We start from the raw sequence: 60,948 nt of genomic DNA, 5'->3' as shown, positions 1-60,948 counted from the left end.
AAAACAGCTGCTTATTGATATCCAAATCTGCCTCCCATGAAGCATGTGACATCTTTTGATCACATCATACCGCTATCGTCTTTGAAGAAGATATAATGAATATCTAATAAGAAAAAATCTATAAAAACATATCTAATCCCAAGCTCATTTACACTTTTATAACAGTATGCATGAGTTCACAGATTTGCACCACCTTCCTACACATTCAGCAGGTGCACACTACACCTGACCTATTTTCATGTGTAGCTGTTATTCTGTAAAACCTTGGCTATGTAAATTGGCCCCGATTTAACTTTTTGCTGCTGCAAATTGAATTAAAACAGCTAAATCCCTCCTGCTAATTGAACTTGGCAAGCCTGATCATCAAAATTCCCTGATTTGCCAGTGAACCAGTCACCGCAAACATGCCCTCCTTACTAACATGAACGTGTATATTTCAGCACACTGCAAATTTACTCATATTTATGTTCTCTAATCAGTATTCTAGAGAACATGCTAAGTGAAATTGTGTCAAGCTCCTGCTTTACACATTACTCTTTACATGAGATAGAAGAGAGGAGAGAAAAGGTCAGCTGGTGAGGTTTATATTGAGAAATCAACATCAAGACATGTAGGTGAAATGGACACAAAAGGCAGTGCAGCTGCGCCTATTTTGAGCACAGAGGATGGGTATTATATAAACAAAGAATGGCTACAATCCATTGATACTACAGGAAACATCAAAGGGAATACCTTATATCAATATCCATGAAGTTAGAGGTTCAACAAAAGAAGAAGACCAAGCTATGCCATGAGCAAATCAACAGAACCAAGCGGTTACACATAAGGCACAGAAATGTGAATGCATTTGACGACACACTCACCTTACCTTCTAAATGGAGGACTTCGAATCAACCTTAAATAGCTCACAGATTGGCAGCATGGAAAGTGATGTATGGTCTAACACGCATGTAGTGTTGACATATGGCTGATCTATATGGGATCCTTTTCTAGGGTTAAGTAGGTCAGATATCCTGCCACTAAAACCTATAGACAAACTCTATTCAGAATTCTATGTTCTTGCATGCCTACAATGTACAGTCATGTATATTTAACCTTGTTCAACAGCTGCTTTTGTTTCATTTTACACCCTCTGTTACGCATGTTTGGACTCCTAATAAAATAAAAGCATTTTCTTGTATTACATTAAAGATGAATTGCCACTTATCTTCGTCAAATCCCGTCTCTGTATTGCAGGCGCTTACAGGAAGGAACTGTGTAAGACTAGCAGAGCCATCTAGCAACACAACATACATATTGTTTCTGTCGGGCAGAAACCCTGAAACCCCCTTATATCATCATTTACATTTTTTTCCTTTTAATACATCTTCCTTTAAGGTCTGTTCAGTCGGCTTTCTAAAATATAACAGATGAAAGTAGAAAAAAGCTTGTGGTTTAATCTCATGCAGTGTTAAGGTTTTATGAAAAACATTGTACTTCCTAGAAAGTATTGTTTTGGAGATACAAGTTTCTGCCTGCAATGTCAATATTATCCTTTAGATCCTTAGGCGGAATTTTCTCAGTTGCAGTAAAATAAAACCAGCTCCTGCTTCCTTTAATATCGTATGACTTCCGCTGTTACTGTATTTCCATTGATAAAACTAATTTCAACTTGTATCTGTCTGTTTTCCTCCACAGGGGGACTAAAGAGGAACATTTTTCAGCACATGAGCAGTTTGATGTGATCGTGCAGTTACTGATCTCTCTTAGCTGCAGAGGTGTGACATTGTTTTACACCACCCACCCACCCAAAATAAATCAATTGAACTTAAGGTACAAAGCATGTAATTGTGACACTGGTAGCTTAGCTCCATGTCATTCAGTAAGTTTCTGTTTCTTAAAGCATTAAGGGAATCTTGTTGCTTTACAGCTCCTCTGAGGAGCTATCTCTGCTGATTTTGGTGCACCCTTTACTGATTTCTTCCTGTATGCGTTGTAGGTAGTGTTTTATGACCAAAAAAAAAACCCCTTCTTGCTTTTAACTTTGAAATGTATCACTCACTGTGAATACTTGCTGTGGAAAAACTAAAGACAATTATTTCTGCACTGTAACACCACTGTTGGGTCTTTTTTCTACGATTCTACTCCCTCACAGGCGATTACAGGCGTTAAAAACTACAATATAAAAATGTTAAATCTTGTTGCTGATGATCTTGTTTGCTTTGTAGGTCATAAATATCTGTTTTGCAACCAGTTTAAAACGCCTCACATTAGCTTTTAAATGTACTATACCTTTTCAGATCCTTAATATCTAGGTCACAGACCCGATGGTGCTTTAAAACAAACAATTTGGGGTTGTACTTTGTAAATAATAAACACTTAATACTGTTGACTGTCTTGTTTCATGCTTGCAGTTCAAGTAAACATGATAAGGGCAACTGAAAAATATAACAATGTTATCACAAGAAACAATTTTCAAAATAAGATTTGTGGGGGGCGATCTGTGGGGAGGATTACCACACTCCAAAGAAAGGTGTGGCTTTATTCATTTATTCAGCACACAACAAAATAAAAGATCCTCAATCCCCACATAACATATGAAATATACAGATATCATCTAGAATTCTGGTAACGATACAATATGACCTTTTTTTTATTGAACAACATCAAAGCTTGTATTTTTTGTGGTGCAAACCCAGATTATTCAGCTCATGAACCTTGGTCAATATTGTTCAATAGATAGATGCACTCAGAGCAGACTTCTCCCTCCTGTGTGTTTGCACAGATAATATTGTATATACACAAGAACTGGATTATATTTGTGTCCCAACTGTACTGTTTGAATATTTCATAAACAATGATCAATCGCTGAGTGCACTGAAGAGCAAATAAGTAATGACACTCCTGGCTGGCCAATGAAAACTGCAAGTTTTATTCGACTCTGTGGTTGTGTATTAGATTTTTCCCCTCAATCCTATTTACAATCTTATTATCTTTAATCAGGATGAAGAGGTATCATGCTGGATTCTATTCCCTCTTCAGAACAACTTCTTCAGAGGCTCCAAAGTAAATCACTTGCTCAAACTTGGGGAACTAAAGACCCTGCTCAGGCAGAAGCTTATTTTAGCTACTGAGAAGTGTGCTTTGTCAGACTCATCCAGTTGTGCTGGGCTAGGCCGTCCCTAATTAAAGTGTTCTGCTCTACAGAGTCCCACACTGGTCCTGAGCATGCAGAAGCTGTCTTATTCTCTCCATCCATCACATCTACTGTAATTACTTTTGTTTACAGTGGAGGAAATGGCAGCTGTCTGATTAGAAGTTATTGAGGAGATAACTCAAGGTAATTTGGAAATGGCGCCCAGCTTCTCTCCTGGATGCAGATGAATCATTTCCTGTGTGAAGTGAGGGGACAATGTAGAGACGCTCATGGAGAACGACCCTGACAAATTACCACAGGGCTGTCAAATCTCCAGACCGTTTTCCTCCAGAGCCCTTCATTGTTTCCTCTGATGATAGTCTGTTTTTCCTGAGGCAGAAATATAGACTGCAAAATGGCATAATTAGTGGCATGCATTGTTTCACTCTCATGAAGTGAAGAGCATTTTTTTCAAGGGCAATTTCTGTTCCTGAGTGTTTTCTGATCCTAAACAGATTTAAAGTTGCATGTGCATCAATAAACTAAGGTGTCCAACTTTATCAGGATTGGTTCTCAGATTTTATTCTTAATTAATTATGATTAAATATTGTTTACAATATGCCCCAAAAGAGCATGTATTAACCAGCGATGTGTCAAAGTGACTAATTTCCTTTCTTGCTCAAACACAAATTTAAAGTACAAAGAGTCTAAAGGTAAGAAAACATTGAGATCAATCGTCACGATTGAGCACAATTTATTCAACGCCCAAAAATGGGGTCACAACGTCTGCAGGTAGGCGATCGATGTGTTGCTAACCTTAGTAGAGCCAGCACCACCAGCCTTTGGTCCTCTATTTGAGTGACTACATCCATTTGAACAAGGCACAGCCAACATACAACTTTATCTCCATTCTCCAAATCAAAATACTCCCAAACCATGCCGTGCCGTGCTGTACACAGCCACAAGATTTCATCTTTCATCTGTCCTTGTTTACATCAAGGAAGTAGAGCATTACATAAGTAGCCATTAACCAGAGCTATAGCCCCAGGCTGTACCTGATGGCTACAATTCTGTAAAAATACTAATTTAATCAGCATTTCAGGCCAATAATCATGAATATGAATAACTTTTTTAACCGTCCAATAATTTTGCTGACTTGGAGGACTATGTTTAATCTTTAAGTTGAAAAAAAAGTAGCTCATCCCTTGCATTAACGCAGGATTGACATGAAAAAACACCTTTGTGGGAACTAGGTAGTTTGATAGCTGTATCTGATACAGAAAATGGAGGTTCAAAATAAGAATGGTAAATCAATACTGCAATATCCACTTCCAATATGGGAAATTGATCCTGCTGCAGCAACATGATATTGGATTTTTTTTAAAGATACACTACTGCAGATTGAAAAGATATAAACATTTCTAATATTGTCCAAGTGCTTATTGTGGTTTGAGCTTTTGGGTTAGTAACATTCTGAATATTTTATAAAATAAGCATTCACACATGCAATTCATTTTTAGGTCAAAGTGTAATCTTCCCCCAAATTAAAACTCGGCAATGCTTTCAAAACCTGCATCTTCTGACAAGACTCATCTGTTTATGATGCTAGACATGCAGGAGGTAAAAATGATGCAGCTTCTTAAAGAAAAATGTACTACAATGCTTTAGACAGAAGAATCCCCAACAAGCTGGAACTACACAGGCTACTTCTGTGATATCATCACCTTTTAAATTAACTACAGCCAACATATCAGTCATTTCACATATACTTTTAGCTCTAGGGTACTTATAGCAAGTTATATTGTAACATGTTCCCCTTGTCTCCTGTTTGGGGAGAATGAAAAAGCATGAAGCAGGTTTAAGCAGCATTTTGTATGGTCAGATCCTGCTACTGTTGATGGAGGTGGTACTTAGATGGACAACCAGAACAATGGGCAACAAAAAAACATTTTATTATTGTTTTTTTTAATTCATACAATATAATAATGTGTTTACACGATCTATTGATTTTCTAGATATTGTTTTTATAAACCACTGTAGCAGTTGTCACTGAGAGTGAAATCAGATCTTCAGGTCGTCCAGAGTCCCCTGATGTCCTTGATAGCTGAGTGGGTTCACTCAATTAATATTTGTAATTGGTGTGTTTGGAATATCAACACAGCTAATGTTACTTTGACAGTGATTTAATTTGACATGTTAATCAATCATCAACATAGCTGAAGCACATGCTACCATGTTGAAGAGGGATAGAGATAGCATTCATGTTGTATGCAGACAAAAGTGCGGTATGCCTGACATACATGCTGTCTGTGCACTTTGTTAATTGATTTATTTTGCCATTTATTCTTTAGCCACTGTGCTGGGGATGTTTTGTTCAGTAAAGGAGCCAAAAAATAAAAGGTATGTCAAAAAGCTTAATCGTATCTGATAAACTATTGAACTGTTTACATGTCACAAGCACTTTCAGTTCTTTGTTCTGCCTCATTTTTATTTCTTGCTTGCACCATTAATTTGTTATTCAGGGCCCCTTCATGTGTAAATATTACAGCTCAAAACCAGTTTCAATGAACTTGCTGTTTGCACTACAGATCCCCTCCCTTGCCAAAGTGTGAGATTAATTACTCTGCTTTAATGGGCCCCACTACTGGGTACTAGTAATTAAAAGATAATGATTGGTCCCTTTGAATGTTACAAATAAAGATGCACGAACTCATTTGTGTTATTCAGGTTGTTCAATAAAAGATTAGGCCCTGTGTTGGGGAGGGGGTGTTGGGACTATACTCACTATTTCAGCCAAATTCTCCATGCTTTCCTGTGTGTCTGCTCTCCAAAATCCAGAGCAGATAAACTTGGATTATCACCCTGGATAAGAATAATGAACAAACACAGCTGTTCATTGGCATTCATCTCCATGACCCCCCTCCTCTATGAAGAGCTGGAGAAAAATAAAAGTGAACTCATTTAAGTTTCATATTGAGGGCTGTATCTATCTTCCCTATTTTTATTGGATGTTGGCAGCTGTGTTGGGTGATGAAATTAGTCCAGTCTTTCTCAGTCGGGGCTTGTGAAACTCTGCATGACTCTCCTTTACATGTCTTTTAATGATGACCTGCTGCAAATTGCAGTAAAGCCACTACCAAACTGTGACAAGTCATGGTGTGTTTGGTTCATATTTGATTATTCTTGATTAATGAATGCTGACAGGTTGAACCACAAGAGCAACTGCCATGCTGAACACAAGGATCCCAGTCAGAAAGGTCTCCTTTCTGCACAAAAACTGTGAAATGAGCTTGTTAGGTAAAAGCTGGGAGATAATTGGGGTGTGCTCTGAGGGTTGTAAAGGCATTTCTAACTTAATGTACCTCTATGCACCTTTCATTAAACCAGTTTCTGTTCATAGCAGCCTCTTTGTAGCAGCAGTTATAAACGCAGCAATTAACGTTCAGGTCAGTCAACAATCTGCTCATATTTTAGGATGTCTGTTATTTAGTAGACCCTAGTTGATCCAGATTTTGAAATAACTAAGCATCTCTGTATTTCTCAGGAGTGTCTTTTTTTATTTTAGTTCTAGCAATCAAAAAAGCTTTATTTAGGAGTGTGAATCATGCTCCAGTGTGAGTTATAAAATACGGCCATTGTTCCTGTTACAAACCACTTATTATGATCTGCAAATGTTGTGTGACACATGCAATCTCACTCCCACTGTAAGCCCCACCTCCTTGCAGGATGTGACACATCTTAAAGGAACCATGAGGGGCCATAGACTTAGCTCTGCTCTGAAGTGACAGTTGTAACCAAGCGGCAACCTCCAGTCTCAAACTATGAAGTCCATGCGGAAGTGTTATAAACTGCAATTCATCGAGAATCCTCTTGAGGCTGGCTGCAGAAACACATAGACACCAATTCAAAAAAGACGATATTTGCAGCATTAATAAACATGTTTACAGCCTGGTTCAAAAAACGGCTTGGCTCTACGTAGCTAATCTCTCTATCGGCACACACTGTACGGGGGCAGAATTTTTTTCTAACGTGATGGTTCAGAAGATATTAAGATTACGAGTTTTTGCCCAAATAAGGACATGACTGACTTGACTCCCGGTCGGGAACACATACATAGCAGTTGGCTAAGAGGCTCAAGCTCCGCTCTTTACGTCACACTCTGCCTGGTGAGTTCTGCATTTCCAATATGGCTGCCGCCGCCGATTGGCATCGAATCAGCACTCAGGAACAGATGGGTGACGTCACGGATACTACGTCCATATTTTATACAGTCTATGTTTGTAACTTACTTTCTGATGTTTAGGCCCTTGCTTTCTAGTGCTGGTTGGATGATGTTAAAGCAAATGGGGTCTATGCCTGGTTTCTTCTGAAACCACAAACCTTCAGTACAAACACGCTGACTTCTTTGGCATACCAGCCCGAACTGGGTCAAAGTGTCACACTACAAAGGCGCCTGAAAGCACAGATTGTGCAGAGACAGAGCAATAAATGATGGTTACTGAGTGAATTCAACTTAGAACAGGAGAGACATCCCTAAATAGAAACAAATTAAACAGTGAGGGATTCACAGAAGATCAGAACACGTAGAACAAGAACAAGTTCTCTATAAATCAAACATCCTAATAATTTATATCCCATGATGGAATGCTGGGAAGGTATTATTCTTTCAACGGCATTTATTTTTCATTCATACAAAGTGTGACCGTGTCTTGTGGAATGCATACATTTTAGGACTACATCAATAACATTTGGCCTTATTATGAAACACATTGATCATACACGCATATATTAAGTCTAAACATCGTCTCTTAACTATTATTTATTGTGCTATGTCAAGATGTTGATGTATTGGCCTACTGCCGTGGTGCATGGAAATGCTCATGTTTCTAATGACAGTAAAGAATTATAAAACAAGAATTGAAGGCTTTGGGGTGCAGAAGAAAGAAAACTCATTCACAAAGAACTTCAGACTTTTGTAGAAATGTCTGCACCTGGTGATTAAAATACTGATAGGGTGAAATAATAACACTTAACACTGACTGGAGGGTTTCAACAAGTTCAACACTTACTGAGCCTGACTGGTTGAGATTCTTGAGTAAAGGACCAGGGGTTAAGATCAAGTTAACTAATCACGCAGCAGGTTGTTTGAAGGTCACAGCAAGGGATTCATTTTTTGCAGGAGCAGTTTTTTTATGTTTTGTTTTCAGATTTATTTCGACTGATAAATATAACGCTTTTTTATTTGTGGGGGTGAACAAACATGAATCATTAGTTTGGTTTAGGATTGATAGGCTGAGAGTCCAGGCTTGTTGTTCCCCCTGTTTCTATTTTTAACCCTAAACTAAGTTTACCACCCACACACTTGAATACATCGTCTTATATAAGGCCAAGCAATAAAGCAAATACACATAATCTCCAAAAGATTGAGCTATTCTGTTCAATGTCATAGCATGCTGGCATTATAATGCAATATACAGTGGAGAATGAGCAAAAATAATAGTTATGAAAGAAACTCATATGAGACTGTTCAACACAATACATGCATCATTTTCTACTGAAAAACTGTAGCACTTTCAATAGCAGCACGCTTTTGCTTTAATCATTCCCACATACAGTAATCTCTAAATAAACCCTCTCCACTAGTCTGCAGATTTAATGCCACAAGCCTTCTCTTGTCATCCACAATTAAAACGGTGAAGTTATGGATGATGCAGTCAGCATACTATGATAATGTATTGTGTGGTTTCTCCTGCAGTCATAAAAAGAAACCGGTTTACCCCTAATTGTCATGCATGTTGGCTTTATTGGATCCTGCATGTCAGGTAGCGAAACCACTTAAGAAAATCCCTTTTGATCTTCCTCATTTTGATAGAATATGTGGCAATCAATGCTTCCAATGATATAAGCAGGAAATGTGGAGGAGCTCACATAACACTGCTCTCACACACAAAACCCATGGCAGATGGCCTAATATGTCTTTTGTGGTCAGAGTAAAGGTCATGTGACCTGCAGATCTTGGAAATTCATTGTGGAATTTGTAGAGAAGAAAGGCTTGCTGTTATCTTGTGAGGATTCATAGAAAGTGAGAAGCCAAGCAAGGACTCATGAACAAAAAAACATGTAATTAACACTCAACAGAGAACATGTAACGTGAAAACGCAGCATGCGAACACTTGCACTTCCATCTCAGCAGGACGAGGGAGGCATAAGGCAAGAGAAAAGTACTGCTGTGTTCAATCCTTCCTCCTACTGTTTGTAATCACTGGACACACTGGGGACCTTAAAGGAATGTTTCTCAGAAACATGACAGCCTCTAACTCTCTGATGTAGAAATATGTTCATGAATCTTAATTTATCCATCGACAGATCCAGCCAAATAATTTATTATTTATCTAAACTTACACAGAAACGTTGAGCTTGCAGTCAATGCAGTGATAAAGTCAAAGAAGACTTTTTAATGAGCCTTCTGACATTAAAAGAAACTTCTATCCTCAGATACTTAAACACGCCTCTATCATCAGTCTGTGATGTCTCTGGTGTTCCATATGCTTGTGATGAATGTTGCTTTTCAGTAAAACCAGCAGGTCCATACTTTTAAAGTGTGTTGAGCATTGCTAGAGGGAGCTATTAGAGTCTATGTTTCCTGATAAAAAAAAAGATCAGTCCTTCTGATTTCATGTCGAAGAACAGCAACAGCAAAGTAGCAACAAATAATTGTGAAAAAAGCCTATAATATAGAAAACAATAAACCTGGAAATACAACATAAGTGTTCTTCTTTCTTATATGGGTTCCTTTGGCTTCAGGGTTAAATGGATTTTATTCAACTTTTGGTCCACCAAAATCTTACTTGTCTAGCCTGCTTTGATAAATGAAAAGGGAAAGTTAGAGCTGTGGTTTAAAGTTTAATTTCTCATAGTTTAGGTAAGTGAGCTGTTTCATTGGGCTGGAAATTAGTTTTTTCATCTGCTGATAAGTTCTGATCAGTGGTCTGGTCTTTTAAATGGTAACATTCTCTGGCTTTAAGGGCAGGGAACTCCATGGAGTATTTATAGGCCTATTCTATCGGCCTAACGCAAATCATATGGATAAGATATTTTTTTTATTAGCCACATGATCAAGCATAAAGGGTTGAAAAACTACCAAAGTTGTTTTTTTCCACATTACTTGTAGAAAAATTGAATCCATAATGCATTTTAATGATGTTAAACATGCTCAGTTGGAGTAGTGATATCATTTATTCATTATTTCAGCACTATTGTTTGTATGAAATCACGAAGTCACCCTTTAAGAGCTGGAGTTTAAACCAACCAATCAGTGAGCAGCTGTAATTGTTTGACTCTGATTCAAATGGAAGACGCGCATTTCATTACACCTGTCAAGTAGCTCAGTGAAGCATCTCAGATTTGCTACGTGAAGATAACATTAAATGGGGCAGTGAAGTTTCACCGTGCGTGTGTGAACTATTTGCAGCCTGGTCAAACGACGCAGTAAGGCTGATCCTGTCAAATAAGTATGCAAGCTACCTGACGGCCGAATAGCTGGTTCGCTAAGCTAACATCAGCTGATGAGGACTACCATCTCTCTTGTTTGCTCTGGTCGTGTGGGGAAAGTGTTTACAGCTGTTTGTTTCATTGAGGACATGATATCCATTTCCTTCATGACAAACTTGCGCTGGTGAGTACACTGCAGTCTACTATTGCTATGTGTATAATGACATGTGCAAACATTTGTGTGAAAATATTACATATATATAAATAAATATATATTTATACAGTCTATGGGAAATACTACTGTCTAATACTAGATGTGTTGGTTCAGCAGGACTTAGGGCCACATGCACAACTTCTAAATTTAAAAAAATATTTACAAAAATAATATAAATATATAAAATAGTATTTTGAAATATTTTGAAATGTAATTTTCAGGTGTATTTATGTTAAGGTACGGGGCTTTGTGCAATCTATTCTATAATCAGTCCTTTAGAGGAGTAATTCTATATCTATCTGCCCATTTATTGTAGGCCATCCCAGGAAATGACTGTTGGAAGTAGGATTGTGATCTGTCTCAGGTGTAGATAGTTGTTTTTATTGGATGTTTCTGAGGGTAATAATTTGAGGGATGTTTTAAAAGTTATGTCTTGCTTCAAGAGAATCATACAATTGTGATGGATGTTGGGAAATGATTCTTTGAAAGATGCTTTACAGACCTTAGACTGTGTATCATTACACCAAGTTGGGACATTATCACTACTTCTACCAGAAGAACTGTTTGAAGAAAATTAAGAAAGAAAGCTGTAAAAGTTGGTATCTACAGGAAAAGGTATTGGTACTCCTCAGTGTCTCCATATGTTTAATTTAATACCAGGCAAACTAATAAGGAGTCCTATATTAACAGTGTATGCCAAATCAACATCTTGAGGTGATTAGAAACATGATTCCAAGCGCAAACACTACAATGGTGCCTTGACAGTGTGTTGATAATTACATGGTGGAAAATGGACAGAGGGAAGGAGCACATTGCGGGAGGTACTGGACTCAATGGGCCATGATAATTAACCAGATCTTAATGACACTGGGTAAAATGATTCCCCCCTGAATTGTATTTGATAAATATTTAATGTTTCATTACAGTAATGATGCAAATGTAAAATGCCAAACTACTGACTGTCAAACTTTTGCCGCTGTTGTCTTGTAATTAGAGAAAGCCCTAACTGTCTCTGTCTAATTTCCCAGCGCAGCCACTGCCAGCATTTAGCACTCTCATGAAAGAGTGGTGACAGGAAAGGGAATTATGCGTAGAGCAGATTTGGACTGCACATTGATGAGTTTACCATTATTTCTTACTTTGTGTTCTCTGAGGGTGACTGTTTATCCTTTGACAATTTAAGAGTCACAAATCATAAGACTTTCTTTTAATGAACGCAATCCTTTGTGCACTCGTGTTTGTGCACAGCTGTCTTCTGCATGTGAGCCAAAGTTAGTCTCTTCTCCCAGAGGAAAGAACGCACTTTTTGCATCACAACAATCTGTTACTAAAAGCCCTGTGTGTTTTTTGTTACAGTTGTGGCCAGAGGGACAAATGAGTGGGCATATTTTAGAGATGACAAAGTGAAAAAAAGTGGTCTCGCACAAACACATTAGTCATATTATTTTGACCACCTTGCCTAGGTGTAAGCTTGCTCTACACAGCTGAGAAATCCCAGTTCAATTTCTGTCCTAGCTGCTTTAACCCACATAGACACCAGAGGGAGTGGTGATCAATACACTGTACTTGGCCATCATTATCAAGACTTATATCCCCTTCAGCTCAGGGCCCATTAAATCAGAGGACCACATTCTTCCCGCCCAGTGTCTCAGCCGAGCCTCCCAAGTCACATTAAGATCTGATTTACGTGTATTTAATGATGGGCCACCCTTAATTAGCTGATGGCGCAAAAACGCAGCCACTGCTGAAAAGGATGACCATGGAGAAGCTCAGGACGATGTTTGCTTCAGGCCACTTTCAATCTGTCATCCATATCAAGCCACACTCACATAGCAAAAACACCTTCCTCTCGTAGCTGTGGCCATACTTCATGTGTTGAGAGGAGCCAGAGGCCATAATGAATCCTTGCTGAGAAGCCTGATCCCTGGTTTCTATCCAGGGTACCAGTTTCGTGAGGCCCTCTGTCTGTCAGTAACTTCCCTTTACTGATGTATTTTCTGTCAAACAGTGGACTGTTGATGACTTCTTCCCCTCTTGTTTTGGTCACAACCCATTGGTTACAGCCTGAGAGGCTCTCTGCATCATTAGCAAAAAAATAATTTGGTTGGTTTAATGGAATGACTTAGACTAACAAGTTGTTGCAACAAGAATACCCTGAAGTGACTTGAGATGTATTACCACAGTGGTTGTGACTGCTCATTAGCTCCTTGCAGTGTTATTGCAGTTAGGCTCATAAGAAACCTGCATAATATCCATGCACGGCTGTAAAAGAGAGACGACTGATAAATTGCATAATGACCAGATTAGCAATATGTCACACTAAGCCTCTGGCAAACGGCGAGGGAATTGGGAAGATTCTGCCCTCCCTGTGAGATGAGAAAGATATAAATAGAAACCTTGAAGCACAATTTGTCAAGTTACATGAGCAGAAATGCATTCCCCCTTTCCACCCCACCCCAAATATGTAAGGGTCCTTTGAAGCGGATTTCATCAAGTCGTTATGAAAATGGTGATGCATCTTTGAAAGCATTGACAAATATCAAGCTAAAAGGTCACGTTCATTTGAAAACCTCCAGTTTGTAATCTTTATTTCATCCTGTTTGACTGCAAATATCAAGAAGCACATAATAATCTTCTATAAATGAAACAAACCCTGACTATTTCATTTGTGTAATGTATTCTATTACGCCAAATTATGTCTGGCTGTTCAAAATGATCATTTTGGTTGTTTAGAAGTTGGAGGCAATTTGGATTGAACACTTTTCTCAAGATAAATAGCCTAGCTGAAAACTTTAATCACCAGTAAAGTTGGAAAGTCATAAATATGATGAAAGGCAACCAAAATAGTCTTATTTTTAACTACACCGAGACCTGCTTGTTTCTTATTTTTAATTTTTCTGAAACAGTGGCTGTATTTTTCAAAGGCAAGTTTCACTATTAGTAAGGCACTGCATAGGTGGAAACAAAACGAGTACAGAAAAGAGCCATAGAAGAAGTTTCCTATCTAAAATGACTATAAATGAATAACATGCATACTTATTTGTAAACCTGACAATGCTGACATGTAAAGCCGGATTTATACTTCTGCGTTGATTCAACGGTGTAGCCTACGCCACAGGTCTGCGTAGCTCCCATACCTACACGCACCTCCTCCAAAATGTAACTGTGCATCGAACCGACGCAGACCACAAGCCCTGTGATTTGTCAGCTCGGCAGCATTGTATTTCCCGCATTTACAGCACTTCCGGGATCCCAGACATTGGCCTTGTATTTCATCTCCTCCTCCGTATCCTCTCTATTCTTCCCAGTAGTCATTGCTGTATGATAAACAGTAACATGTATCAGATGTGAATCAACAAAATACGTTATGAATCATTGATTGAGTGAAAAAGTAAACAGAAAACGTAACGGGGCCGGAAAGAGATGGCGCAACTATCAGAGACTATGCTGCCCTAAGTGTTTTGGGGGAGTATTGCCACTACTGCGTGGGTCGTCGCAGAAGTAAAACCCGCCTTAAGAGTGTTTTTTTTATTTTTTATTTAACCTTTATTTTACCAGGAATAGTCCCATTGAGATACAAAGTCTCTTTTTCAAGGGAGTCCTGGCCAAGACAGCAGCATAAAAAGTTTCACAAATAGAACAGGACAAAACATACAGTGGCAAGTAACTATTACATTGATTTATAAATTAGCAGTGTTAAGCTTTAAAACATGTGCACAAGCTGATCAGATCATCCTTTATCCTAGTTTTGAAATCCTCCAATCGAATTAAACAGTCCAGTTTCAGGCGACCCTGAAGCTCAAACCAAGAAGAGGGAGCAAAGACATTAAAAGCACTTTTACCAAAGACAGAGCGAGTCCGAGGAATGCCAAAAAGAATTTGTCCATGGGACCGAAGATGACAGCCACTGACAACTTTAGGAGTCAATAAGGAGCATAAATAAGATGGCAGCTCCTGTAGTATGGCTTTATAAAGAAAGACATACCAATGCTCCATTCTTCTGTTGTATAAGGAAGACAAGCCGACCTTCTCATACAAGATACAGTGATGTGTGCGGAAACCTAAACCAGAAATGCAGCATGGTACACAGAGTCCAACATTTTCAGAGAGGCTGAGGAAGCATGCATATAAAGAACATCACCATAGTCAATTACAGATACAAAGGTTGCTAAAATGAGCTTTTTACGCGCAGCAAAGGAAAAACAGCGTCTGTTTCTATAAAAGAAACCCAACTTCCCCTTTAGTTTTTTAGTAAGACTCTCAATATGACGATTAAAAGAAAGATTTTCATCAAAGAGAAAACCCAAGTATTTAAATGTTGGGACACATTCGATTTCCTCATTTGTGGAGGTGAAAATCTTAGTCATTTTTCTCCATCCTCTTGGACTTGGAGAAATACATCACCTTAGTCTTGTCAGCATTTAAAACCAGCCTTAGTTTACAAAGATTCATTTGTACTGTGTTTAATGCAGCTTGCAGTTTGCTAATTGCACTTGATAAGGACGACGCTGAAGAGTACAAAACATAGTCATCCGCATAAAAATGAAACTTTGCATCCATTACATTTTTACATAAATTATTGATATAGATGACGAATAAGATAGGACCCAATATGGACCCTTGCGGGACACCATTTGTTACATTCATATAGTCAGAAGCTAAGCCATCAACCCTGACACATTGCTTCCTACTGCTCAGGTAGCTTTTAAACCACTGAACAGTTTTCAGAGCGAACCCAATGTTAAATAATCTCTGTAACAGAATGGAGTGATCCACTGTGTCAAATGCCTTAGATAGATCCAAGAAAAGGGCAACACAGTGTTCTTTAGAATCAGTGGCATTTTTAATATCATTTAAGACCTTCATTGTGGCAGTGACTGTACTGTGTTTTTTTCTGAAACCTGACTGCAGGTCATTAAGAATACCATGTTGAGATAAAAAGACTTTTAACTGGTTTCCTACTAGCCCTTTCAGTACCTTAGCTAGCACTGAGAGTTTTGATATTGGTCTATAGTTATTTGGGCTTGAGGGATCTCCACCTTTTAATATTGGTGTAACATAAGCTGCCTTCCAGACCTCAGGCACTTGACCATATTGCACAGACAAATTAAAAATGAAAGTTAGTGGCTCAGCGATTTTTAAGGAAGTAATGCTGAATACCATCAGGGCCAGCTGATTTTTTGGTATTTAGCTTTTTTAGAGCTTCGCATACCTCATGTACCTCAAACTGAGTGAACGTAAAATCTAAATCAGTGGGCATCTCATCTTTATCTTCTTTCTCCAGATGATTTTTAGGGAGTGTGTTATTACATTTTACATGTTGAGCTTCAATTACTGCCAAACTTATTTCCAGCGCAGTAAGACACTGTTTGGGGCAGCTGTCGCACAGTAGCACAGCCATTCCTGTCTCAATTGAAAGGTTGGTGGTTTGATCCAAGCTCCTGCAGTTGCATGCCAAAGTGTCATTGATCAAGGCACCTGTTGCACAGTTTGGTTGTAGGTTGTTGTCCTGTTTTCTCTTTGCCCTGTTTTGGTAATGAAGCTCCATTGCAGGTTGTTGGAATTGCTTCCACTTTTCAAAGGGACATGTGTACATTAGCTTCCTTCCCCTCATGCCAAAAATATTGTTTTCTAGTGTGCTTTCATTTGTTGGTACTTGACCTGTAAAAGCTGGGGATGGTAGTCTCGGAAAACTAGCATGAATTTGAATGTAGCATTTCCTCATGACCCCGTCTAACCCCTCCCCTCCTCCCTCGGAGCTCCTCCAAAACAACGCCCCCCCGCTCACATGCACGAGCGCCTCTGATTTGCGACCATATGATCATGACGGATGCAAAACCGGTCCTCACCAAAACAATATCATAGTGAAAGTTAAAAACGCAAACAAACATGGCTGCTGTTAGTACTCACAACTGTCATTCTAGCATTATCCAGTTGTCATGGTGACATGATATCAGGAGAAAACTTACAACACATATATAATACTGTAACAGCTCTACTGTTTGTTAAATGTGTTCAGTGTAGATGTTCTTAATTCCTACAGTGTTGTTGTTGTCAGTGAAGGCATCAGGAGAGGTGTAGAGACTGTGAGCGGGAGAGAGGAGAGACAAGAGGAGAAGTTCTTCATTCATTCAAACTTTGATTGTTGCTTTGTTGGGTCGGCGTGATCACGGCTGACAGTGACCGGTTAGTAAAACTCAACGTGTTCACGGATCGGCTCGGACGCTACAATACATATACATTTTCTGTAGGACTTACTAAATGTCATTCATTCTTCTGCTTGTCAGAGCCCCCGTGGTGAGAGCTTTTTAGACTCTGATCCGGACTACAGTCCTGAGCAAAGTACCTCATCAGGTCAGAGGGGACAGGCCCGAGGTCGAGCGAGAGGGGCAGTCAGTAGAGTCAGGGGAAGCAGAAGCAGGGGACGGGGACGGGGAGTGCACGCCGGGGAAATGTACGCGCAGGAGGCGGGCAGAACGGCAGGACAGGATTTGATTGGTTTAAAATTTGGGGACCCAAAAACACGGATTGGTTGGCGTTTTCCCAGGTTTACTCAGGCTGTAGATAGCAGCTCTTTTTCACTCTTTTTTAAGAACACATTATGTATTGATTGCCATCAGGACATAAAGATAATTTTAACCAGTATAACAAAAAGTGTATCTAAATCTGACTAGCAACCCCAGCTTTAACTGAGTCCTGGTGGTGACTGCGGTTTGGTTTCTCTTCCTGTTGTCGGCTGAGCCACAGCATCTCTGTTCTCTACAGGGCAGCATGTGTAAAACGTGTGTGTTCTAGTGACGTGGCAAACAAGGCAAGCCATGAATTTTGAACAGGATATTGGCTGGAGGGGAGCTGTTTGGAAAGTAATTACATCAAAGGCTGTTGTGGGAATATTTGCCACACAAAAATTGCTGCTGATGATAAGCAAGGCCCCACCAGGCAGTAATTAGGGACTCCTGCCTTATGGCCAGTGCATTCAGGTGCTTTCTCATGCTAAATAATTCTTCTTACATTTATGAACCTTCCCATGTAAAGGATGTATATGACAGATGGTCAGTGCAGAAATCTGTCTGTGTTATTGCTCATCATGCTCTACATACTTTGTACTGATCATCTGGAACATGGGTTTATGTATTGTCTGAGTTTTGATCCAAACCCGTTTTGTTGATTTTTTTTTTTGCTGATTTCTGAGTACAACTGAAGTGTCTTGCAGTTTTTTTTCAATCTTGGTAACTTCCTTGATGCTAACCTCCTCACTCTATCTTACTTCAGTGAAATATAATAAGCTGTTTGTTGTCACTGCACCATCCTCTTCCAAGAGTCAACTCAGTTGCCTCAGAGAACTAGGATGCTCACAAGCATTGCCTGTGTCCAGAAGGTGTTAAGCTTTTAAGGTTTGAGGTGTGCATGTGAAGCTGTCTCTCTGTGCATGAGAATCCTCTGCTATGTGCAGCCACAGGCTGTAAGCATACAGCGCCTGTCAGAGGGTGTTGACCTACATAATCACTGTCAGGTTCTGGATGCAGAGGTGTGTTTTGACAGCCTTACACAGTTCTGGTTCACCTGAAATGGTAGCGTTTCATGTTTGGCCATCAGTATGATGCTCTGCGTGTAGGGGTGGTCGAGTTCTGTTTTTCTCAGAAACTGGATTATGATTCCTAAATTTTGTGTAATTTCCTTTGAAAGCAGGATAAAACTTCACTATTGTCATTTCCACCATCCTGTTTTCTTTAATTATACTTTTTGGATTTACGTTGGTTTCATGTAGTTAAAAAAGTTTGTAACGAAATAATTAAAATTTTAATTTTTTTTCTTGTTAAAAGACTCAACTCAACTTTATGTTAATAGAACCTTTCATACATATAAACATGCAGCCCAAATTGCTGCACAAAAGAGCAGAGGCAGAAAACAACAGCAATGAAATAAAAAAATAAATAAAATATATATCAAATATATACAATAAATAAAATACTTGGAAATAAAACAAGTGTTAGGGTTAGCGTTGTGATTAGGGCTAGGGTTAGGAGTTGGGGTTAGGGACCTTAGGGTTAGCGTTGTGATTACGGTTAGGGTTATGATTAGGGTTAGGAGTTGGGGTCGGGGACCTCTGGGTTATGATTAAGGTTATGGTTATGATTACGATTTGCGTTAGGATTAAGGTTAGGGTTATGATTAAGGTTAGGGTTAGGGTTTTGATTAGGGTTAATGTTAGCGTTATGATTGGGGTTAGGGTTCAGATTAGGGTTAGGGTTAGCGTTGTGATTAGGGCTTGGGTTAGGGTTAGAGTTAGCAGTCATGGGAAGTTCGGCTCTTTTCAGAGAGCCGGCTCTCTCGACTCTGGTCCCAAAGAAGAGCCGGCTCCTTCGACTCCCCAACGGCTCTTAATTTAGGATCTTTTGTAGCCGTATATTTTACCTTAAATTAGCAAAAACTAATGGTTTGTGTGTTGAAAACACTTTTATGTACACTGTTTTTATGAGAAGCCTTATAATTGCCTAGTTTTGTGCATTTATTCTGTTACAAAACCATTCTTACTTTTGCTTAGTATTTTAATTAACTATTTTATTGCACAATTTAACAAAAACTGCAAACATATCCACAGAACGGAACCAGAACCAAACTCAAGCAAACAGAACCAGAACCAAACTCAAGCAAACAGAACCAGAACCAAACTCAAGCAAACAGAACCAGAACCAAACTCAAGCAAACAGAAACAGAACTAAACTCAAGCAAGAAGGAACCAGAACCAAACTCATGCAAACAGAACCAGAACCAAACTTAAGCAAACAGAACCAGAACCAAACTCAAGCAAACAGAAACAGAACCAAACCAAGCAAGAAGGAACCAGAACCAAACTCATGCAAACAGAACCAGAACCAAACTTAAGCAAACAGAATCAGAACCAAACTCAAGCAAACAGAACCCGGACTAAACTCAAGCAAACCGAACCAGAACCAAACTCAAGCAAACAGAATCAGAACCAAACTCAAGCAAACAGAACCAGAACCAAACTCAAGCAAGAAGGAACCAGAACCAAACTTAAGCAAACAGAATCAGAACCAAACTCAAGCAAACAGAACCAGAACCAAACTCAAGCAAGAAGGAACCAGAACCAACTTAAGCAAACAGTAAAAAATAAATAAATAAATAAATTACTCTAAATTAAAATCTAGATTAAAGTAGTTAAATTCCAGAATTATAAGAAATATATTTTGGGAGTCTTTTCTTTTTATCTATCAAGACAAACCCTGTTTGAAAGTTATATAATTAGAGATAATAGTTGATAGGTATGAAGTTTCTTTTATATATAATTGCTCTTTTTTTTTGCAATATTTGATGATTCTGTTCTCTCGATAATCTTAGAAAAATGATCTACATTTTTAAGAAACACATTTCCACACTGCAGAGGAGTATACTGATGTATTTCACATTATTTTCCTGTGCTGGATTTTCAACAGGAACACTCATGGCACCACAAACCAGTTACAGCAGCTGACCATGTTACTTTTATGGTCACAGGCCGTTGTTTGTTGAAGAATCTGACACTGAAAATCAAGCATGACAGTCAAGGCCAACTGAACTTTTGGCAGTGTAATTGGCCCTTTGCAGCAGGGGCAGGGTTCACTGAGGCTCTGTGACAAACCACTGTCTTCCTGCTGCAAGTGACATTTATTGGGGAATGTCAGATTTGATTATATTTACAATGAAATAACAGACATATTTAGTTGTTTTTTTTAACCCATGAGCATTTTTCCCTTTCACTTTATTTTCTAATACATAGAGCTATTCAAATTGTTTTGAAGGAACACCAATTGTCTTAATTTAACATATTGCATATTAATGAATTATACAGTTATGTAAATTATAGAAAATCATAATTTCCTTTGACATTTTAAATGAGTTTACAAAAACCATTCATCATTTTTTTTAAATAATGACGCGAGACAATGGTATGTGCCCACTGGCTTGTTTGCTGAGGTGACAAAAAAGGAATCTAGGGAGCAGCGGTTAAATCGCATGCCCCACATAAAGAGGCTGTAATCCTTGTCGTAGCAGTTGCAGGCTCGACTTCTGGCCTCAATCATTTGCAGCATGTCTTCCTCCGCTCTCTACACCCCACATTTCTTGCCTCTCTTCAAAATTATAAAAAAAAAGAAGGAAAGGAATCCAGTCTGTTCGAGTTTTTTATAGGACATACTTTCATACACTGACAGGCCTTTAAGTAATATAATTTGCACAACATAGAATACGACTTTGACTATCTGGAGAGAAGGGTCTCTGGAGTTTTGCTGTGAGATATTATTTTTTGGGGGGGGCACAGTGTGCATCGATCATTGTATAATCTGAGTGATGGAGTGATTTCAGTGTATAATCTCAAGTTCTCTGTGGAAAAGTTGAATGTTTTGATGTGCAGAAAAGCACAGAAGGTCATGAACTTATTTACCCAAACTTGTTGCAGGCTTAGTGGGTTTAATTGAGGCTCCTGTGCTCTGTGAGTCATGGTTGGAAAACATGCAGCACAACTCTTGATTTAGAGAGCACTAATGCAGTGCACATATTACTCTGGCATTAATCATGGAGAGGAATAGCCTCTAAAATACCTTTGCAGAACTTCTGAAGGACTGATTATCACTTTTACTGGCTTGACACATGGTGCTCTGTGAGAAACTTTCTTTGAAGTAATGAGTGAATAAGTAAATTTATGATAATGATTTTATCTGATAGGTTAACAAATCTGCATCAAGAGGAATGCAGTATTTGGTCTTAGACCACACATTATCACTGACGACAGTGGTAATATTTTCTCCAACTTAAATTGCCAATTAATTATCTAAACAATAACTAATGACTAAATAATGTAAATTAAATGATTCGTCCACTTTAACTATTTAAGAGATCTGGTGGGAGATAGCAGATAAATACAAGCAATTAATGATTCTCTATGGCCTTGGTTTGTTGATCTTTAAGATGAATAAGCTGGACGATGCTATCATGGCAAATAGCTACATCCAAAGAAAACTGAATAGAAAACAGAAATTTGAACCTAGTATTAGTTTAATCTTGTGTGAATGTATCAGCAGTCACTGAAAGTTGATGAGGTAATCGAGATGTGCTATTTATGTGCTGTGTTATTTTGGTTTGTGATTCTATTTTTTCTTTAATGTTTCGTGGCAACCAGCATATAAGGCACATTAGCGCCCTTTCCAGTGTTTGGGGGCTGTAATTCCTGGTTTAAATATATCACATTTTCATCGAACATTTCTTATATTTATATTGAGAAAAATGATATCATGATTATTATTATCAAATGAAATAATCCCCCAGCTCTGCCCTCAAGGACATTACAAGCTATGTGGTTAATCTTATGTCTTTCACAGTTTAAAATATAATACAGTTTTTCACATATGTATTTGATAATATTAGTGCAATACTTATATCTTTCCCACTGTGCTATTGCACTTGTTACAGTATCTTGATTAGTGTATTTATTACTTAAGACTATAACCCATCCATGGCACGTATGGCAGTATTCTCTTACAGTACTTTTAAAAATGATTTCTGTACTTTTTTCTTAACTTTGTGTATTTGGAATTTACAGTCATTGTTTTTGAATTTGATAGTTTTTTGGTCACTTTTGGATTGTCTAGTTCTTAGATTTTACACCTTGATTATTTATTGCTCATTATTTTCTTACATGTATTAGTCAATCCTTTGTATTTTACCTATTGCCACTGCAAATAACTTTATCTGACTTGGCGATGTACTTAACCGTGCAGCTTTCCAACTTCTTCAGTCTCTAGTTCAGTGTGGTCTGCGTTTTTACGTTTTCACTTGAGCTGTGGAATTTATGTGTTTCCATTTCTGATGTACTCGATGTATTTTTTTGTCTTGTTGCCTGCTGCAAATCAAATTTCCTTGGGGATAATAAAGTTGAAATTACCCTATATCTTGTTTGAAAATATATCGATATACCTTAAAAACTTGATATATCACCCAGCACTGTGACAGCCTCTTATTTTTTGGGCAAGCAGAGAGCTGGATGGGACTGTCTCCAGTGGGGTCTGTCTCAGATCATATGTTTTTGCAGATCACATATCTGGGTGATGCCTCATTAAATGGCATCAGGTTTGTAGTATTTCCACTGTATTCTCCCTTCATGTTGCAAATCTTGCATTAGGCTCTGCTTTTGTCAAGTTCTTCTCTGTCTTTGAGGTCTGTGCTTTAAGGTTTGTTGGTGCTTTCAGTGGAGCAGCTCCCGCCATGTTTGTTTTGAAGCACATGTGGAAAGAGAATATACTAAAAGATCAGTCTCAGGATTTCATATGTTATTAAAAATGGGAATTGATTTGTATTGGAAAATCATTTTTTTTAACTCAGCCCTACCGAACAACACAGTGAATGAAAGAGCACATATGCATAGTCAAACGTCTAGCACAAAATTAGACAATACATGTAGTCCAAAGCAGCCTCGCCATATAGGTGTTCACAGTTTTACAGAACAGTTTACATCGGATTGTTTTGAAAAATCAGTCTGATATTGACCACTGTAGTGCGTTGGTCATGTCAAATACAAAGAACTATGCATTGCAGTTCTTTGATGCAAAAGAAGGATGCTAAAATGTGCTTTCATATTTAACAACACAGTTATTTTATTCATATTGTATCATATTGTTATAGTGTCATTGACTCCTATGTGTTTGGATTGTGTCTGCACATGTTACTAGGTAATACATGTGTGTGAGGATGGACTTGGGATCTGTGTTCAAAAGCAGATGTTTTCTCAGGGGGTGTGTGGTGCGCTCAGCAGTGTTTGGAGAGGGATCCACGCTGTGCTCACTGTAATTGGTGCATGTGTTAAAGCCAATCCTTGCTGAGGTCCCCTGTGCAGTATTTTATCCTGCATCCTCATCTTCTTCCCAGTGGATTGAAATCCAGGCCATCACACTGCAGACATTTCAAACTTGCCTACAGTGGCTGAATATGATGCTTCCAAATATACTGGTTATCACGCTGCTTCTTTTAAGATCAGCTTCAATCAATCCTGTGTATTTTGATCACAGGAGTTTTGATTAATGGTGCACATTTTGGTCAAGCAACAGTTGACAATGAACATACACATTAAAAACATATTAGAGGCAAAACAAAAATAAAAGTTAGTGTAAAACAAAACGACTAAATGACTTAGACTTTGTAGCGTTGTTTTCTTAAATATCGTCATCCCTGACACCAGCCAAGTTGTTCTTTCCTGCTTTTTTTTCTTGAAATTTAATATTAGTTATTGTTTTGTTCTGCTGCAACTTTGCCCGCTACAGGTAAAGAGAATAATGCCAAGTATTGAACAATACCACCAATCATAAAGGCAAGCTTGACCTATACAGTAACTGAGAGAGATTATTTCAAATTTAAATGCCTATTGTATAATTTTATGATGCATCCAGATATCAAATAGTACATAAATGTATGGAGACCTGCTGCTGTTACTCAGAATTATTATCTTGTTTAAGAACTGTTAATAAATATGAGCAAATTAAAGAGCTTACAGATTCAAGTTTTGTATCACAATAATGGATTTCTGTCAATTTCATGATTGATAATAGTATTTGTGAACAGAGTCGTTTCAATGGGAATAAATAATGACCAGAAGGACAAAAGTGAACTACAATATTCACTCACAGCCAGGTATTTTAAGTAAATCCTGTTACACAAGTGTAGCATCTATAGACTGTATAATGGATGTAGTATCCGTGACATCACCCATCTGTTTCTGAAGCGCTGTTTTGAAGCCAATCGTTGTCTGCAGCCATATTGGAAATGCTGAACTCAACCTTACTGCTGTCGAGCTAGTGTGAGGTAAAGAGGTGGGCTTTGAGCCTCCTAACCAACAGCTACAGTGTTCCTGCCTGTCAATCAAATCAGCTGTGCCTCTCATAACGGAAAACTCGTAATCTCAATATCTTCAAAATTGCGGCTTTATGAAAAAATTCATCCCCCGTACAGTGTGTGCTGATCGAGAAATGAGCTATCCAGACTATACTCGTTTTTTGTACCAGGCTGTAAACATGTTAATTTGTGCTGTAAAGATTGTTTTTTTGAATTGGTATGTATGTGGTTTCCGGTACCTCTGGAGCCAGCCTCAAGCGGACACTTGAGGAACTACAGTTTTTATCACTTCTGCATCTGCTTCAATTCTTGCGGCCGGAGGTTGCTGCTTGGTAGAATCTTGCTTCTTCTGCATTCCAATGAACCAATCAGAACTTTTATGGTTTGTACTAGGGCTTTTGTTTTGGCAGCAAACATGAAAGTGTATTGTCTCTACCTGTCGGGACATTCCATGTTTGTAGGCTTCAGCTTCTTTATCAGTCAGTGATATGTCTGTTATTATTGATTGATTATCTATGAGTCAGGTTTGATCACCTGCAGCAAGAGCTAAGGATTGGTATGTTAGGATTTTATAAATACTTGTACCAATACTGATACCACATATTGATATTGATGCCAATGTCTCTTAGGAGGAATGTAACAGTTTTTTTGCTTGGATAGAAACACCATTTGACATTGTGAAAGCTTACATAAAGAGCCCCTCATTGATGAAGAATTTCAATCCCTAATCCCTGGGATCTACAGTTTAAATCTTCTGCTGTTTCACAATTTGTCGATCTCTTACACAATTATATAGATGAGTGTCGAGGGTAAAGTACAAGTAAGGCTTGCGGCCTCTGCGCAACTTACAATTCAGTGAAGGGAATTTTAGAGAATGTGTTTTTCAGGCTCATCACAGCTACTAACTTAAATTAGTCTTATAGTTAACATTCAGCTCATAAAGAGGCCGTGCAGTTTCCATAAATGGAATCACTATGACAAAGAGCTTCTAATATTTGCACTTATTTATTTTTTACCAATCTTTCTGTAGAAAACCAAGGAGGTTCATAAGTGCAGATATCAAATGTCTGGTCCATGTTTGTATTTTCCTCCTTTGTGCATTTGTTTTTCTTCTGTATCTTTTCTCCTTTTATGCATTTAAAAGAATGGTATGTTGGGTGAGCTGAAGGCGGTGAATTGCATCAGGAGATGGTAATGACGGTGGCACTGTTTTTTTTATGTGTTGATCTCGCAGTAAACAGCTGATCATCAGAATATTGCCACTTTTGAAAATAATACAATGGAAAAATGAAAATAGCATAATGAGATTGTGTTTATTTTTATTGCCAGTAATAACATAGACAGACAATGAGCAGATGTATGGTAGATAAAGGCCTTGCAGTTGCAGAGTACATTATTGTGCTGGCTGCAAAGCTCCAAATGAACCTGGATATGGACATCATAATAACAATGAGAGATAGAGAGACTTGAAAAAAAGACTGGGGCTGCAGTGTGAACATAAATGAACAAAGCCTAAAAACATTATATTCTGTAACTCACATTCTAGCATCCGTTGCTGGATTTTCACTGCATAAATGTTCCACACTAAATGACAAAATAATGTAGAGACCATTCCCCGAAAGTAAGATGAAACCATCAACCCCAGAATTACATTAACATTCTGTGCAACATGAGAGACACCATGGCTTTGTCCTCAAATTTGCCAGCAACAATGATCAGCCAGACATCTTTCGTAACAGCTACTGATATTCCACAGAGATCTATGATATATAGTCCATATTTCTTATATTTTTCATTGATGCTCCGGCAGCTGGCTGGTCATGATGCTCCCTCTGTGCTTGTCAGATTACAGGCAACCAAGACTCTGAAACTAGGAGACTATTTTTAGATGGCTAATAAGAATTAATTTAAGGCAGTGCCTTCAGTTAAAACAATATGTTCAGTGAACAACACTGTCACACAAGAAGAATGGGGAGGAAGTGAGCCAAATGATTAATTACCTCCAGGTTTTTGTTGACTATATAAAAATACAAGAATAATGAAAAAATGTCTCTGGTACATCTGTTAACTGTGCCCTTATGTGAAACATTCATAGTTTGCTGTGGTTTTCCATCATGTCACACTTTAGCTTCAGCAATTGTAAGTGACTATTGTATCAGATAAATATTTCAGGCTTTGACATGATAAGGCCCTCTTCCTCTGTCGCCCCTCAGAGGCAGCTCTTTGATACCAAATTCCTCTTTGCTTGGAGACGTCATGATCTGTCTTTGACCCAGACGCACCATCTAGATACACTGCAGTTTTGACACACTGCAGCCAGCTGTCAAATGTAGTCCGGTTAAACACATCTGAGGCATGCAATATTTATCGCAGTGTCCACAAAGGCGCTTCAAGAAACACAACTGTTGCAACTTCTGCTTTCAGAATAAGCTGACACCTATTAAAGACGCGTTTTGATGAAAATGTGTTCTTTTGTCTATTGGACTTGAATTCAATTATATCTCATCAGGTTTCACATTTTTGTAGGACATAACCAAGCGGCAATCACTGGCTGCGAGCATTGAAGCCATTGTGGAAGTATGAAAAACTGCAGTTCCTCGTGTGTCCACTTGAGGCTGGCTCAGGAAGTACCAGAAACCACATACACACAAATTTAAAAAAAGCCGATCTTTACAGCCGAAATAAACATGTTTACAGTCTTGTAGCTGCCATTGGCTTGAAAACAGTGCTTCAGAAACAGATGGGTGACGTTGCAGATAGTACATCCATTATTGATACAGTCTATGGACATAATGCAGGATTTTTCAAGAAAGACATTAAAATAGAGTTGGTTTCCAGAACACAGATACAGTTGTAATGACTCATCAAGAGGCAATAGTAATATGCACCTCTTTTCTGCTCATTGACTTTCTTTGAAATTAGACTTTTTATGCTTCAAAACAATCCAACAGTAATTGTTGTTTAATCAGTGGGGATTATTACTCCCTTTAAAACAGTTATGTATGTGACTGCAAGGAATCAAAAACAGGAAAGGGTGATTTAAATGAAATTTTAAATGGAATTGCTTCCTTAATATTACACAGAAGATGTGGGGTATTATTTTTTAATGAAATCCTCTTTCTTCATCAAGGTGTGAATGATACCAGATGGCTCTAGCATTTAGTTTCCTCCCAATTGTAAATGAGAGTTGCGAGAACAGCAGTGTGTTAAATGACCATCAATACAAGCTCATGTAGTCAAGTGTAAAAAAGCAGGTGGTAAGTTGTTTTTAATTGTTTACCTGAAAATGGGGTTATGCAGTATTACCCGTTAAAGCAAAAAAGTTTCTGCCTCATCTACTGCATCATTCAAAAAGGCACCATGGGCCCCTGCACAATAAACATACTTGGTATGCTAGACCACAGTATAATGCATGATAATGCTCTGGGAAATAAGCCTCCTGACTTAATTATGCCCACTTCATTTTATCACACTTATTACATTATTGTCAAAAAAAAGATCTCTTATGTAACCACAAAATTTGATGTCCATCCATGATGACCCATGTGAGCATTACTAAGAAAGACATATCAGCAGGCCCTTAAAAAAAAGCCTTCAACACCTGTTTTCTTAAAATAATATGTACTCAGATTCTATACTTGGAAAAAGATGACATCAAATACTTTGGTGTATCAACCAGAACTCGCTGTCAATCAAATTTTCCAATGAAACAGATGAGCTTAGCTGTTGTGTGTATAACTCTTAACAATATCCAGTCATGTATTTTTCTTTTTTTCTTTTACCTTTGCTTTTAGCTCATTTTGAACACTAAGAAGGTTACCTAAGATTTAAGTTGGTTCCCAGATTTTAGATCCAGAGATACAGGAAACAAAACTAACTACCATAAAAGTTCAGTTTCAATGTTAAAAGAAACCAGTGTTGACTGTTGCTCCAAAAACCTGATTTAACAAATGGTTTAAGCTGTCAAAGCAATGAATGTTTGCCTACATTTTAGTCTGTTGAATTTAATAGAGTTGTCATTGTTGGTTATTTTAATATTTAAGGTGACAAGTCCTGTGGTGTCAGCAGCTGTTAAGTTGCAAGTTAAAAGCTTGTCATCATGTCAGTCTAATTGTCATGTGCAGTGTGAACAGTGAGTGCCAGATATAGCAACACTGAGACACATAAAGGAAGAAAATTGATTCACTGCGGGAGGAAGATACAGTAGACGAGCAGAAGAGGGATCTGTTGAGGAAAGCATTTTAATTTGAAAGTTAACTAAAATATTTATTTTGGCTGTAGTGATGTCTGTATTTTTCATCACTTTGTCATTACCGACATCTGATGTGATGTTTTTTGTAGATGTATTAGATGTTGGTACTGAGCCCATTTAATATGGGCAGAGGCGAAGTGGGAAACTTTCCTGTGGTCTGACAAATCAGAATTTGACATTCCCTTAAGAAATCATGGATGTCGCATCCTCCGCTCTGAAGAGGGGAGGGACCACTCGGCTTGTTATCACTGTACAATTCAAAATCCAGCATCCCTGTTGGTACAGGGACTCATAGGTGCCCATGCCATGACTAGTTAACACATCAGTGAAGGCATCATTAATGCTGAACAATATATACAGGCTTTGGAGCAACATATGCTGCCATCCAGACAATTCCATTTTGAGTAAAGATAATATTTCAAACAAAACATTTAGGCTATTATAAGACCAAACACATTGAAATATTCAATTTTTATACTATATCTTCATACTTTAAAGCCAATCAGGCATTAAAATAAAAACAGACAGACCATAAAAACCTAAAAGAACCTAAAAAAACAACCGTAAGCCGTGTTGGCTGTTGAGCTGTGAAATGCAAACTGCTTTGAGCAACATTCACACTTGACCTCCTTTTATCGTTTTCAAGAAAATATTGCCACACAGCCGACTTTTTTTTTTTTTTTTTTGACCTGGTGTTTTTTAATTGAAGGTGGAGTAGTGTGCCTCACTGTTTTCAGTCTTTTCTAGATGGGGATGTTGTGGAAAGTTGTGATGGCTCTTATGACTTTCTATTGATTAAAACTATATGATTAGTAAAACAGAAAGATGCGAGTAAATATATTTGAATAGTTTTTATTCACAAATAATGTTTTTTTTTAACACAACATCACTCAAAAATGAAATACATCAGTTCTCCCCTTCATCCCTGAAAATAATGGATAAAGCTCTTCTTTCCTATTAAAGTAACTTGTAATAAAACGAGATAGGAAATATCTTGAACAAGGCTGTAAGTATGCTTTATGCAGAGTCATGCTGTTGTCTTATAAAACTAATATCCTGATCTGTTAAAGGAATATTTGCAGGCAAATGCTTTATGTTGTTATTCTGGTTCTTTTTTTTAAGTCATAATGGCAGGGCATGCTACGTTACTGAGATACTGCACACCCGCAAATCTTATTAAAAAGATACAACTGTCACAAAGATCAAAATAAGTTCATAAAACTGATCTCTGACTGACTAAAACACTGTAATGTTGTGTGCGAAAGAGCAGTGTATTGGTATGAAGATGGAGTTGGAACAGTAAGACATGTGAATTGACATCTCTATAATGTATTCATGATTCAGAATTATAAGATAATCAGATTAGCTTCACTTCAAGCCTTTGTTTTTTTAGTGCAGTGGCAATCTGGTTAGCTGAGGTTGAGTGCTAAGGCAGTCGGGATCTCCCCTAAATGAGTTGCTTCTGTAAACAGAATGCCTGAGATACAGTAGTAGTTACCACATCACAGAAAAATAGCCTCAGTGCATTATGGTAATTTAATAATGAGATAAGTGCTAAAATGATTATGACACAGCTGTCCTGAATTATTTGCATCTGCCTCCCTGCTTTTTTGGGGGGAAAGAGAAAAACAAAGACTTGGCACTGTGCCACAACTTTTCATTGAAGTGCAGTAACACCAGTTGGATGGCTAGCTGTCATGCTTGGAACCAACCTTCAGGAAATAGAGCTGTGGAGAAAAAATATCCATGAGGGGCTGTGAGCAAAAGAATGGTTTCCATGGTGATGCAGTGGCAGAAGGGCCAGGAGGGCTTGATGTTTCCATGGGGCACAGGACTTCAGACCAGGTTTAGTGAATCATGGGCCGTAATGAATGTTGTGAGGGTTTGTCATGGTGCTACACCTGGGATTTAAGGAGCGTTCATCCTTTAAATCCCCTCTATAGGTCTCTTCAAAATGCATGCCAGGATTGCATTCAGAGTGCAGATTCTACACACTGCTCTTCATATGCAGATGAGGGTGTTTAATTGTTGCTGCTCCTAATTCCTTATATATGAAGGGAAATAGGAAATGCAACCAAAGATGTGTATTCAAATTAAGTATGCAAGCCCTCTAATGAAATATTCTGTCAGTTTGGAGTTTCTATGGGCGACTCAACCAGTGAGCTGCTTTTAAGAAGAGAGGCAGGCTGTTTTAATGAGCCTCTGGGCAGCCCAAGCCAGCCTTTTAAACTCTGCCTGTTTGTTTAGTGGCCTTTTATTCTTATTCTTCCATGGACTTCATTCATTGCAGGATGATGGACCAGAAATTGCATTAATAGCCTGTTGAAATCCTTTGTGCCCCATTTCTGTCTTGACAATACACAGGATGATCATCTGACATTTTTGAAGGCAGACTCCAATCTCTGTCTGTATTTCTGATACGCTCAATCACAAGGATAATCATGTCCTGTGGGTAGAATATATCGCATTTTAATCTCTGAAACATATTTTCAATTAGCAGGGAGATGGAATTGATACTCCTTCAGATTTGATAAGGAAATGGGTGATGATATTCTCACAGTATTTTTTTTTTCATAGGTTACTAATGGGCACATACAGATTGCTCAATTAAAAAAAAAAACAGGGATATGTTAATGATGCCATGGGTAAAGGACCTGGAGTGTTAAACTACTCCACAATACAATAGCTCATCCACTACATGAACAAGAGGCAATTTAAAGGTTTTAAATGTAATCACAAGGACACAAAGATATCTTAAATAACAGTGGCCTTGATTGTATCCTCATAAGATGAAGAGCAATTGAATCCCTCTGGAGGTGCTTACCAATGTTGGCTTTAAAACATTTTTCTGTTGAGCCTCAAAAGATTTTTTTTGGTTGTGCTAACAAAGAAACAACTTTTGATTATGCAATGCAATCAAAAGTCTTTGTTGAAAAAAACAGAACAACAATCCCTCCTGAACAATTACACGCAGTAAATCAGCACCTAATCACCAATTTGCTTGCTTTCGCTTTGAGGAAAATTGGTTTAATTCCGTTCAATCATGGAGACATTTTTTTTTTTCTTTTTTGCACTGCATGAGGACAAAAAGTTGCAAGTGAATCTAGATTTGTCCCTGTGAGATACTGTGGAAGATGGTCGAACAAAGACATCTTGAAATACATTTTCAGTTTGGGATGTTTTGTTAATATGTACATATTGTAAATATCACTAACTCTTACTTTAGTCTAAGTAAAAGTGCCCAAACATTCCTCTCTATACTCCTGTTGTTGAACTGTGTAAGGGTAATGTATAGTGAGCAGGTCATTTTATAAAAATAGAATGCTGTCAGGCCAAGACAAGCCCCAGATAAGAAGCCCTGTCAGGATTCTGTTTCATAGTGACCCTTTTGCTAATATTATCCTGCTTATTCATGGGTTTCGTGGGTTGATGTGTACACATTAGTATAAGGGCAACCTAATATAGTAAAATAATGATTTTGACATTGCAGTATTGAAATGAAGATATTTGAACTGTAAACTTATGAGTAAATTACAATTCTCAATTAATTTAGTCTACGTTTAGCCTGTATGTTATTTCCTATAGGTTTCATCAATAGGTGAATGTCCAGTCTTTTAGCCCATCAGCATCACATTGTCATGAGGGTCAGCATTTTCTAATTCATTGTGCAAAAAACGGAGTCTGTTCTTCCGAAGAGAAGGCTAATAGACAGCCTGTTGACGATCCAGCGACTGCTGTTAGACCCAAGATGTAGAGTCTAACTGTACAAGGTGAGCCACATTCCTTCGATAAACCATGGCTTGTATTACAACTTATTTCTCGTTATATTACAACTCTACTCTCATAAGTTTAAGACATTGCTCTTCTAAATGTGTGACTTTGATCTCCTAACTTTGTGTTTATTTTTGTGAATTTATGACTTTGTTCTCAAATTCCTATTTTTGCATATCCTCGGTGTGGCCACAATCCTTCGTTGTAGCTGTGGGTTGTAGCAACAGTAAAACAAAAAAGACTTACAAATCTCACAAATGCAAAAATGATAAGCTTTCGTTTAATGCCCTAGCACTATGACCGTCAGTATTCTATTCCACTTCTAGCCCCACCTGTGGTCTGTCAATGTGTTATGAGTAATTTCATTGTTTGATCAGATGCACAACAATAATGCATCTTTTTGATGCAGATACAGGAAATTATGATAGAATAAACAACCCCCCCCCCCCCCCCCCTCCCAACAATACAGTATTGGCTACCTCTTCAATGTCTTGTGTCAATTTACAATGTTTGTCATGGATTTTTTAAATACTTTTTTAGTTCATTGTATTTTTTACTAGAGATGGGCAATGATTTTCGAATATTCTAAAACTTCTTTCACTTTGCGGAAATCAAATAGTTACTTTGAATATTTTCTCATTTTAAAAGTAAAATTTTTCATGATTTTTACCGGTGCCTGGTTGTTATATGGTGTTCCCGCTGGATGGGGGCTATAGAGCGTCTCAAAACTATTTACTAGCCGCACTAGCAAACAGAAGAAGAAGAACGATAACTGCATTAAATAGCAAAAGAAGAAGAAAACATTTGCGACAGTTGCAGCGATTGTCTCCGTTTCTGAATCTCTCACTACTCCAAATGTATTTTCCAAGACTGAGCATGGCTGTAAAATGGAAACGTACATGTGGGGTGATTATTGGAATAATCGTTGAATAGATGCTAATGATTATCGAATAGTATTTTGGCTTGAAATGCCCATCCCTAATTTTTACTACTGTTTCTTGTCTCCTGTTGAAAAGGATGATTGACCAAAATAAACTTAACAGTAATGTTTGATGTAATATTTCTCTTTGTCTAATTTATTAATGCAATATAGAGATATTAGAGAAGAGGAGTAATGTGAAAATGACTGTAGAACTGCAATAACATGAAAATAAAATGAGCAAATGAACAACCAGATTAGTGAACATATAAACAAATGGTTGAAGTCTCAGGATCAGCACCATGGAAAGCGCCATGACCCCTACAGCACACACTTTGGCAAAGGCTTACAACCTTTAGGTGCACTTGTAAAAATTGAAGCCCCTCCTGTTTGAATTTGAGCATCAGCGAGAGGAGCTGTAATCTTGTTTAAAGGAATACTAAAATAATGAACCACAGTAAACAAGAAAGCAAATTACAATTATAAAGGGCTGTATCAATAATTATCTCTGTAATAAAAAATAATAATCATATTATAAAACCACCAGCTTACCTTAGTGACATTGTAGAAGGTGATAGTCCCTGGCTTTTCTTCTTGTCACCTCTAATGGACACAGTCTGGTTCCTGGTGCTGAGGAGTGTGATGCTTTTTCTTGGTTTACCTCGGTAAATTGTGAGAGTGGCTCCCTCATGCTTCAGCACCTTAGTGGAGAACAGCTCCCCTCTCTGCTGCTGTACAGAGGTGGAAGCTCCCATCTGGCCTTATTAATTGTGTCAACCAGGCAGGTGTTTTTCTGCTGCAGGTTCTTGGCCAAGGTGAGGGATGTGATAAAATTGTCTATGGTGACACGTCTGCCCTTTCCCAGATATGACTCCATCAGCTTCATCACCACACTCTCTCCAAGACATTGGAGTGTTGCTCTTGTGTCATATTTGCCCAGAAATGATATTGGAGACCAAAGATATCTGGTCTCCCGTCTGCTGCTAACCAAATTTGTGTGGCTTGTTGATACTGCATAAAGCAGAACTGGGCTTTCATGAGGAACAGCTGTTCATCCACAGCGATATGAGACCCAGGTTTGTAGCAGGCAGTGCAATTGTTAATAAATTCACGCCACACATCCGACATCAACGCAAATGTTTGTCATTGCAAAGAAGTGCACGCCTGTCCTGCCTCTTGTCAAATTGAAAATAAGGTGCAGTTCTGAAGAAAGCCAGCCCCTATTCCTCAGACCAAAAGCTCTCCATCTCAGTTTTTTGTACGCCCCCCTCGCGTACAGAAGGGAAATAAAGTATCCAACATTTCGTTTACCAATGCTATTAACGTTTTTGCCGAATTGTCAACAGGATGAGGTGAAATCATAAACTTGATAAATGTGCCAGAATTATTTCTGTATATTGATTTAGATATGTGTATGACCAGGTTGACCCTTGCGTCTCCTTTACTATTCAGAATAAATAACTGTTACTAGAGGAATTGGCCAATCAGGATCAAGTGTTTAACACAGCTGCTTGATTAGTAAGAAAACAATGGTGATAAAAGAGGATCATTTATATTCCTTTGTCTCTGTCCTCCTTTTAAAAAGCTGACACTCCATTTTCAGAATGAAATCCTGCCTATTATTTCCAAGCAATGTTCTCAGAAAAAACACAGAGAAGTACAAAAGGATTATATTTTTACACTGTAGTTTGCCTTGGTAAAATCTGGAGTAACTTCACAAGTATTTGGCCCAATTTTTTACAAGCTTTCTTGAAAAAAACAAACAGTTGAGTGGAAAAACAGACATTCAACAGTAACCTAGTATGTGGTTCTTTTCATGTGAATTTGCAGGGACTGTAACGTCTGAATGTGTAATACAGTATTGTATCTATGGACCAACATAGAACCTAATTAATCACTGCAGAAAAAAAGTCTATTCATAATGCACTGTAATTAATCTGCATGCATATAATGAAATTAGTATACTTTCATTGGGTTTTTGTGATTACAAAATGATTTATTAGTTATATTTGAAATATAAGAATTAAAACAATAACTAATGCACCGCACATCCTGTTTTTAATCCTGAGAATAAAAGATGTTCTTCCAGACAAAACTAGGTAAAGAGGAGAAGTTTTAATGCAAAATTCAGTCTCATTCCCCTCACGTCAAACTAAACTATAACCAAACCATACAAAACCTGTGTCAGTTCTGTTTTGATATTAACTGGAATAGTTTTGTACAGCCCAACAGAGCCACAAACTCTAAGTATAAAAACATCTTCTGAAAATCATTAAGCTATGTGTCAACTTTTGAAATGCTGTTTCACACTTTTTGTCATTACACTACTTCACTGGGCGCTCAAACTTTTGCTCAAACAATTCTGCCTTATTTATATTGATACGGAATCTTTCTCTTGTGTACTCAGTCTTTGAGTTTTATCTGTTCACTTCCAATATCCACGCTCTTCTTCTTTAATAGGACCAATGGTGTTGCACATGGAGCTTAACAATGAAGCGTGAGTGGAAAGCGAATAGTGCTGAGGAGCAGGGAGTTGCATGATGCTTTTATATGTTAACAAATATTTAATGCTTCCTTCTGAGGAGAGAAAATGCATGAATAATGCATGTATCCAAACTAGATTGTTATGCTAGCTTGATAGCTGAAGTGTTCCCCCAGTTAGTGGTTACATTGTCCAAGCTTTTCCCCTCTGACTCGTGATGAATACTTCTGTTGGATTGTGTGCGTATAGATGAGGGTGATAACCAGATTATTGGCAACATACTGAATAATGTTAGTGAAGAAAAAATATTTTAAAACCAAGCGTGTTAGTGTGTAAACTGTATTAATATGCAGTTATGCTCAATCTACCCTGAAAATACATTAGGACTTATGATTTAGAGGTGAGATTTTAAGGGTCCATAAATGGAGAAATAGATTCCCTTTTTTATTATGCTACTTCCATTAGAACTACTATTATCATAAAACTACATGTCTGATGAGATTTTGATTGCAGGCCTTTAGCTAAAACTCATGGGAGCTGTTGTTGCTGTATTTATTTGCTAACAAAAAAGATTACTTAATCCCATTTAGGATATGGTTTATTGACTGTAAAGCACAAAGGATACATTTTTTAATGTAATAATGAAATAAAGATTTGCAATCATGTTTTAGATTTTCGTCAAGGTCAGTTAGGTTTCTATAGGTGTAGAATGAGTGCAAGGGTGCTCACTCACACCTCATTCAGCTCAAAGAAACACAAATATACACACTTTGCATGCACAAGTTTTTCTGGATTGTAAATTAATCGCTAACTACAGCTTCTAACTTCATCACCATAAAAATATATCAATCAACCAAGCTTTATTTATATAGCACCTTTCATACAAATAAGATGCAACCCAAAGTGCTTTACAGCGATTGAAAACAAAGAAGCAGTAATAAACTAATGGCAAAACATATTAAAAAAAGCAAAAACTGATTTTAAATTAGAGACTAAAATAGAGCCTAGATCAAAATATGGCAAATATGAGGTCTCAAGTGATGTTATTTCTATCCACAAACATAGATCTAAGTCATCTATAGTGAACTCTGTGGTCATGTTTGTTCTCATCTGTGAAATTCAGCAGGTAAAGGAAATACAGCATGATCTGACTGTTGGTAATTTGTTGTTGCCTTTACTAACATCTGCACAGGGTCTGACATAACCCATGAACTGATTGCCTGGGGCCAGTTGAGTTCATGTAGAGCAAGTTTGTTGGCCGGTGTGGGCCAGTAATGAGCCAGAGATTTTTAAAAATGCTTTTACATTTTTTTTAAAGAAGATAAGATAAGATAAGACGATCAATCAATCAATCAATCAATCAGACTTTATTTGTAAAGCGCTTTTCATACAATGACATTTTAACACAAAGTGCTGTGCATAAAAACAAATTAAAATACAATTAATTAAAAATATTTTGAAAAATGAAATAAAAAGACCCCCTTTATCCTAATCTGAACCCCAGTCCCGACCCCAATCCCACCCCACAATCCTTAGGGTTAAGAACATGATACAGTAAGAATAATAATAATAATAAAAAAAATTGCTGCTGAATGAACAACAAAACGGGGAAATTTACAGTGTTACAGCAGCAAAGTGTACAATTCAAATATACATTAAAAATTATTTTAAAAATGTATTATTCAATTATTAATGAAAGTACAGGGTTCCCACGCGTCCTGGAAAACAGTTGACCAGTTTTCCAGTACTGGAAAACACCTGGAAAATGGGAGAAAAAGTCAAAAGTCCTGGAAAATTATTCCAACATGGCTGCGTGCGACCTGACCCTATTAACAAAACACATCCCCATTCATTGAAAGTTGAGTGCACGCTGTGCTGGAAAAGACAGCGACACTGCACAACTTTTTTCACATCTTTTCTCCTTCACTTCATAATCATGCATTCACAGAAAACGGGGGTATATTGTTTATGTTTTATGGTACATTAACCTTGTAGACTACTCTTTTGATTCAAAGAGTCTTATATTTAAGTTAAAGTGTGACCAGTGCAGTCGGGCAGAGAGCTTGGGGGTCTGTGCCTCACAACTTTCTCTGCAGGCTGAGAGCTCAATTACCGTACTCTAGCTCAGTTGTTCTCAAAGTGGGGTCCTGGGACCCCTGGGGGTCCGCAAACCATAGCGTGGGGGTCCGTGAAATAATTTGAATACATTTCTAATAAATGATAAAATTGTGCTGTGTCATTACAAACAGCATACACCATTGTTATGATACCATTTGGTGGCTCGAAGGGATATGTGAGTCTTGCTGCTGTTACTTTTCTGAAAGCGTTTAAGATCAATGACTTGAAAAGTATAAATGCTGTCATGTTGAGTCCACAAGGAATGAAATGACCCTCTGTATTAAAGTATACAAGTGGTATTTACTTGATTCAAATTGAAGTGTTATCTGTTTATCACTATGGTACAGGTCTGAAGTATTTACATTGATACGTTTTACAATACAAATAGTTCCAAGGGAAACTAAGAGTGCAAATGGTAGTAAGCATGTGCTTTAGTGATGGGAACTTCGGCTCTTTTCAGAGAGCCAGCTCTTTTAACTCGACTCCCGAACGGCTCTTAATTTAGGATCTTGTGTAGCCGTATATTCTACCTTAACTTTACAAAAACTAATGGTTTGTGTGTTGAAACCCCTTTTACGTACAGTGTTTTTATGAGAAGACTTATAATTGACCAATTTTGTGCATTTATTCTGTTACAAAATCATTCTTACCCAAAACCTAGGGTTGTGATTAGGGTTAGGATTAGGGTTAGGGTAAGGGTTGGGATTAGGGTTAGGGTTGTGTTTAGGGTTAGGGTTGTGATTAGGTTTGTGATTAAGGTTAGGATTAGGGTTAGGATTAGGGTTGTGTTTAGGGTTAGGGTTGGGGTTAGAGTTAAGGTTAGGGTTAGGGTTGGGATGAGAGTTAGGGTTAGGGTAGTGATTAGGGTTAGGGTTAGGGTTAGGATAAGGGTTAGGGTTATGATTAGGGTTAGGATTGGGGTTGTGATTAGGGTTAGGATTAGGGTTAGGGTAAGGTTTATGTTATGATTAGGATTAGGGTTAGGGTTGTGATTAGGGTTGTGATTAGGTTTAGGATTAGGGTTAGGGTTAGGGTTGGGATTAGGGTTAGGGTAAGGGTTGTGTTTAGGGTTAGGATTAGGATTAGGGTTAGAGTTAGGGTTAGAGTTGTGATTAGGGTTAGGGTAAGGTTTGTGATTAGGGTTGTGATAAGGGTTAGGATTAGGGTTAGGATTAGGGTTGTGTTTAGGGTTAGGGTTGGGGTTAGAGTTAAGGTTAGGGTTAGGGTTAGGATAAGGGTTAGGGTTATGATTAGGGTTAGGATTGGGGTTAGGGTAAGGTTTATGTTATGATTAGGATTAGGGTTAGGGTTGTGATTAGGGTTGTGATTAGGGTTAGGATTAGGGTTGTGATTAGGGTTAGGATTAGGGTTGTGATTAGGGTTAGGGTTAGGGTAAGGGTTGTGATTAGGATTAGGGTTAGGATTAGGATAAGGGTTAGGGTTATGATTAGGGTTAGGATTGGGGTTGTGATTAGGGTTAGGATTAGGGTTAGGGTAAGGTTTATGTTATGATTAGGATTAGGGTTAGGGTTGTGATTAGGGTTGTGATTAGGGTTAGGGTTTGGGTTAGGGTTAGGGTTGTGATTAGGGTTATGATTAGGGTTAGGGTTTGGGTTAGGGTTGTGATTAGGGTTAGGATTAGGGTTGTGATTAGGGTTAGGGTTAGGTCTTTTGGTTAGGATTAGGGTTGTGATTAGGGTTAGGATTAGGGTAAGGGTTGTGATTAGGATTAGGGTTAGGATTAGGATAAGGGTTAGGGTTATGATTAGGGTTAGGATTGGGGTTGTGATTAGGGTTAGGATTAGGGTTAGGGTAAGGTTTATGTTATAATTAGGATTAGGGTTAGGGTTGTGATTAGGGTTGTGATTAGGGTTAGGGTTTGGGTTAGGGTTGTGATTAGGGTTAGGATTAGGGTTGTGATTAGGGTTAGGGTTAGGTCTTTTGGTTAGGATTAGGGTTGTGATTAGGGTTAGGATTAGGGTAAGGGTTGTGATTAGGATTAGGGTTAGGATTAGGATAAGGGTTAGGGTTATGATTAGGGTTAGGATTGGGGTTGTGATTAGGGTTAGGATTAGGGTTAGGGTAAGGTTTATGTTATGATTAGGATTAGGGTTAGGGTTGTGATTAGGGTTGTGATTAGGGTTAGGATTAGGGTTAGGGTTAGGGTTGGGATTAGGGTTAGGGTTAGGGTTGTGTTTAGGGTTAGGATTAGGATTAGGGTTAGAGTTAGGGTTCGAGTTGTGATTAGGGTTAGGGTAAGGGTTGTGATTAGGGTTGTGATTAGGGTTAGGATTGGGGTTGTGATTAGGGTTAGGGTTGGGGTTAGAGTTAGGTTAGGGTTAGGAAAAAGGGTTAGGGTTATGATTAGGGTTAGGATTGGGGTTAGGGTTAGGGTTAGGGTTAGGGTTAGGGTTAGGGTTGTGATTAGGGTTAGGGTTAGGGTTGTGATTAGGGTTAGGGTTAGGGTTGTGATTAGGGTTGTGATTAGGGTTATGATTAGGGTTTGGGTTAGGGTTGTGATTAGGGTTAGGATTAGGGTTGTGATTATGGTTAGGGTTAGGTCTTTTGGTTAGGGTTAGGTTGTGATTAGGATTAGGGTTAGGATTAGGGTTAGGGTTTGGGTTAGGGTTGTGATTGGGGTTAGGATTTGGGTTAGGATTAGGGTTTGGGTTAGGGTTGTGATTAGGGTTAGGATTAGGATAAGGGTTGTGATTAGGATTAGGGTTAGGGTTTGGGTTAGGGTTGTGATTAGGGTTAGGATTAGGGTTAGGATTAGGGTTTGGGTTAGGGTTGTGATTAGGGTTAGGATTAGGGTTAGGGTTAGGGTAAGGATTAGGGTTAGGGGTAGGGTTAGGATTAGGGTTAGGATTATGGTTAGGGTTAGAACCAGAACTTAATTTAGGCAAACAGAACCAAAACCAAACTCAAACCAGAACCGAACCAAACCAGAACAGAACCAGAACCGTACCAGAACCGAACCAGAACCGCACCAGAACCGAACCAGATCCGAACCAGAACCGACCCGAACTGCACCAGAACCGAACCAGAACCAGAATCAAACTGAACCGAACCAGAACCGGACCAGAACCGAACTCAAGCAAACCCAACCAGAACCGGACCAGACCCGAACCAGAACCGAACCAGAACCGTACAAGAACTGAACCAGAACCGAACCAGAACCTTACCAGAACAGAACCAGAACAGAACCAGAACAGAACTGAACCAGAACCGAACCAGAACCGAACCTAACCAGAACCCTACTCAAGCAAACAGAACCAGAACCAGAACCAAACTCAAGCAAACAGAACCAGAACCAGAACCAAACTCAAGCAAACAGAACCAGAACCAACTCAAGCAAACAGAACCTGAACCAAACTCAGGCAAACAGAACCTGAACCAAATTAAAGCAAACAGAACCAGAACCAAACTCATGCAAACAGGATTAGAATTAGGCTTAGGGTTAGGGTTGGGGTTGGGGTTAGGGTTAGGATTAGAGTTAGGGTTAGAGTTGTGGTTAGGGTTAGAGTTAAGGTTAGGGTTAGGGTTGGGGTTAGGGTTGTGATTAGGGTTAGGGTTAGGATTAGATTTAGGGTTAGGGCTGGCTTAGGGTTAGGGTTATGATTAGGGTTAGGGCTAGGGTTAAGATTGGGGTTAGGGTTAGGATTGGGGTTGTGATTAGGGTTAGGGTTAGGGTTAGGTTTATGTTATGATTAGGGTTAGGATTAGGGTTAGGGTTGTGATTATTGCTAGGGTAAGGGTTGTGATTAGAGTTAGGATTAGATTTCGGGTTGTCATTAGGATTAGGGTTGTGATTAGGGTTAGGATTAGATTTCGGGTTGTCATTAGGATTAGGGTTGTGATTATTGCTAGGGTAAGGGTTGCGATTAGAGTTAGGATTAGATTTCGGGTTGTCATTAGGATTAGGGTTGTGATTAGAGTTAGGATTAGATTTCGGGTTGTCATTAGGATTAGGGTTGTGATTAGGGTTAGGGTTAGGGTTGTGATTAGGGAAAGGTTTAGGGTTAGGGTAAGGGTTAGGATTAGGGTAAGAGTTAGAATTGGGGTTAGGATTAGATTTAGGGTTAGGGTTTGGAATAGAGTTAGAATTAGGGTTGTGGTTAGGGTGAGGGTTGGGGTTAGGGTTAGGATTAGGGTTAGGGTTAGGATTAGGGTTAGGGTTAGGGTTAGGATTAGGATTAGGGTTAGAGTTAAGGTTAGGGTTGTGGTTGGGATTAGGGTTAGGGTTATGATTAGGGTTAGGGTTATGATCAGGGTTAGGGTTAGGGTTAGGGTTAGGATTAGGGTTAGGGGTAGGGGTAGGGTTAGGATTAGGGTTAGGGTTAGGATTATGGTTAGGGTTTGAACCAGAACTAAATTTAGGCAAACAGAACCAAAACCAAACTCAAACCAGAACCGAACCAAACCAGAACAGAACCAGAACCGTACCAGAACCGAACCAGAAGCGTACCAGAACCGAACCAGATCCGAACCAGAACCGACCCGAACTGCACCCGAACTGCACCAGAACCGAACCAGAACCAGAATCGAACCGAACCGAACCAGAACCGGACCAGAACCGAACTCAAGCAAACCCAACCAGAACCGGACCAGACCCGAACCAGAACCGAACCAGAACCGTACAAGAACTGAACCAGAAACGAACCAGAACCGTACCAGAACAGAACCAGAACCAGAACAGAACTGAACCAGAACCGAACCAGAACCGAACCAGAACCAAACCAGAACCAAACCAGAACCGAACCAGAACCGAACCTATCCAGAACCCTACTCAAGCAAACAGAACCAGAACCAGAACCAAACTCAAGCAAACAGAACCAGAACCAGAACCAAACTCAAGCAAACAGAACCTGAACCAAACTCAGGCAAACAGAACCTGAACCAAATTCAAGCAAACAGAACCAGAACCAAACTCATGCAAACAGGATTAGAATTAGGCTTAGGGTTAGGGTTGGGGTTAGGGTTAGGATTAGAGTTAGGGTTAGAGTTGTGGTTAGGGTTAGAGTTAAGGTTAGGGTTAGGGTTGGGGTTAGGGTTGTGATTAGGGTTAGGATTAGATTTAGGGTTAGGGCTGGATTAGGGTTAGGGTTATGATTAGGGTTAGGGCTAGGGTTAAGATTGGGGTTAGGGTTAGGATTGGGGTTGTGATTAGGGTTAGGTTTATGTTATGATTAGGGTTAGGATTAGGGTTAGGATTGTGATTATTGCTAGGGTAAGGGTTGCGATTAGAGTTAGGATTAGATTTCGGGTTGTCATTAGGGTTAGGGTTGTGATTAGGGTTAGGGTTAGGATTAGGGTTGTGATTAGGGTTAGGATTAGGGTTATGATTAGGGTTAGGGTTGTGATTAGGGAAAGGTTTAGGGTTAGGGTAAGGGTTAGGATTGGGGTAAGAGTTAGAATTGGGGTTAGGATTAGATTTAGGGTTAGGGTTTGGAATAGAGTTAGAATTAGGGTTAGGGTTGTGGTTAGGGTGAGGGTTGGGGTTAGGGTTAGGATTAGGGTTATGATTAGGGTTAGAGTTAAGGTTAGGGTTAGGGTTGGGGTTAGGGTCAGGGTTAGGATTAGGGTTATGATTAGGGTTAAGAGTATGACTAGGGTTAGGGTTAAGGTTATGATATGGGTTATGATTAGGGTTAGGGTTAGGGTTAGGGTTAGGGTTAAGGTTAGGGTTGGGGTTGGGGTTAGGGTTAGGGTAAGGGTAAGGGTTAGGGTTAGGATTAGGGTAAGAGTTAGAATTGGGGTTAGGATTAGATTTAGGGTTAGGGTTGGGATTAGGGTTAGAATTAGGGTTATGATTAGGGTTAAGGTTAGGTTTAGGGTTAGGGTTAGAACCAGACAATTTTCTCACCTGTAAGGGGTCCCTGGCTCCAAAAAGTTTGAGAACCCCTGCTGTAGCTAGTAGGAGTCCAAACTCCCGATAGTGAAAACAAACGGAACAAAAAGAGCGACACAGCTGCACAGAAACTCCACGTTGTAGACATCGCTGATCATAATAGACATCGCCATGCAGGAAGACAGTTTACATTTTTTTAATTCTCTGAGAGATCTTCAAATACAGAGTGCGTCTTTACACCGGTGTGATTTCTTCAGAGTTTACGGTAACTCAAATAAAAAACGTGACATTTGCTTTGTTTTATATCGACCACTTAGCAGGATGAATATCATGATTAAGCAGGTATATTTTGAGTTTGAGTTGAGTTGAGAAACGTTTGTGGCCATTTTTGTCATTCAGTTCTATTTAGGTCATTAATGCACTGATCCTCTGATCATTATTATTATTTAATTATTTCAGTAAGGCAGCTTCCTGATTCCTTTGCTGGTTCTTTTGTTTTTTTCTTAGCTCATTCTATACATTTTTGAGAAAAGAGAAAGCTGAGATGTTGCCCATCATTGTTACTTGGTTGCACTAATAAAGTGAAGTGCTGTACAGCTGCGGTTGCATTATTCTATTATCAATTTGCCATAATTTTTAAGTATGTAAGAGATGATTTCATTGATAGCCATAGACTACATGTCTTTCAATGTAGACTTCCACTGAGAGGAACATATTAGACTATTTAGGAACTAAATAAGGAACTGCATTTAGACTGTCATACCAGCTTGATCATCAATGAAAATGTCCTGGAAATGTCCTGGAAAATGATCTCTGGAAAAGAGTGGGAACCCTGAAGTAACATATTGTATCCTCAGAAAAATATGTACAGAACTAATGAATAACATGTTTACTACCAGTCAGTCTGAGATGTTTGCATGTTTTAGAAGATGTTTGTGTTATCATGACACATGATTGATGAACTGCACCATGACTGATCTTTTTATTCTCTCAAGTTTGATTATTGCTTATTGTTCCGTATTTCTATGTTTTATGTTGAAGTTGCTTAAAATCTAAAATTATTTCCAATGAGTATAATTTAAAAGGTCTTCCACTGAGACAAAAATACTTCAATTGAACTAGGATGTTCAACATATGTCACATTCAGGTTCAATAAACATATCTGATTTCTTTTAAAGAGATATAAATGGCTATCCATCAGACGGGTATCTAGAGGTTGATTTTCAAGTATTGGCACAATAATCAGTTACAGTTCTGACCTATTTGCCCTACTGTACCTCCCCATTCTTCCGCTTCAGCAGACATTGATTTTAACTGGATTTTGCCTGGATCCTCAACTCATTTAATGAGACAGCGCCCCGGCCACGGTCATCAATACTTCAGGAGGTGAAAAAAGATTCGTAGATATGTGAAAGCAGTCTTCATCTCTCCGATAGTTCACCGTGATAACTCTTTAAATCTTTAGGTATGACACAACCTCCTCTCTGATTTCAGGATTGGAGGCAGTGCTGTTTTATTCATCTTTGATTTTACCCACTGCGTTCAGGTGCTCCTACCTCAGCATCTCATCATAGGAGATATACCACTGCATTGGAATGAAGACTTCTGTTTGACATTGATGCACCTTTGTGGTATTATATGCAAATGGACCTGGATGAAGTTGGATGGTGTTTGATGTGCAAATGATGATTTTGGGGCACTGCAAATGTGCACACCGCTGCTTTTCTGTTAATTGCCTTCCCCGGGGAGTCAAGAAACGTTATTAGTAAAAAATGAATGTAAGCACAAGTGGACAGGTTTCAGCTTTCAGGGTCTGAACCAGCAGAAGAAGTGGTGTAGTCAACATCACAACACTGAATAAAATCATAGGCAATGATTTTAGAGAGTACTCTACATTTTTTATGCCAAGCAGCACCGAGTCTTGTAGGGACAGAGGGATTAGCTTTCAAATGGAAACAGAAGTGCAAATTGCAATGCTTACAGTCTAGTGTGAGAGGAGAAGGAAACAGTCACAGTGAATGTTTTTGAATTCAAACAAAAAACTACATGTCCATGGCAGACCCCTTATCGCACCGCTCCATGCAGCAATCTATTGTCAGGATAAAATACAGGCTACATCACTTTGTTATTTCTCTCAGTGCTCACAAAAACTGTAATAACTGGATGTTATTACATTCTATGGTCTTATCAACTATTACCATGGTCTACTGTCTTGCACGTCACCAAGCAAAGGTCAGACCAGGCTCAGTGTTTACACTAGACTCATCAGTGAAAGCTGATGTCCAGCATCCTATCAGTGTTGAGTTTATAAATAGATTTCTGTCAAACATATTAGCTATGTATTACTGAAATGCCTTTTGATGAGATCCAAATAGTGGTATTCAATGGCAAGAGTTTACATCACAGGTGGAGCCTTTAGGGTAGAGCTGGGCGATGTTGAAAAAGTTGTTATCACGATAACATTTTTCACATCAGTCGATATCAATAATTATCAAGATAAATATCCTATCATTATTTCATTTAAATTTAAAGGTAGATTTTTGCTCCAGAGTGCAGGTTAAAGGCGGTTTGTTAGCTTGTGTCTGGATTTAGTTCTCTGATAAACTTCTTGAATCCCTCATTTGTGACAGTGCTAACAGGAAGCAGGTCTTTTGTGTAAGATGAGATTTTTGTGAAGTTTTAGTTTGTAAATTCTTATCTTTTCAGATAATTTCCATTATTCCATTTAAATTTACAACAAGGAAATCAAATTGTGTACTGTGCATCAGTTTATAGAATTTTGAGTGATATTGTTTCCAACAGTGCACATAAGCGCCCCACCCCCTCTATCCAATTGTTTGGGGTTGTAATTACAGATTTAAATATATTCAATTCGTATTTGTTATATATTGAGAAACATTATATCACAATAATTGTTGTTATCAAATTATCGCCCAGCCCTACTGCTGCACTGGAGGAAGAGGAGATCATGAATTTCACTGTCTACTGGGGATGTAACGATGTCAACATATAATGTCACGACAATAAGTACGCACTACAGTATTTATTTAGATACTAAAAAAAACCCATCATAACATGCTGTGATAGTAATATACCTCTGAGAAGCTTGTGAAGACCTTCCATTTGTGGTGAGTGAGCTGCACTCTACTTGAAGCTCAGTGTAACTGTAGCCTTTGTCTCCTCGTAAAGCGCTGGTAATAGTGTTGAATTTAAGTTGGGTCTTGATTGGAATTTATAATGTGGCTCCAGCGTGTTTACACAGCATGGACCACAGAAATGTCCGTGGTATTTGGCAAAATATATATCTTGTGATCTCTTCAGCTCTCGCACTGTTGTGGAGAAGTAAGGCTGTAGCCGCTTCCTTTAAAGTCTTTTGGCTTGGCGGGATTTTTTTCTTTTTCATCTTCTCAAATCTTTTCGTGGTGATGATGAACTGGCTTACTTGTGTTTCCCAGTCTGGCAGTGTCTGCATATTGTTTTTTGTTTGTCAGTCAGTTTATCTCTATTCTCATTTCTTGACACGAGGAAACCAAAGTTATTCTGCACATCAGATTTTAGAGTCGCTGGAGCATCCACAACTTCAAGATCGTCTTTCTGACCCTTGCTAAAAACACTGGTGCATTTTTGCTGTAAAAAACTGAGGGCAGAGCATGGGCAATGCTCTCTGTAGTATCCATGTTACTCTGCTCTGATTCACTGTGGCTGAAACAACACTACACTTATTTCTCAGCAAAAACCTATTGTTTCATACCATCACAGGTCCATGAAGGTCTCGAGACACTTTGTCCTCATGATACTGTGATATTGACGATATTAGCATCTTATCCATCCGTAGTATGTTTTGATGGTGACTTGTTGAGAGTCCATCTATCCATCCATCCATATTCTCTGTGTATCCAAGATTGGATCGCGACCGCAGCAGTCTGAGCAACTCGACCCAGACATCCCTTTCCCCAGCAACGTCCTCTAGCTCATCCTGGGAAATCCCAAGGTGTTCCCAGGCCAGTTGGGATATGCAGTCCCTCCACCGAGTTCTGGGTCTACCTCAAGGTCTCCGTTGAGGCGGACGAACCTGGAATGCCTTCAGAAGGAGGCGTCCAGAAGGCATCCTCATCAGATGCCCGAACCACCTCAGCTGACTCCTTTCGATGCAAAGGAGCAGTGCCTCTGCTCCAAGCTCCCTCCTGATGTCCAAGCTCCTGACCCTATCCCTAAGGCTGAGCCCAGCACCCTTCGAAGGTAACTCATTTTGGTTGCTTGTATCTGCGTACTTCTTCTTTGTTCAGGACCCTTAGCTCATGGCCATAGTTAAGGATTGGAACATAGATTGAGTGGTAGGCAGAAAGCTTTGCCTTGTTGAGAGTCACTGTAGAAAAAACCATGTTTCAGCATCCTACAAAACAGCTACACATATTTTTACGTGTGTGAGGTGCCACTACCATTTCCTGTCCATTTGTGGACCTTGGATTTGAATTACCTTTAGTTCTGGACTGAACCATTTCAGTATGCATCTGCACCAACCGAAAGTGCCATATTTGAGAAATAGTCTCCTGCATTCTTGCATTTATGACATCTTTTGCAAAACATGTCCCTGTTATAAAAGAATGATATACATTTACTAGTACTCAATAGGCGGTTGTAAGTAGTATTTAATTGTTAGTTTTTTTAAGAAGGATATAGCAGCAGTAAGAAGAAGCTAAGGTCGATGCCATGCTTATCCTTCAGGTTTTTTTTCAGAGTACTTCTCCAAAGGGGCAGAAGTATTTTCAATCAGAAAAGCCATTCAGTATCTTGTCTTCTGGGTCAAGAATTAGTGGCTTCTGAGTTTCTTATGATTCAGTGTGAGTATCATATAGTATCCATAAAGCTATATAGAATTCATAGAAAGGCCATGGTTTGTTGTGGCTGTGACTGCACTAGCAGCAGATTGTCTTATAGGAACCCTGCCAAGTTGAGAATTCTCAGCAGCTTGTTGTGTTCCTGCAATGTGCCGTTAGTCAGACACTCCAGCACCACAGCCCTCTACTTTCTCACTGCAGAGGGAGGTTGTTGTTTGCTTGTGTCTTCCACAACATTTGTAAGTCAACAGCTCTGCTTTTGGCAATATTGTTGCCTGTCGAAATAGAAAATAGATTCAGGCATTTTCTTATGCCCTTGAAAGAAAAACAATCCCATTTATCTATAACTACTCTATTTATTGTAATACAGCTTCAGAGAGCACCTCGAATATTAATATTCACAATATAATGTGTATTATCAAGAAATAATTTCAATATGTCCATTCTCAAAATGAGAGTGTAGCATCCCAAGAATACTGAAAAATCCAATGCATCCCTGGCCAAGATGTGCTGAGCTGAGGAGCTAAATCATTTGCTCTCTTAGCACGCTCACAGCTGCCTGTAGATAAGACTTTGTCTTGTGTTTTAAAGCAGATATTTGACACAAAGATGGGTGTTTTCTGTGCCTTGGAGGAGTGAGCAGTAAAAGGAGTGCATTAAAAATTGCCAAGGTTGACTAAGGACAGATAAGAGCCACAAATTATTATAATTAAGCAGGCTGCCCTAGCTTCTCAAGCTGTTGTGCTATCTACTTCCATTGACAAAACAGCACAGAAGAGCCAAAGAGAGGTAGGGAGTATAAACAAGTGTCGGTCAATTATCGTGAGTTTATTTAAGACTGAATACTTCTCCAACATATTTGGAAAAAACTTTGGAAAATTGCTCTTGTGTTGCAGATAATACTTTGAAATATGATGAACAGGTATCAGTATCAGAGGTATGAGATAATGAAAGTATTAACTGGTATTGCCGTAGGGATGGGCATTTCAAGCCAAAATCAATTTGATAATCATTGGCATCTATTCGCCCATTATTCAAATAAACCTCCGCCCAGCATCTGTCTCGATCTTTATGTTGGTGTTTCTGTGACGCGGTGTGGCCTTTATGTTTACATTATACAGCCATGCACAGTCTCTGAAAATACGTGTGTAGTAGTGTGAGATTCAGAACGGAGAAAATCACTGTGACTGTTGCTAATGTTTCCTTCTCTTTTTGCTATTTAATGCAGTTAGCATTCTTCTTCTTCTGTTACTCAATGCGGTAAGCAAACAGCTTAAAAGGAACCCAGCTACCAAACGTTATTTTCCTATATAATCAATGTTTGTACCAGCTATATAAAAACGATAATAAAATGTCTCAAAATATCTTAGTTTGGACAAAACTTGAAAAAATCTTTTCAATTGTAGGCCGCCATTGTTGTTTACGCTGCAATGCTGTTGTGGTAGTTGACGTCATTAGGGTTGCACTGGGCCTCAATCCCATTCATGGATTTTACCCTACGGTGCAAAACCATGTCATCTGTGCAACCTTTCCAATTTGAACCTGAGAGAGACGTAAGTGAGGGGGATCACACTATGCCAACGGAGAGGGAGAGCGCATCAGCTGGCCACTGTACTGCTGCATCAGATGTGTGTTTTCCATCTGAGTTGAGACATCATTCTTATTTGGAGAATACTGTAGATTTACGGACTGCTGTCGTCGTCAGCTTCCTCTGTGATCGTGGTAGTGATCGTGATCGTGGTAGTGATCGTGGTCGTGATCGTGGCTGATAGTTCGCCATCAGAGGCTACATCAGCAGGAGCAGGTTGTTGACATCCTTGCAGGAGAACATCCAGCGTCTCCTGCCTATGGCGTTTCTCGAGCGGACTTCACTCGTTTCCCGAGGGCGATTTGTCTGTTTGTGAATGAAAACTGTAGGCACAGCATTTGGCTTTAGTCTCCATTTATAACTAGCAGCACCTGTTAGCTCTTTCACCAGCGTAGGTCGGCTAAATGTGTCAAATGCATCTGGAGTGAAGTGGCGAGAACATAGCCACGGGTCCTTCAGAAGTTGTGTATGTCCACAAGCAATTTCCCACTCCTTCTTCTCTTTTGTCTCTGTGTAGAATTACATCAGTCCCACTTGTTTCTCTTTGACTGAAATTACACACAAACGCAGCACAATGTGGCATTATTATGGATTTCGCGCTCCTGAAAGCCAGCGAGTAAACACAGCAAAACACCAGAGGCTCGGCACGACGCAACCAGTACATGTCATCAACCCAGCTTGCATTGCGCTAGTAAAACAATGGCTGCGCTCGTAGGTTAAAGCTATGTTATAAATTGTGCGTTTCAAAGACATACCCATTCTTCATGTATTTTTAACAACACATTCTAGTATGAGACAGACATTAAAGCATATGTATGCCTATTAGTATCCCACAGTCAGGGTTCCCTTTAAGACGCGCTATAGCCACCGTCTGGCGGGGATATCGTATTACAATCAGGCACTCATAAAAACGATGAAAAATGGTGCTTTATAATGAGAAAATATTTGCAGGTAACTCTTCGATGTTTACCAAGTGAACAAATATTTGAATATTTTGAAAATGATTGCCCATCCCTAGTTTGCTGTGAATACTAATACCAAGTGTACATCTAACCCTATGTCTCAGTTTTAACTGGCCTTATGTTCTTGTCAGATATTATTTTGTTCAAATACATTCATTTTATACAAATGCTGTCCTAATGGTTGAACTGTTTAACAGTTTGGCGGTAAGAGGTTAAAGGTCATGATCACGATGATCTCTAAAAAGATGCGTTTTTGACTCTAGCTCAGGACTGCTGTACTAAACATCCCATAATTTCAGACAAGTTTATTAAAGGGTAAATTAACTCTTGCACAATATTTATCTGTTGACACTCTATTCCAAAAATTAATGTGGTCATCTTCATTTTGATGTTACAACCTGGAAATACCACTCTTCTTCTTGTGAGCATGATACCTCTGGAACACCTTTTGTTTGTGTATTTTAATTTGGCACAGATGGGGACTCCAGGGCAAGCTAATTGGAGTTATTGGGTTATGTTTAAGTTCAAGTTTTTCAATCTAAAAATACATACCCCATCCAGGCAACAGTTGCACTGTCATTCTGTGAGAAACAGTGATGGATGTAAACTGAAACTTGACATGCTGTCGAGGGAGCACAACCAAAAGGCGGTCATTCTAGTTTATTTTAGTCTATGCCTCATGGTAACCCGTCGGCTAGCTGCACGCTCGCAACCTGAGGGCTGGTTCTGCAAGCACACTGAAATCACGCCAGGAAGAAGAGCTGCTTTTGTGACACACTACAACAACAGGCTATAGTTTTATTTCACACACTACAATGTCACTGAAAACACACCTCTTATCAAGAAGCTACCAAATTTCCTTCAGAGTCTTTCAAATAACAACCTCTTAGATATGATGACCTCACTATGTTGCAGTCCTAGCACCTTAAGTGTGCTTTTAGTTATCACTTTGACCTGTGCAGAAGTGATCATTTTAAGCAGTTTCCATACAATTCTTGATATATTTCATCTCAGGAGGTTGTTCTTCTATTTTTCAGAAGCACGAGGCAGATCAAAATACCATGGTAAACTGCTAAAACAAACCACTACAAGTATCAGTACCAGTCATGAATCAAAAATGTCCTCCTGTTTGGAGAAAAAAAAAAAAAACAAGTCTGAAATTCTGATAAATACACAAGAACATCAGCCACCGAGAGGCAGCCTGGGATTGTTGAAGGAAGTGGAGGGACAGAGGCCACATTTTGTTTTAATCTGTAATTAACTTTAAAAACATTAAATGGTGCTTTAACCAACACCAATCAAATACAACCACTACATAACTCTAGGTCCATTTGATACAAAACATCATCATGAAGCACTCTATTGTACATGAACGTTGATATATCATGCCATGGGTACTTTTTTTGATGTATAATTTTTCGTCTCATATTTATAATGTTATATGACTATAGCAGCTACTTTTAATCACAACTTAAACATAACATTGGATTCATGTATTGCAATAGAGGTCCAGTTCAATTTTTTGGGGGGCTAGCCTTGTGTTAGCCAATCCCGAACAGAAAGCTTGAAGCAGACCTGAGATTAAGATTACGAGTTTTCATGATGAGAGCCACAGCTGACTTGACTGACGTGCAGGAACCTCTTGCTGTTGGCAAGGAGGCTCAAAGCCCACCTCTCTACCTCACACTAGCTTGACAGAAGTTAGGCTGAATTCAGCATTTCCAATATGGCACCCGCAGACGATAGGCTTCAAACAGCGCTCCAGAAACAGATAGGTGACGTCACAGAGACTAAATCCATTTATCATTACATTATATGGGTCTGACACCTGTCATGCTTCATCATGGTGGCAAAGCTGATTGAACATTAGCTACTTCATGTGGGAGAAGATATTATGTTGCTTTAAAACTGCTTGTGTAATGTCTTTAGATTTTTTTTTCACAGAAAAAGGAAGAGCTTGAAATAGGCCCCCACTGTCATTTTCTAAATAAATGAAGGTACAAGAACAGCAGTCCTAGTTGTGTATGCAGCTTCTTAGTGTGTGTAGGCAAGTGCATTTGGATGGTATGAACACACACAGAGTGACAGCCCAACCACTCCTAGAAAGAAAGGTTTCTGAGGCTTGGGCCCTTGCAGTACGGGGGGCTTGGTGATTAATAAGGGGGAAGTGCAGAAGGGCTGAAGAATGATAATTGAGCTCAGGACCTCATCTGCATGTTTTGATGAAAATGAACAGAGGATGAAGGTGGTGCTGTCATGGTGGTGCTGTGTGTGTATGTGTTATGGGGGAGGAGAGACAGTCAGGTGCTTTGATGAAGCTTTTGTGTGTTAGTTTACAGTAGGTGTGCCAGTGTTGGGTGGTCTTTTGTGATGACTTTTCCTCTAACTTTCTAACATTAAAGCTCATCAATTGAAAAAACACAGAAGGATCCAAATGTCTTTCCTTCACCAACACACAAATCATTATAACCTTCCCAAGCACAAACCTGCAGTTTACAGCTGAGCTTTTGATAAAGTTAATTTAACCTTGCCTGAGGGGAATGACATTGTGCTCCAGTAACTCTATCTTATTCCCTTCAACTGTTTCCTCCAGTCATGAACAGTAAGAAACAGATTCAAATGGAGCGAACGGGCGAATGTAGGAGAAACACCTTGAGATGGAGCATACAAATAGCCTTTTCAGATGAGCTGCAATTATCACAAAGTGTGGTGAAGGGCTGAATTGTGCTCAAGAGGAAAGTCACTCTACTGTGTTGGGCTGATTGAAAATCAGTTCTCATAAACACCGCAATCACCTTTATGGTCTCCCCCAGGACAGTTTGATTCTCAGGGCTATAATAAACACCCAAGGGAAATACGAGGTGACATGGCGTTGGCGTTTTGTGAGAGAGAGACTTGATAGCTGCTTTCTTATGGATGTATTTCCTTCATTTGACATTAAGATTAAATGATCTAATTTGTATGTTGTCCTGTAACATGTAGGCTGGTCTAAATGATATAAAAACTACATTTTCAAACAGTTAGACACACCGTTTCGGGTTTCACTGGTTTGCTGTGAAATGACATGCATGATACACTGTTTTCCTTTCAGCTCTTTCATAAATGACTGCCTGTTCTGAGTCATCTAAGTCATTGTCTCTGTCCCCGTTATGAGCTGAAGCTCAGCCTGAGAGGCCGTAGCAGTGCTCAGTAGAGCTTGGTCCATTTCAGCCCTCGAGGCTTCAGAAGACCTTTTCTCATAAATTCAGCAAGCCATTTTCATTGTCTTTTAGCAATTACTGACTTTTTATTCTGCTTTTAAAGGCCCATCTTCTACTTTCATTTGTACAATAGTTAAACGCACAATCTGTGACTCACTGGGTGTGTTCAGGAACAAATGTTCAGTCAGGGTTCAGTCAGGATTAGAAATATGATTTTATTTTTCCTCAGCTGATGTGTTAACCCCGGGGTTCCCAAACTTTTCAGACTGCGACCCACAAAATAACAGTGCCATCAACTGGAGTCCCCCACTGTAGCTCAGTGTGGTAAACATTCCTCACAGCTCCGCGCAAGCACTAGAAGGGCCAATCCAAAAACCAACATTGGAGCAACACAAAAGCAGCTTAACAAACACAATATGAATTTTGAGTCATTTAAGAGAGACTAAAAGCAGAATAGAAGCAATCTTCACGTTTAGACTGTCATAGTGAGAGGACTATTCTATAAACAGACCACAGGTGAGTCCAAGACTGGCTTATTGCCTCTTTATAGGGTCTGAGAATATTAGCCTACTATGTGCACGTGTCGCTGTAGGCTCATACACACAACCATTTCAGGGTGGGATATTTACACCCCTGCCATTCCTTGTCTGCAATGTGTAAACAGAGGTGTAATAGAGGGCAAAGTCGTTCTGCTTCTAATCCTCCCTCCGAGGTAGTAACCAAATCGGGGGAAGATGGTTGCGATGTTAGCACCGCTCGTCTTGCAATTGGAAGCTTGGGGGTTCAATCCCAGCTCCTGCAGTCACATGCGAAAGTGTCCTTGGGCAAGACACTACACCCCTCCCGCTGTTGGTCAGTGGTATGTGAATGGTAGGAATAGGATCAGCTAATACTGATGGTCCCCTCTTACTAGCTGAATGGGTGAGTGTGACTAGCAGTGAGGTCAGAAAGATTAGAAAGTGCTATATACAGTAAGTACAAGTCCATTTACCAGTGTGTTTCTTCTCTGTCTGTAAACTAACCTGCAGCTGCAGATGATGCTGTAGATAGTCTGTCAGAATCATCTCAGGGGTCATATGTGAAATCAACTTTACTTTGTGCCACATTTAGTTTTTATGGTTTATTTAACATTAAATCACTTTTATTATATATAAACTTTTACAATACGATTAAGATATAATTTTGAGGATCACTGTACTAACACATTGCAGGAAATGAAATCAAAAACATTACTTTGTGATTTCTATTGTAGATTATTTCCCGTCTCTCTTACTTATCTTCTGGCTTTGTAAGATGCTGATTCTGATTGGTCAAAACCCCTTGACAACCCTTTGACAACATGTATTAACTTTCACTAACATGAGCAAGGCAAACTGATCACACTTCATGTCAAATCAATCAGTGGGAAAGGTGAGGAAAAATGTTTGTTCCGTCCAAATCAATACAATGGGGATATAACGTAAGTGCCTGTTAGCATGCAAAGTTGGCAGATCACGATTTTTTTGTCTCAATCTGTCGGGATTCTATTTCGTATATATCTATTTTATTTCATCAGGGTCCTGGGGCTGGAACTCTCAAATGATATGCAACCATAACAAAAGGCACCACTGACACCTCTTACTGGTTGGTAATGTTGCTACTTGTAAATCATAAAAGCATGAAGCATTTAGATGTCCTTTAAAAAGTTCCCAACAAACTTTTCAATCCATCAACAACCAACTCTTGCAAATTAAGTAAGCTTTGCCAGTAAAACGGTTCAATACAGTCATTTTTAGTGGAAACTATTGCTAACAATCCCCCTAAACCGTCATATGACAACAAAAAAACGCCTTAGCAAAATGTGCCTGGGAACTCTTTTGATTAAAGCCGCAGCATTAGGAATTAATAACAAACACAAATCAGTATAAGAGGGCTGTGAGTAAACGGGGACGCTTCTGTGACTGAGATAGCATGAACATAGAGCATGAAGTGTTTTTTTTTTTTTTCAATGAATCCACTGCTAAGAGAGGTCATCACAGAATACAAATGACGACATAGAGAACTGCAAAACTGAGATGGCTCCGTATTATGCTTTCATAAGTTTTATTGCAATTAGAAAATTAAAATCAGTTGGGTGCACTTCTTTTTATTCATTAATTAGTAAAATAGACTTTAAGGCTTGCCTTAAACTTGCCACTTAACATGCTTGGCTGAAAGCATGACTTACCATTGTAATTCGACCCCCATCCCTCCAAGCAGTCTTTCTGAGACACTCAAAATGCCTCTCTGGAGAAGCAATTAATGCTCAAAATAGAACTTACACAATACATAAATATCCAGCATTATAGCAGAACTGTTCATTTTAGTTTTATGTCTGTCAATATTTTCAAGGTCTGCTCATGACAGAAGTGAATTTCCTTCATGATAGAAAACACAAATAAAAATAGAAGCTGATACAATTATTGGTAATGAGAGTGGCATGTAGCATCTGCTGAGAACAACTGAAAGTGACAGGACTAACTTCAGTGCTGTTTTGTTTGTCCTCCGGGCCAGTCTAAATGCAAAAAGGACCAGAAGGGGAGGATAAATTCTATTCCTAGGGTTGCTCTGACTGTATGTCTCAAAGAAGCAGGCTTTAAACCCCCTAAAATGGATCCAATTACGAAGAGGGCTTTTTGGTGACACTTGTGGTACTGTGTGTAATTGTGTAACCCTAATTTTCCTGGCACGGAGGCTCTGACAGAGGCCTGTCATCTCCCCTAAGCCTCTTCTCTCAGGCACGATGCTGAAATGAGATCTCGTCTTAGCTGCAGAAATGCTGAAAGTAATATTACGGACACCAAGAGAACAAAATCACCTTCTTACAGAGAAATGCCTTAGAAAAATGGCTTTAGCTTCCATATCTACGCTGGCCCCCTCAGCTGACATGATGCAGTGAAGAGAGCTGTGTGATATCCACTCACAGGACGGTCTTATAAATGAGAGTTTAGGGAGAAAACGATTCATCTCTTGAGACTGTTGGTGATTTAACATAGGCATACATTTTTTTCTCAACTGGGTACGTCACATGTAGACTCACATGTCCAAAGTCTCTGGAGGAAAAAAAAATAACTTGAAAGAATGAAATCCTGATAAAGACAGAGCATTCTGGCTTGAGTGCCTGGCTAAAGTCACCTGGTGTGTATCCCTCCCCCTGCTGCTTAAGCCTCTCTAACCTCATAAGCAGCAGCCGCATGCTCTGCCATGGCAGGCTAATGGCTCATAAATGTTCTATAGCAGTGCATGATAGTGCGGTGACATCTGGCTCTTCTGTGTACCTTCCCTATTGCCGGCAATGTCAGAGGAGCTCATAGATTTCCTTTGTCCTCCTTTATTCCTGTTAATCAATTTATTTTTCATACCATGTCAATATGAGCCCTTCTGTCACTCAAGTTTTTTTAACAATTATATATGAGTATGTTTTAAATGTTCAGTGTAAGAAAAAATGTGTGCGTGTGTGTGTGTGTAGAAGTATGAGCAGGGGAAGGGGGAAGGGGGAAGGGTGGGGTGACTCTGAAATTACTGCAGATAGTAGCAAATCTCCTGCCTTTGATCTCTGCAACCATCAAAGAAATCTGTCCTCCCAAAGTCAGACACCCAGCCACATGTGGTGCTGCTTTTCATATGCTCTGAGAGGGCGTCAAACAGCATCTCTTCATTTTTCTCTTGCTGGTCACTAATCTCTACACAGGAATAACAGTGAGATTGCAACTGTCTACATCACAGGCTGTCTGCGACTGGCACAAAGTTAGCATGGGAAACAAATGCTCAAGCAAAGCATACCCCGTAGCTATCAGTTTATAAATAACAAAAGATGGAAAACAGACGCATTGTCAGACTTCCCCTGTATGTCTGATAAATATAAACCAAGCAGGGAGTTCATTTTCAAGTATGTAAGAATGCAATCCAGATGTCGTACTTGACTTTATTTTAATGCCATGACACTAATGTGCAATTAGCTAACACGAGAGCTAATTATTCAGTGAAAAACATGTCCAGATTACGTTAGGACAACACAGGACATATATGATTGTACCATGTGATAATGTATGGTGCTGTTTTGCACATAGTGGATAATCAAAGTACACTGTCTTCTGTTTTCTTTCTGCACTGTTTGAACAAAACAGACAAAGGTTAGTCATTTCAGGTTAGACTATCCAACTGCCAACAATTTAAGATCAGATTTAACAGCTGAGTACATTCAACCTGTCAATAATTTGCAATTAAAGACATCCGACTAGCATGTAGCCCTGGAACTGGGTACTGAAGAAGGCGCTCGCTCACTCACTTGAATTCAGTTTATTCTGTGCACATACCACCGCAGATATTTACTCATATGGCCATCTTAATGTCTAAGCAGTGTTATACTTAAGTCATCAGAGTGCTTTTAATCCAGAATTTGAACCATCGATTGGTGAAAAAAAAATCTTTCCTGACCAAACTTAAGACATTGTGCATATTTGACTGTTTCTTTTTTATATTTCTTTTTGTTATTATTTATTTATTTACTTTATATATATATATATATATATATATATATATATATTGCAAGAGTGCAAAGATCATACTAGTGATAGACATTATACAGAAGATAAATTAAAAGAAAAACTAGTGTTGGAAGACAATAATAAATCAAACTTATCAGGCATATAGACTGCATAGGCGTTACACAAACAGATCAGACTATAGGAGACGATCACAAAAGAAAACAAAAAAAAAACAGACTGTCCTTTATTTTATTCTCACAGATGAAACAATGAAATACACTATAGATGTGATATAAGACCTTAAAGTAAGTTTGATATAAGTGACTTTTTTCTCATTTATCTTTACTTCATCTTGTTTTTTTCAAGTACTTCTAAATTCCCCGTTAAATGGAAGTTTCAGATAACTTTCAAGAGGCAGTGTGAAATATATCTGCCTCTGCAACAGTCCATCCTTGTTGTCACTCTTCATTTCTGTGACATTTCACCATTTCTGCCAATCAATAACAATTCAATGAAGAAAGGCAGCTCATCAGACAGCCAGTGTACTACATTAATTTGCCACTTACTGCCGCAAATTCAAGTCTTAAAAACGGTCTCACTGCACCCTCGCCAACCATCGAACCAGTGTATGTTTGTGATTTTTATTCAGATGTTGCTTTGAAGCTTTCCCTTGATATCAGCTGTGTCTTGGCTGGACTGGTACACTGCCCTATCGTTAGACAGTGATAGCTTGTTTTTTAATAATGGAAGAAGATGACTAAATGAAGAGACATTTAAAATTGATCTGTTTGCTGAACAATGGAATTCCCATTCATTGTTTGAATCAGTTGAATGTAACCTTCTTCTTTTAGTTGATGGCTAATCCTACTTTTTTATAATGTCTACCCCAAACATTTGACACATTGAAAGATTTTGTCTTTGATAAAATAATTACAGAGCTGATTTTTTTGTAAATACTTAATCATGCACTGTTTATGTCCATTAATGTTAATATTCAGTCTTCTCCATTGTTCTATTGTTGCATTGCCATATTTCCATGCACGATGCTGCCACCAAAAATCAATCGGACAATAACAAAACAGAGTCAAGTCAGGACCTGTGTGCATGTCCCCTCTTTGTTTTCATAATAACACGTCTCTAAAGATGTAAAAGGCTTTCAACTCCATATACACTCAAGTCTCACCCTGCTTTAGGTAAACTTAGTCCACCTTGCAAAGCTAATAACATCCATCTCCCTGTGAGGGAATGTGACAGATATATGCCAGCAACGACTAAATCACTTGATGAGGAAGAATAAATAAAAATAAATTCAATTACCCCCTGTGCCTTCACAAGCGTTCACGCGACATTGGAAGTGTGCATGTGGGAATTTGCCGTTCAGGAGACATTGATTAATTATGCCACACACAATTAGCCCATCAAATCGAGTGTGTCCTCCTCTCCTGTGGAAAGGTGGTGTCAGAATTTTATGGGGCATTAGGCGGTAGTGCTCCTTGTATTTTCTTAGAGATCACCAGAGAGTAGGAGCACCAGGGGAGAGGCACATTTGCAGGCTGTTTTTGTATGAATAGCGGATAGCAAAGCCTGCAGGGTAAAGAGACGGCTAACTGATCCTTTTAGACCAATGTCAATACTGATACCCATCACTGTTTGCACTCCCAGCAGGGTCCTTGGCCTGCCTGTAATGTCTGTGGCATCTCAGTGATTGAGAGAAGAAATGACAGTGAGACAAATTAAGAGAGCAGACAGAGATGGCTGCCC

The 60,948-nt window shown here is 38.9% G+C and overlaps 1 long non-coding RNA gene across 1 annotated transcript; it reads left to right on the top strand.

Annotated features, from left to right (window-relative positions):
* Nucleotides 1-10,452: 10,452 nt before the first annotated feature.
* LOC117810653 lies at nt 10,453-45,927 on the top strand. Its single transcript, XR_004630815.1, has 3 exons — nt 10,453-10,790; nt 45,396-45,480; nt 45,589-45,927. It is a non-coding gene; the product is annotated as an uncharacterized LOC117810653 (long non-coding RNA).
* Nucleotides 45,928-60,948: the final 15,021 nt, after the last annotated feature.

This window comes from Notolabrus celidotus, chromosome 3, assembly GCF_009762535.1.
Source record: "Notolabrus celidotus isolate fNotCel1 chromosome 3, fNotCel1.pri, whole genome shotgun sequence".
NCBI lineage: Eukaryota > Metazoa > Chordata > Actinopteri > Labriformes > Labridae > Notolabrus > Notolabrus celidotus.
The sequence above is the reverse complement of the archived record's forward strand: the minus strand, read 5'-3'. Positions and strand labels throughout refer to the sequence as shown.